The following is a 72,089-nucleotide window of genomic DNA, read 5'->3' as shown; positions in this document are numbered from 1 at the left end:
CGGTCTCGTCTTACAAGACCAATGCTAAACAACTGCCTTATTTTATTGCAGTCATTTAATGCAAGAACACTATTTTAATACATACAATAATTAGCTGACAATGTATTCAAATATACATTTTTGAAGGAAGGAAGATTGTCTTTAACGTCCCGTCGAAATCGAAATCATTATAGACGTAGCACAAGCCCGGATTGTGTCAGAGATGGGGACGGAAATCGGCTGTGGCCTTTCAAAGCAATCATCCCGGCATTTGCCTGGAGCGATTTTGGGAAGTGGTGAAAAAACCTAAACGTGGACGGCCGGAGGCTAGTTTCAACAATCCAGAATGCGAGTCCAGTGTGCTAACTACCGCTCCACCTCGCTCGGTATTTTTAAGTACATCGTCTGATGTGTTTGATGTGCATCGATGCCTCTTCGTCTTCTGAGACAAATTCTTCATCTAGCATGTAAGCCCAACGTTCTCTGTTATTTATTTGGTTTATTACTATCTACGTCTTTCTCAACGGTTTACGCCACCAACGTCTCTCCCTAGTGCTTTGGATGTTATCCCCTGGTATCTTATCACGTCCTATCATCCTGTCCCTTCTTCTTGCCAGTGTTTCACACAAAATCCACTCAGTTCTCTTCATTCTTCCCCAACATCACACTCACACTCCATGGCGCACGTCCATACAAAACTGTGTTCCAAAAATAGTCAGAAATGTTTTCCACTAATTATGGCCTGCAATTGGTACTTGGGGTCTTATCTTGGTGAGGAATGGTCTCCTTGCCTGTGTTAGCATACTACTTGTATCCTCCTTGCTTCATTCGTCATCTGTTTATCTTGTGTCCAAGAGATCAGAATTCCTTCGCATCGTCGTCTTCGGAGCCTCTAGTTTTGAAGTTAAGGTATTCGTTAGTCTCATTTCCGCTACTACTATGGCTTTCACCTTCCATTGCTTTGCTTGCAGTTCATACTTTTTCCACTCCGCTCGACAAGTCATGTAGTTATTATTATGTCCATGACGGATTGAGGACACCGTGGCTGATTCAGCAGACACCACTAAAAGGAAAACTGGAACCAGCTACACTTTTTGGAGAATGCGTTGTGTCACCATTAACAACTTTTGAACCCAAACCGTTCTCCAGACGGCAGCGAACATTTCTTGTGCATATTTCACGTCTTTCTGGTATGTAGAAATAGTTTGTCTTGATGAATTACAATATTGTAGGTCTTCGCCGTTTATATGGAGGATACTGAACATGAGTTACACTAGACATTGAGAAAAGAATTTCTAACACTACCATTTGTATTTGATATTAACAAGTTACTCTTTTTCGGGCATGCTTTTCCTGCTTTTGCCATTCTAAGCTATGAGAGTCTCATTTACCGATTCCGCGGCGTCACCTGATTTAATTCGACTACATTCAGATAAACAATGTTTGATGTTTGTCGAGATTCCTCTTATAACCTCGATTCAGGAAAGCACCCATTGCTCCCAACTGCTCTTTCAAGATTTTTGTCGTCTGTGTTAGAATCACAGTGTCGTTCTTATTTCTTCTCCCTGAGCTTCAATGCCATTTCCAAATTTTTCCTTGATTTCTTTTACAGACTGCTCAAAGTACAGAATAACATTGGGTCTAGGCTTCAGCATTGCCTCACTCCTTTCTCCACTACTGCTTCATTTCCCTTGCATGTCTTTTGACTCTCATAACCGCAGTCTGGTTTCTGTACAAGGTGTAAATAATTTTTCGTTTCTTGCATTTTATCCCTGATAGCTTCAACATTTCAGAGAGTTAGTCCAGTAAATATACTCATAAGCTTTCTCTAAACCTAAAAGTGCTATAAACATAGTTTTGCCTTTCTTCAACCTTTCTCCAAAGAAAAGACGCAAGGTCAAAATCGCTTCGCGTGTTCCCACATTTCTCCGGAACCCAAATCGATCCCGGCCCAGGCCGAGTTTTGCCAGTTCTTCCATTCTTCCATAAATAATTCGAGTCAAAATATTGCAACTATGACTTATGAAACTGATACTTCGGTAGCGTTCACGTCAGTCAGAGCCAGCCGATTTTGGGATTTGTTAGTTTGCCATGCTGGTTCTCACAAGCCCCAATAATGCCGAAGGAGTGCAGTCTACTCCAGGAGATTTGTTTCATGTTAGGAACTTCAGTGTTCCGTCAAATGTAGTGAAGTGTCATACAACTGTGCCGCCTCCCAGACCACGTCACGCTTCGATAATCTTTTGCTTTTGTCGTTTCTAGAAAAAAGTGCTGTGACCTTTGCTATTCAGTTTGTATATTCAGATAACTGTCATTTGTTTGTTGGGCATGTCAATGAGAGGTGAGCACATTCTTAAGCTGAATATCGCAGTACTATCACTGAACTAGCAACTGTGGAATAAGTGGACCTAGCAGTAAAGTATAAACGATGAAAAATCCTGCCCCATCCAACAGTGTTCTCTCCGTCGACAGTATCTTCATCACTTTATATTCTTTCTTTCGTTCCTTCTGTGATAATATACTTATTTTATTGTCGGAAAAATGTTCTGAAAGAATTCCTGGTAGGAAAGTATATCAATTTTTGCGATATGCAAGGTGAACTGGAACTCCACTAACATAATTTCGGTTGTTGTTCATGAATATTTCTGAGTATTTTGGTATAAAGAACCCATCGTCTGTAGTGGATAATCGCATGACAAATAACTAAAGGTCATGTATATTATTGTGTGTGTATGTTTGTGTAAGTCGATGAAGGGATTGCTTGATACTTCCCTTCAGGTGTTAAACAAGGTAATGACAGATGTCTGGTTATGTCACATTTTCGTCTTCTTTAAAACTTAAGCACTTAAATGTACTCGTTGTGGTAGATCGATTTCGTCCTGTCAATATTAAACATATACTCGTGATATATGGGGTGTATTAAAAGTATTTAACGGCTCTGGAATCGAACGTAAATTCTTTGTTGGAGATGGTAACGTTTTGTCGTTTAAGGTTTCAATGATAAGCAATTTCTTCTTTCCGCATACTGTGGCTGTGCAGGTATGAGCAGCCCTTAGAGGCTCGCCTTCACACATTCCTTTTAAATATTTTCTCACTAAAGCCCTTCTGGTCTGTTATTTATTTTATACGCGACATGTAAGTACTGTCTCTGTCTTGTATTGTTAGTCAGTAATTGCACTATTTTATATAAAAAAATTTTTCTTCCCACGAATTCGTAATTATGTTATAGACCACTTTAAATGTCTAAATTCTGATGAAGGCACTCTTAGAAGTGTTGAAACATGGTTAATAAGACTACAAAATTGTGACCGAGGGATCATTTGTTCCAATTTTAATTTATGAACAGTCACTGAACCAAGCAGCCCTGTTCAAAACTTTATATAGGGCGATTTTTTCCGCCGTGTAGGAACTATAGAGATTGATCCATGAGAGGATACGGAACGAAAAAGGTCTAATGAACTTGTGTCCGATAATGCATGGTTTCCATGCTAGAGACCATTTATTCAGTCATATATTGTTACAGAAACTGCGATCTAATACACAGTGTACCATGCAGCCACAGTTACAGTGTGTACTGAAAACGGTTTCCATGTGCTTCAACGCTTGCGTGTGCACGTAGTACCATGTTCTGTCTCATATGTTCACATCGGCCCAGATGCATCCGAACAGTGTCAAAGGCAGCATGAATACGCTGCTCAAGTGTCTCCACATATGCAGTAGGCACTGCATACACGATACTTCACAGATGGCTCCATATCCAGAAATCGCACTGATTGAGATCTGGTGAACGAGCATTCTATGCAACTGGACCCCCTCGTCCGATCCATCGACAAAGGAAGACACGACTGAGACGCGTCCGGACGTTAACGACGAAATGGGCAGGAGCACCTTCATGTAGCAGTCACATAACCCTTCTCATCTTCAACGGTACTTCTTCCAGCAGGGAAGGCAAAGTCACCCTCAAGAAACGCCGATAGATCCGGCCCGTTACGTGACGTGAAAGGAAGACTGGTTCCAAAATATCGTCGCCAATTTTCCCGGCCCACATATTGCGGCTGCACTTTAGCTGATGATTCGCTGTCACCGTAGGATGGGGGTTCTGCATATTATTCGACATATTATGTTATGAAAGTTGTAGATACCACTCCGCGCAAAGGTGGCCTCATCTGTGAATAGGATGGATGACACAAGTCCCGGAATCGTGGTTGCCTGGTGAAGAAATCATTGACAAAACTACTCTCGATGTTGAAAGTCTGTCGGTAATAAGCGCTGCATACGCTGTTAGTGATAAGGGTAGTAACTATTGTCGTAAAGAATGTTCCACATGGTCGTCTGGCTTACACTGTATTGGCGGGCCAACAGTCTGGTACCGACACGGCGATCGCCCTCCATAGTGTTAATCACATTTTCCTCTAAGTCTTCTGTCCGAACATTTCGGGTACGTCCTTCATGATTTCCTGTTTCCTGAAACGACCTTGTTTCAGACAAAAGGCGAAACGCTGTTGCAAACATTGAATGATATGGTTGTTGTCGACGGAAGTAGGTCTCCTGGTACAACCTTGCTGCCGGCCACCCGTTGCCTTTTACCTTTTCGTAAGTAAACACAATGTCGGCAAGCTGTCGATTCGAATACGGAACCATTGTGTACAACGCTGTATCACATCCACTACAAGGTGAGCCAGCAAGAGAAGTGAATCACACACAACATTGCCAGTTACTATGGCAGGAGGCGGCGCTAGAGCGTGACATATGAGGAACAGTACCAGCTTCTAGGAGGAAAACATGTATACTGCAACTGCGACTCCATCGTACAGCGCTTGTTAGACCACAGTCTCTGTAACAAAGTACGAATATGATTGAATAAATGGTCTCTAGCATGCAAACCATGAATTTCCGGACATAAGCTAATTAGAGCTTTTTTGTTCCTTATCCTCTGATCGATCAATCCATAGAGCTTGTGAACGGCGCAAAATATCATCCTGTAGAACCACACAAATTTGCCAACACGATACTACGCCATTCCGCTGGTACGTCGTATGACATGACTTGTTGCTCTTTGCGCACACGGTTGTAAACGGAGGCTTGATATGTCCCAAGCAGGAGAAATTAGATAATAGCCAAAGAAATAAAATGGATAAAGCGTTTTCGAACTTCCAGCCGTGTCAAGTGAGATTTCGACTAATAACTCCTTGGCCACTGTCAAGTGATATGGCTGCAAGTAGGCTGCTGATGCCGGTTGTGACGTCACTGGTGCCCATGGTGTGGTGTCACTGCCAGACACCACACTTGCTAGGTGGTAGCTTAAATCGGCCGCGGTCCATTAGTACATGTCGGACCCGCGTGTCGCCACTGTGTGATCGCAGACCGAGCGCCACCACACGGCAGGTCTCGAGAGACGTACGAGAACTCGCCCCAGTTGTACGACGACGTTGCTAGCGACTATACTGACGAAGCCTTTGCTCTCATTTGCCGAGAGACAGTTAGAATAGCCTTCAGCTAAGTTAATGGCTATGACTTAGCAAGGCGCCAATTGTATCAGTGCATGTATCTTACGAGTCTCATTTGTATAGTCAAGAGAGATGTATCACAAGGATTGATTAAAAGTTAAGTATATTCCAAAGCTACGTATTTTCTTTATAGCAGTCATAACTTATCCTATTCCAGACTTGACGCTAGTCGGCGTGTGTGTACGCGTGCCTTTCGGCTTCCTCCTCAGTGTGGCGTGACTAGCTTGTTACGCCACAACAGATTGGCGACGAGGATGGGATCCGACGCGCGATGACGCCATGTGGTCCGGACTTTCAAGTCACAGATGTTGAAGTTGAAAGAGTCGCATTCTCGGGAGGACGCATTGTTGCTCTTTTTGTCTTCGTATCGCTCTCAGCCCCGCGATGGTCGCTCGCCGGCTGAGTTGCTCCATGGTCGTCCTCATCGAACCTTGATGTCTTTGCTGCATCCGCCGCATCAAGTTCCAGTGCAGCGGTAGACTACTGCTTTTGCTCCTGGCGACGTTGTTTTTTATCGCAACTATCGCGGTTCACGGCGTTGGCTCGCAGGGCGCATTCTTCGCTGCCTCGGCCGCGCGATGTATTTGGTTTTGGGGGCCTCTGGTGAGGTGCGTCGGCATCTCAATCAGCTGCGCCTCTGTCGTTGCCTGGGTTCTGCCGCTCCCCGTCTGCTTTCAGCGACGGTGCCGTCCGGTCAGCGCCCTGGGGACCCATCTACTGGCTCGCCTCATCCCCACATCTTACCGACGCTGCCTTCCATTTTGCCTCATGGCGACGCGCCGCCGCCTGTTCTCCCGCCGGCGCCGCCCGCAATGGACGCGTCGCTGCAACTGCCTGGCGCCTCCCTGGGTCACGCGCCGCCGCTCGCTTCCCGTGACCGGCTGTCCTCCACCATGGAACTCTTGCCCGCTCCGGACCAGATGTCGTCTTCGCCCGTCGGGTGCCCCGACCACATGGAGGTCGACCCTTCGGCCCCTCCTGTCTCTCTACGGGCGCATACACCGCATGTTGACGTGCACCCTGGACTAGGTTTTCAGGCGTTTCCTGGCTCCCCTCGGACCGAATGGCCGGGTGCGGGTGGCACAGCCTCGCCTGTTGTTGGGCTCCCCACCTCATCGCATACGTCAACATGGGGTCCTCCCCACGGCGGGCGGCAGCCTTATAACACGACTGTTCGCCGATTTGCGGGGGAGGAATGTGGTGTCACTGCCAGACACCACACTTGCTAGGTGGTAGCTTAAATCGGCCGCGGTCCATTAGTACATGTCGGACCCGCGTGTCGCCACTGTGTGATCGCAGACCGAGCGCCACCACACGGCAGGTCTCGAGAGACGTACGAGAACTCGCCCCAGTTGTACGACGACGTTGCTAGCGACTATACTGACGAAGCCTTTGCTCTCATTTGCCGAGAGACAGAATAGCCTTCAGCTAAGTTAATGGCTACGACTTAGCAAGGCGCCAATTGTATCAGTGCATGTATCTTACGAGTCTCATTTGTATAGTCAAGAGAGATGTATCACAAGGATTGATTAAAAGTTAAGTATATTCCAAAGCTACGTATTTTCTTTATAGCAGTCATAACTTATCCTGTTCCAGACTTGACGCCAGTCGGCGTGTGTGTACGCGTGCCTTTCGGCTTCCTCCTCAGTGTGGCGTGACTAGCTTGTTACGCCACAACACATGGCATCCACATATGTGGGCGTATCTCAACTCAGCTTTCGATGAGCCAGTCTCAACTTGACGATCGATGATCCCTTCGTCTTTATTAATGGTGTTATCGATGATTTTTATTTCGATGGCTTCTTTAATTTCACAGCCCCATATGCCGTTAGTGCCAGCCACGGCACTAGTCTCGTCAAATTTAATCCGGTGACCGTTTTCTGAAGCACCCTCTGCTAAAGCATATTTCTCGGGATAGCGTAGGGGAAAAACTTTCTCATGCTCCATCCTGCTTTTCTACAGTGCGTACTGTTTTTTGCGGCTTAAGACAGGCCGCAATCGCAAGGTATTTTGTAAGCTCCAGGTGTTCTGAGACCTGTTCCACTTCCGTCAGACAAACAGTACACATCGTAGAACAACGCAGGAAGGAGCATGAGAGGTTTTATCGCCTGCGCTAGCCCGAGAAATCCCGTTTATCTGAGCACACTTTAGAACACGATCAGTGGCTCAAATCCGCCGAAACATCTGTCTTGGCTCGCACTAACGGCTTCTGGGAGTGTGTAATTAAAGAAGACCACGAAATAAAGATCTGTGGTAACACCCTTTACAGAGACGGTGGCCTGCAGCTCAGCGCGCCATTGGATCCAGTCTTCACAAAGCTGAAATGGGTGCATCGAACACCTACTTAAAGTATCGTCATTTTTATCTGTTTTCCGTGTTTCCCTTAGTTGCTCTAAATTCTTGGAGGTATGTACCGTCTATGCAACTAAATGAAGGCAGTTTGTTTGTTGCCATACGCGTTTCGTTTTATTTATTTGGGAAGCGTCAAATTTTCAAATGTGTGTGAATTCCTAAGGGACTAAACTGCTTAGTTCATCGGTCCCTAGACTTAGACACTACTTAAACTAACTTATGCTAAGAACAACACACACACACACAGCCATGCCCGAGGGAGGACTCGAACCTCCAGCGGAAGGGGCGCGCAGTCCACGACGTGACGCCTCGAACCGCACGGCCACTCCGCGTGGCTGGAAGGCACCATCAGTGGCGATTTCCAGCGCTGTTAACACATGTGTGTCTTCCTGGAGATGTATTTGTTGTTCTTCATACTCTAACTGGCCGATTTCTGGCGTTGTTTCATATACGTCACATCATATGTTTCACTTTCACTAAGTGAAGTGAAACATGTGATGTGACAAGTCTGTATGAAACAACTCCAGAAATCGGCCATCTGTAGTATGAAGAACAACAAATACATCTCCAGGAAGACACACATGTGTTAACAGCGCTGGAAATCGCCACTGATGGTGCTTTCCATAAAAATGAAGCGAAACGCGTATGGAAACAAACAAACTGCCTTCATTTACTTGCATTGACGGCACATACCTTCACGACTTGAAGTATGTACATATATGGCGATGCAGCCAGCACTAGTGACGTCAAGGCCGGCAGGTAGTATATATAAGGGCGCACCAGCAGCCCACTAGCATTTATTCTATCTTGACAATGTACAAAGGGTTCTTGATCTGAAGCTCATGGAAATTTTAACCACTGACGCTCCTGGAAGCCCAAGAAGTTTTTATTTAATGTTAGCGTCGCCAGACACTGCATTCTTACTAAGAAATATAATGTTTGTTTCAACTAACAAACAGCTTCAAGCAACAAAATATCTTTGTGCCCTCGAGGAATGAAATATCAGTCACCCCATTTGAAAATAGCACACTGGGTGATTCGGAGCGCTATACTTGGTGAAGAATTGGTATAACTGTGGATTTGTGTGTGGGGACTAAACAGCGAGATTATCGGTCCCATCTGGTTAGTAAAGGATGGGGAAGAAAGTCAGCCGTGCCCTTTCTAAAGAACCATCCCGACATTTGCCTGAAACGATTAAGGGAAATCACGGAAAACCTAAATCAGGACGGCCACACGCGTGCTTAACCGTCGTCCTCCCGAATGCGAGTCCAGTGTGCTCACCACTGCGCCACCTCGCTCGATCAAAAGTGGTACATCGCTGATGTAAGTCATAGCTTTGAAATGATGGATATGTGCTAGTAGCTTGCAAGGAATCAGTGACGTTGAGACGCCGCACAATGGCTGAAAGAAGCTATCGTGTTTCGACATATCCGTGACTGCACGGCGAATGATGTCGCTCGAATAGTTGCTGTATCAACGTGCGTGTTCAAGAAACGTAGTAGCCATATGACACGCCGTAAAACCACTGATCGAATAAAGATCGTTACCGACAAGAATGGAAAGAAGTGCCACGCCTCGTCTAAGACAGTCGGTCTCGAACGGAACAGGAACCACTGTTAAATGTATGCAAGTCCATCTCGACCTGTTTCCGAGCGAACACTGTGAACAGTACAGCATGCAGCTTGTACCTGGAGAGGAAAGTGTGAATCAAGGCTTAGTGAATCTGACTTCTCAAACGAACCAAACCGCTTAGTGCACTGAAGCTTTTAACCCACAGACCAAAGAAGATTCTTTGACATTTTGGGGTTGTTTTTGTACTACAGCTTGGTGCCACGCATTTAGGTCACCATGAGCAGAGTGTTTATTTTAGCACTATCGGTGACCAAGTGTTGTCTTCTCACATGCATCTTGAAGATGAAAACAGCTACATTCACATGGGTGCATAAATACGTTCTGATTTTGTGAACACTCATGAACAAACAGAACCCCAAGTGGCCTAATATAGAATCTAACATAATCCTTTATATAAGTTGGACTATTTGGAACAGTGGCTGAAACGTAGCAATGAATATCCTCTCATATGGAACTTCCTAGCAGATGGAAACTGTGAGCTGCAGCTAGACTCAAACTCGGGATCTTTGCCTTTCGTTGACAAGAGCTCACCAAATGAGCGCACCAACTGTGGAAGGTAAGAGATGAGGTACTGGCGGCAGTACAGCAATGCGGACGAGTGGATGAGTACCTTAGCTGCTAGCGCGCGTACCCACCAAGGCAAAGGTGCCGAGTTCGAGTCTCGGTCCGACATACAGTGTTAATCTCCTAGGAAATTTCATATCAGTTCACAATCCGCCGCAGAATGAAAAAAAAATCTGGAAACATATCTTCAATTTAGTAGCTTTTCTTAGTGCAATTATCAGTGAATTAGGCTAGTTATGGCCTACGTGAAGTATCTTGTGCACTCGCCGAATTGTTTAGTGTCTATTGAAGTAATTTAGGTAAAAAGTCTTCCAACCACAGATTGGTATGAGGGTAGGAGTGAGGACGATAATCAGATGTAAAATATTTGCTGAGGACATTTTATTAACAAAATAAAATTAACGATTGATTTTTTTTAAAAAAAGCATCATTAATTATCAAACTTCCTGGCATATTAAAACTGTGTGCTGGACCGAGACTCGAACTCGGGACCTTTGCTTTTCGTGGGAAAGTGCTTGCCCGTGAAAGGCAAAGGTCCCGAGTTCGAGTCTCAGTCCGGCACACAGTTTTAATCTGCCAGGAAGTTTCATATCAGTGCACACTCCGCTGCAGAATGAAAATCTCATTCTGGATCATTAATTATCGATATGAAATCAAGAAGACTAAGGCAATGATTTCTATCAGCCAATCAAGGAACATGAAAGTAGAAATAGATGATGGTTTAGTGGTCCCTTAATGATATTTATCAGACAATCGAGGAACATAAAAATGGAAATAAAATGATGCTTTAATGGTCCCGTAAATAATTATGAGAAAGTTTAGTGAGGCGTTTTGTAAGGAATGTTGTCCTATACAGAGACGAAACATGGACTCCTGCGATGTGGATCTGGAGAAGAATGGAATATGTGAAATGCGCATGTGTAATAAGAAATGAGGTTATTTTAAAAAGAATGAACGAGAAATTACAAATAGTAGGAACAGTTAGAAGAATGAAAAGATATCAGCTAGGACATATGGGAAGAGACTGTGTAATGTACGATGCACTTGACGGACTGCAAGTAACGATGATGGGTAAGAGGACACGAGGAAGATACCGGGTAGCTGACGACATCAAGATGAATGCATCATATGCAGCTACGAAGCGGCTGGTGGAAAACTAAGAGTGTGCTGATGTTCCCGCCTAATAGGCAGGAGCATCACCCTCGTCATCATCATCATCGTCATCATAATCATCATCAGGTGCACGAGCAGAACCTGCTGGGGCTGTTACACCGTGTTAGCAAGACATCACCTACGGGTGTTTAAATTATTATTCGACGTGCTTACCTCTATTGGTTAGGCATGCGATCCCAGTCACAGCTTTAAACAGCAACTTACTTCCTTTACGTTCGGTCTCACACCAGACCCCGATTCACAAATTCCACAACCCCCTCCCCCCCTGTTGCTATTACGTCGACGGTAGCAACGTGTTAACGGTAAATTTACTGCTCTGTGCTATTATATAGGTAGTAGGATCAATGCACGCAGTACGAATACAGTAATCAGTAGCGTACGGGTGCTACGACCGTTGTACCCACCGGTGGCGGACGTGCGCCGACGCTCCGTCGTGACGTATCGCCACTTGTACCGCCAGCTATCGGCGTGACCCCGGATCACGGCTAGACCCGCTGCCGTGCAGGAACTACACGAGGTGGGCGGTCTCGCCGCGGGGCATCCCAGCAATTCAGACACCACTGTACTCTGCCCGAACATCACGACGAGATCCTGTATGACAAGCACTGAAAACCAACAACGTTAAATATGTCTCAATTCGTGCAGGAACGTCCGGCGCTCCTCGTTGATACGTTACACGTTTCTCTGAAGGAGCACACGAGACACAGAACAACATAACAGCGGGTAAGGGACGATTATTTCAACACTACAGCTCTGCAAGTAAGGCGGAAAAGCATCATCACAGCCTTGAGCGAATCGACAAAAAATTTCTAGTCAGGTAACACAGAAAGCAGCAGTCCATTACCTTGACCAACTGGTGTCCAGGAAAGTTACAGCCAGGTGTCAGCATGCGAAACATTGGCGTTTGCTGTGGCCTGTAGGTATTTCACAAAATTTTTGCTTACGAGACTAACAAAACAAGGCGTGTTATACTCGAGAGTACTTGAAGTGAGTGGACTGTGACAAGACTTTAGGGAAACGGAAAGTACTGAAGATTTACTAAATGTCAAGAGAAACTTTTAAATGGTTCAAATGGCTCTGAGCACTATGGGACTCAACTGCTGTGGTCATAAGTCCCCTAGAACTTAGAACTACTTAAACCTAACTAACCTAAGGACAGCACACAACACCCAGCCATCACGAGGCAGAGAAAATCCCTGACCCCGCCGGGAATCGAACCCGGGAACCCGGGCGTGGGAAGCGAGAACGCTACCGCACGACCACGAGATGCGGGCAGAAACTTTTAAAAACGCTATTTGACGGTAGTATCCCAAACAAGAATCAAATATTGCTGCACAGTTGTACCGTTTTCTATCGTGCTGCTCAGTTCTTAGCAAAAATATTCAAATTCAAATGGCTCTGAGCGCTATGGGACTTAACATCTGAGGTCATCAGTCCCCTAGAACTTAGAACTACTTAAACCTAACTAACCTAAGGACACCACACACATCCATGGCAGAGGCAGGATTCGAACCTGCGACCGTAGCAGTCGCGCGGTTCCGGACAGAATCGCCTAGAACCGCTCGGTCACCGCGGCCGGCAGCAAAAATATTAATTAGCAAAACATTGTCTACACAAGAAAATGCTCTTTTCAGTTTTATGTAGAGCACCAATTAATAAAAGTTACAGCGTCATAAAAGAAATGTCATATGTAATGTTAACTATCTTAGTAGCGTTTTACAAATAACACTGAGCTTTGAACTACTACACTCTAAACACACTAGTTTTACAATAAGGCAAAATATTTATAATGTTTTTCCTGTCATCAGCAAGTGTATATGCCTGTTTAAAAACTATATAAAATTTGCCCTCAACATTTAACTTAAACCTGATAAATAAAACCAGTTTACTTCTTAAGCACTATACACCGCTTTCAACGTTCTGTTTCTCAAAACTTCAGATAACGTTACACTTTTTGTCTGTCTTTACAGCTGAACGTAGTTAATCAAATTACCAACAGTCAGTTCAGTAGGGCAAGAATCCTACTTCCTTGACCACCAGATTCTACCTGTACTGAACAGAACGGTAATACATTTTCTTTACGTTCACTGGCACAACCACATGTCAAAAATGTCGCTCCACTGTTTATTAGAGCGAGGTGACGCAGTGGTTAGACACTGGTCTCGCTTTCTGGAGGACGACGGTTGAATCCCGCGTCCGGCCATCCTGTTTTAGGTTTTCTGTGATTTACCTAAATCGCTCCTGGCAAATGCCGGGATGGCGCCTTTCAAAGGGCACGGCCGACTTCCTTCCCCGTCCTTCCCTAATCCGATGAGACGGATGACCTCGCTGTCTGGTCTCCTTCCCCAAACAACCCAACCCAACCCACTGGTTATTAAATCCTCCGGTTCCCCAGATTCCGCGTACTGTCTCTCTTAGCATGTAGTCGAACATAAGGTGCACGTTCCCCTGTCACCGCTAATATCTTGCCAATCCACGGACGGTGATACAGAATAGTCGAGCAGCAATTATCGGACATAGCTTCCGACTCTGCGTGGTCTACCTCGGCACCAACTGCAAAGTCCAGCTCTCTCCTTGCTTCATCTGTCAGTGCCCAACCAACTGAACCGTACTGCTTGGCTCGGAGCGCCCTCTCTTGGTGACCACAGCTGCTTGCAACGCCACGCTGGAGCTCGCTGCTCTGTCCGCAGCACCACTCTCCAACTCAGCTCCATCTGCTCCCCACTCTACAACACTCACATATCTATTATATAATCCAACTGCCTACTTCGGCTCGATCCCGATCTGGCAAGGTCGATACTTCGACACAGCTTATTAACACAAACCCATCGGAGTATTTGGCTCCGTTGGTTCTAAGCACTCCACCACACGCCGATGCCTTCACATAGCAGTAATAAGAAGTATTAATATGAAGTATTTGCTTGGCCACCGCTACGATGGGAGTGACCAATCGAGGCTGGGTACTGGGCGCTTCCTCGATTGAGTGCTAACACCGCTCTATAGAATGTGTACTAGAGGAATACACAAACCGCCTCATCAACTCACGTTGTTTTCTTCGGCACGAAATTTACCTGATCTGAACCCGATGTAACACAATCGAGATGCTAACAGGCTCCAGCTCTACACCCACAAACAAGTGCTCCCGTAATTTACGGGAATGACATATCCTTTGCGTCAGAATCAGATGACATATACCTCCAGAAACCTGTAAAAGGACTGGTTAAATCCACGCCGCTCAATGCAGTAAACTACGCTGTTATACTACGTTCCAAAAGTGAGCCAACATGGAAGTAGCAGATGGCGATAATGCTTCAACTCATCAATGTACACTGAGATGAAAAAAAGCCATAGGATACCTACAAACATGGTTTCACTTTCTTTTGGTTAGCGTAGCGTAGCAGCTCTTTATGGCATGGGCTCAACAAGTCGTTGGAAATCCCCTGCGGAAATATTTATCATGCTGCCCCTATTGTCGTCCATACCTGTGGAAGCGTTGCCAGTGCAAGATTTTGAGTACGAACTGACCTCTTGAGTAAGTCCCATAAATGTGCGATGGGATTCATGTCGGGCGATCTGGGTGGTCAAACAAAAAATGGTTCAAATGGCTCTAAGCACCATGGGATTTAACATCTGAGGTCATCTGTCCCTTTGACTTAGAACTACTTAAACCTAACTAACCTAAGGACAACACACACATCCATGCCCGAGGTTGGATTCGAACCTGCGACCGTAGCAGCAGAGCGGTTCCGGACTGAAGCGCCTAGAACCGCTCCGTCACAGCGGCCGGAGGGTGGTCAAATCATTCACTCGAAATACACAGAATCATCTTTAAACCATTAGCGAACATTTGTCGCTCGGTGTCGTGCCACATTGTCATTCATAAAACATCGTTGTTTGCAGATGGTCTCCAAGTAGCCAAACGTCCATGGTACCCAATCAGTTCCATGTATACACAGCTCACACCATTATGGAGCCACCATCAGCTTGCACAGTGCCTGGTTGACAACTTGGTTCTATGGCTTCGTGGGGTCCACTCCACTCTCGAATCCCACCACTGGCTCCTACCAACTGAAATCGGGATTCGTCTGAAAAGACCACGGTTTTCCAGTCGGTTAGGGTCCAAACGATATGGCCACGAGCCCAGGACAGGGGCTGCAGGCGATGTCGTGCTGCAAGCAAAGTCACTCGCGTCGATGGTCTGCTTCCACATGCCATTAACACCAAATATCGCCGCACTGTCCTAACGGTTATGTTCGTTGCACATCTGTTAACATTGAAAAATCCACGCAAACGTCTTCTGCTCTCGGTCATTAAGTGAAGACCGGAGCCCATTGCATTGTCCGCGGCGAGAGGTACTGCTGAAATGTAATAGTCTCAGCACACTCTTGACACTGTCTATCTCAGAATATTGAATTCCCCAGCGATTTCCCTAACTGCAATGTCCCATGCGTATTGTTCCAACTACCATCCCGCGTTCGAAGTCTGTTAATTCCCGTCACGTGACTATAATCTCGCAGAATATCTTGTCACATGAATCAGCACATGACAGCTCCGTCAATTCATTGCTCTTTTTTGGATTTTGCACCATCGCTGTGCCATGACATTTGTCACATCACTTTATATACAGAGTGTGTATCCCCAACATTGTCACTGAAAGTGTAGAGCCTAATCTTTCCCCTGTACTGAAAATGAACGCCACCAGTTGTCAGATGTGTGGTATTTTTTGCACAACTTATTTATGGACATTATTGAATGCTATAAAACAAGGAACTAATCAATAATTCGCAATATTGCGTGTACTGAAAACCATATAGAAATATTTATGTCGTTCTTTATCAGAACATACCTTTAAGCTTCTCTTCAATTAGGCTCCGTGAAAAAAAATCTCTCAGCGGCAGCCACACATAGTCAAACATAAAACTTGTCTTAGAACAATTTATATTGGCGAGGTACACCCCCAGGTGTAGACTAAAGGTAGCCTCTTTCACCTGCTATCTGTTATAAAATCTATCAACATTATATGTCAAGTCCTAGTAAATTCTAAAAAGTAATACTACACCTCTGTTGCAACGTATGCATGCATGTAGAGTCGCCATCAGAAGACATTAAACCTAACGTATCTAATTCGAATAAGTTGGTGGCTGCTTCCCAAGGAGGGCATCGCTAAAGTGGACTCTCCTTGGACACTTCTGCTTCTCGTGTAACGCAATGGCACCTTGTTTCTTAAAGCGCAAACAATCTAAACTTCCTCTAAATTTGAAAACAACAACACCTTATCCTCAACGTGTAATACCCTCATGCTTTCCGTGGTGTTATCCAAATAGAACGGACGTCGTATATTGGCGTAGGGGATGGATAAACTAAATGTCAAGATTGTGAAATGAAGTATGTGGGGCCGGCCGCGCTGGTCGTGCGGTTCTAGGCGCTTCAGTCCTTAACCACGCGACTGCTACGGTCGCCGGTTCGAATCTTGCCTCGGGCATAGATGTGTGTGATGTCCTTAGGTTAGTTAGGTTTAAGTAGTTCTAAGTTCTAGTAGACTGATGACCTCAGATGTTAAGTCCCATAGTGCTCAGAGCCATTTGAACCATTTTTTGAAGTATGTGGGACAAACGAGAAGAATCTTTAGAGTAAGGTTTAAAGGGAATAATGATCAAGAGAGTGGCTCATCGGCGGTGACGGAGCACGTAGAGAGTGAGGTGCATTCGTTGGGTAACATGATGAAGTTATTGCTCTTTGTGGATAAGGGGTGGTTGTTGTTAAATTTAGAGGAAGTGGAGATTTCTTACGCTTTAAGAAAGGAAAGCGACAGTATATTAAGTGGGAAGATAGAAGTGTCCAAGAGGCCTTTCTGGGCCCCCTTAAGCGATATCTTCTTTGGAAAGCAGCGACCAACATATTCAAATTAGGGGCATTAAGTTTTGTGTTCGCCATTCCACATGGATGCACACGTTGTGCATACGTTATTGTAGTGTTGTTTTTTAGAACTTACTGGGACCTGATATATAATGTTCATAGATTTTACGACTGACAGGAGTATCGTAGGGAGCTGTGCATCGCAGGAAAGTACCTTCACTGGTAGGAGACTGTTTGACAATGCATGGCTGCTGATGCCTTTTTGAAATTTTAGGACACAAATATAAAATGAGAAATCTTTCGTAAATAATGCATCACAAAAACTACATTATGTTTTGGGACACAATTGTAAAATTTATAAGACGTCGACGCTACCATATGACGATGCGCTCTGGTCCGAAGACAGTAACGGTATAATAAAATCATTTCAATAAAACTTGTGGGTGGTTGTAGTATTTTCTACGGTTTAAGTGGCTATACTGGCTCAGAGAAGGAACGTTATTGAATGAATCAGTGCGTTGTTATAGTACGTACTGTAAAGGTGGTGACTGCTTTCAGTTCACTTTAACTATTTCCTATTGCTGTTATTGCTTGGTTAAGCTTGTTACATGAAAAATTAGTATTGCTATAGCGCAACTATGCATCCTGTTGTACAGAAAAAAAAAAAAAAAAAACACCTGTCGTTTCTCTACACTTGATCGACTCGTTGCCCGAGGTTGCAGAAACAAAAAACAAACACCACACACGAAGTGAATACATCCAAGCTAGTCACACGATATTCACATTGATATTTGAGAAATAATTAATTGACAGGGAGATATTTCTTCATTGACCATTAACATCATCTTTCGGAACTAAATTGCTGAATGTCTTACTCTATAAAATTATCTGTACTGTGTAGAAGTAACTCTGTATACGTTCTTTGGCGCATCGTATCAGCAGCCGATGGAAACAAATATATCTGCATTCTTGCTTTTAGTTCAGTGCTTGGGAATGTGAGTAGAGGGTGTTCCAAAGTATCACCAAACAGAGAAAGCAGTCAAGCTCCAATAACTTTGTAAAAAAAACGTCCTTTAAATTTTATATTGTCTGCGGAGTAATCAATTAGTAAATCTAGTGTCTTTTATGTAAATCTCTGCGTCAACACATTTCGTTCATTGAAAAGTTATGTAATATCCTTGCTTTGATCTGGTCATCACTAACATATAAGTAAAGCTGCTGAGTTATTGCGAGAGAATTACAAAAGAGATAAATCGAAAGCTGACACGTACCCATGTGTTATACTTCAAGTGTTTACACTCGGTAATTTCGTGTTGACAAATGCCAGTTAACATATGACGGTCTGATTGCGTAAATGTGGTTTTAGCCGTTTCCTGCCTGGTATAACAGCTGCGGTATCTATGGTACCAATGCTTCGTTGTTTCGTTGATCTCTTGTCTGGAGTAAATACAGTGATGCTGATTTCCATAAATCATATAGAACTACTCCAGAACCTAGTAATACTGCAACGTCTGCTACAATGAGTAACAGTCAAAACACAGTAAAAAAAGAAACCAATTTTCACTGCTCCGCCGTAAAAGGCTACAAAACGAACAACAGATCGATGATCATAGAAAGCCGGCCGCTGTGACCCATCGGTTCTAAGCGCTTCAGTCCGGAACCGCGCTGCTGCTACGATCGCAGGTGCGAATCCTGCCTCGGGCATGTATGTGTGTGATGTCCTTAGGTTAGTTAGGTTTAGTTAGTTGTAAGTCTAGGGGACTGATGACCTCTGGTTTTAAGTCTCATAGTGCTTAGAGCCATTTGTACCATTTTTGATTATAGAAAACATCACTTTCCATTAACTTTGGACAGCTGACTAACATACTCTTTATTACACAGCTCACCCATTTAATCTTACTTCTCGAAATGAAGCAACATATATAGCTCGGTTCGTTGATGCAATACGAAGTCATGGCCGCATCTAACCACGCACTACAGTTTACGACACCAAGCACAATAGTTCACTCTACTTGTCTCAGCTGCGTAACATATCTCAGTGTCTCTTTTTCGATTGCGAATTACACTTATATACATATGGTTCTGAATACACCGGGATGATTTGTGGTACAGCTGATTTATTTCAGTTTAAGACACGTTCTGAGGATCTACTGTGTTCAAAGCATATCGCGTAATTATTTTTCGATGAATCTTCATCAGTCTCTTGTCTCTTCCAAATCATATTTCTTATGCTTCTTTCTCCTCTTGCGATCTTCTACTGTTGCGAATTCGCAATGCTCTCTAAATTATTATTATTACAAGCTAAAGAATAAATTCATTGGAAATACAAATGAAGCCTCATCTCTCAGTACCATTGTCCTCGTCTTACATCTGCATCAAACATTGATGAAAACTTTTCCTTCTTGTCAATAAAAAGTTCTCTTCTCGATAAATGGTGAGCTTTTTCCATAACATAATCTCGCCTTAGTCCATCGGTGAATTATCGGCACCACTCTCTCTCTCTCTCTCTCTCTCTCTCTCTCTTTCCCCTCCTCTTCCTCTTTCCCTCTCTCTCTCCCCCCTCTCCTTCTCTCCCTCTCTTTCGATGTTATTAATATTAAGCACTGATATTAATTCTCCTATCGTGCCGAGGTCTACAATTACAATGAAATTATATTTACGTGTAAAATACACAGATATACACCACACCAAATGATCATAACACACAAAATAATGATAGTAAATAAAATTACAGAAATGATGAAACTTAAAAAAAGATATAATGTAGGGTCTCACAGAAAGCTTGGGTCAAATTGGCCAGTGACAGTACTATTCATAATGTACTATTTTTATACAATACACGAACAAGAAATGTCGTGAGTAGTCGGAGTTGGTGAATGAAATCTGTCACGTCTTTCACCGTTGCAGACGGACTATTCACATGCTGAATTATGTATCCACAACGTAATACTACTAATCTTGGTTAGCCGTTTGTTGCATTTCTAGACTATTCTTGCTAACGCCAACTGTCTAGTAAAATTTTGCATTCTACGTTAACAACAGTTTCATAATTCTGACTTACATTCATACCAGTATCTAAAACTGCATCGCAATAAGGAAGTTGTCTGTCTCGTTGCTAAAGCGTCATTCGTTTCAAAAGACTTCAGATGGCCCAAGTACGATGAACTGTTGCTCCGACTGGTATAAGAACTATTCATTAAACTAACCGTAGCCGCGACGAAGCGCTGAAGAAAAGTTGTTACAGCGCAGCAAAAGGAAGAAAAGATGTGAGGTTACCTCACGGAAAGAAATGCAAGTCGTGACCGCCGGACGAGGCCTGCCACTCGCTGGGACGTGAGCTATTGGAGACGACGCAGGTTCGACGCCTTCTGCGAAAGGCAAGTGACTTGCGACTTCGCGCAGCAGTTTCATGATTTCTTTCCTCTACGGTCAACCATTGAGCGAAATACAATTTCATTAGCTTGCGAATGACATACCGAATTATATTAAAGCTTTTGGGAAAAATGGATGGCTCGGGGTCATATTCAGTAGTTTCTATTGTAAATTACTATTTAGCAGGCTTAAATTCTTTAAATATAAATGACTGATGTGTAACAATAATTATAGCTGAACAAAGAGTTACAAGTTTGCTTTAAGACAGAGTAGTGTGTAAAATTTCAACTGGACCGTGCTACAAGATTCTGGTAATCAGCGGAAACAGTACCACGTTTAACTGTTAATCACTCCGAAATTTTCGTAAAGAAACGTGGTGTAGCAGGCTTCAGCAAATAATGCCTCACTGGTTTGAGACTTTCCCTCTGCAGCGGATTGTGCGCTGATATGAAACTTCCTGGCAGATTAAAACTGTGTGCCGGACCGACACTCGAACTCTGGCCCTTTGCCTTTCAAGTGCTCAACCATGTCAGCGCACACTCCACTGCAGAGTGAAAATCTCATTCTGGAAACATCCCCCAGGCTGTGGCTAAGCCATGTCTTCGCAATATCCTTTCTTTCACGAGTGCTAATTCTGCAAGGTTCGCAGGAGAGCTTCTGTAAAGTTTGGAAGGTAGGAGACGAGATACTGGCAGAAGTAAAGCTGTGAGGACGGGTCGTGAGTCGTGCTTGGGTAGCTCAGTTGGTAGAGCACTTGCCCGCGAAAGGCAAAGACCCTGAGTTCGAGTCTCGGTCCGGCACACAGTTTTAATCTGCCAGGAAGTTTCATAATGCCTCACTGGTTGTTTGTCATTTGGTATTAAAGCTCTACCAAATTCTTATCGCATATCAAATCTCTCATCCCATCTTCAGCCGCTTCGTCTCCCTTGCCATACTATTTTCAAGTTTCTTTCCTCTAAAACGTCCTTCTGTGTGCTTCTTATACCATTCAGATTTCTTTGCTTAGTACTGGTTTGCTATATGAATCATTAATCTTAATATTTCACTTTTCTCCGAGGGTTCTTTAATTTTCCCAAAAATAACATTCAACTTTCCTGAAGTTACATATTGTGCTACAGCTCTGCATTTTTTCTCTAATCATTCCAAACATGCCATCTTTCGAAGTCCACCATTTTCATTTTTTAGGCTTCTGTACTCTGTGTCACATGCTTCATAAGCTCATTATTGTACTTTCTCCTTTCACCATTTAAATTTACGTATCATGTGTTTTCCCAACATTTTTACTTAACATTGTCGTATTGCTTAATATTTCCTGCGCTACCTTCATCACAAATCCAAAACCTTCAATTTCATTCCCCATAGTATTTCTTTCATTTAGATGCCCTTAACACTTTCCGCTGCCTTCAACAAATCTCTCACGTCTCCATTATTTCCTACCATTTTCCCCAGTCCCATCAGTTTCACACTGTACTAATATGTTAAGAGTGCAGATACAACCACAGTAGTAATCGAACTACGCTACTGCTTACATTCTGCATTACAATCACCAGCAATTGTGCCGAAGACTTCAGGCGTAATAAGTCATCCTAGATCCTAGTTCGGCCATCGCCAGCGGACAGGAGTACCGGCCACCTCTAACCATGTACCCTGGGTGCGTTGCAGGCTGTGTGATTGACGGAGTATACTGTCAGCAGCAGAATGGTGCGGTATTCATGTCATGTGTGATCGTGTGTCCGTTCAGACAGACGAACTTGCAGGGGGATCGGCGGAAGGTGAGTACAGCGAAGTTGGAGGACCGGTTTCTACAGGATATTGAGACGAACCCAAGCAATGAATGTGCGGAACTGCAGCGTAATTTCACGGCACAGCTGGCACGGATAGTAAGCAGGGGACACGTCGACAACAGGGCTTAAACTCTTCGAGAATTTGATTCTGGTTACTCAGTTGGACAATAACTATGCCTCGCAGAGAGGCGCGTGAGCAACATAAGCATATGTTAGTATTTGAGAGAGGACATGTGGTTTTATTCAAAGAAGCCGGTTGGAGTAATCGGCAAATTGCTCTACATTTCAATAGGAGCGATGCCGCTATTCGACGATACTGGCAAGAATGGTTGAACCACGGCTGAAAACAGCGTTAAGAAGGAAGCGGTTCGGCCTAGAGACGACAGGAACGTGATGACCAAGCAGCCGTCAGAGAGCCACTCAGAGCTGCGGAATCTTCATTATCACCGTTTCGAGGTGCGATTAGTTCTTCAGTGATCACAAGCACCATTAAAAAGCGGCTCACAGAAAGCGAGTTTCATCACAGGGCGTCCTTTTCACCGACTATCATTAACTTCTGTAGCCCGTCTGCGTTGGTGTCGGCCACATTCTGTCAGTTATTTCACTGAAAAGAGTTAGTATACATTATCATGAATCCCACTTCGAACTGATCCCTAATGACCGGGGAATCTTGCGGTGGGATACCAACCCTACTCTCGCCCGCCATATAGCCCGATAATGGGGACTGATGGCCTTGGGTGACAATTCATATCACAGCAGCATCCCTTTTGTTGTCATCCGCGACATCCTTGCAGCACAGCAGTACGTCGACGATATTCTACTACTTGTTTTGTTGCCCTTCATGGCAAGCCATCTGGGGTTTAATATTCAGCAAGATAATTCCCGCTCACACACGGGAACAATGGCTACTGCTTGTCTTTGTAGTTGCCAAACCGCACCTCGGTCACCAAGGTTACTGGATCTCTCCCCAACTGCGAACCTTTGGAGCTTTATGGTCAAGATCCTCTAACCATGTTGGGATTCTGACGATCTAACGCATCAGTGGGACAGAATACGACACGATGTCCCTCAGGAGGACATCCAACAATTTTGTCAATCAATGCCAAGCCGAATTACTGCTTGGATAGGGGCCAAAGATGGACCAACGAGTTCTTGGCTTGCTAAATTTGTGAATCTTTCTTCAATAAATCATCCAATTTTTCTGAAGGTGTAATCATTTGTTAGTCTGTGCATATACGTCACATCTAATGGTTTCCGTCCCATTTGGATAATTCCTTCATTTATGCCCTTCTTTTTTGTCTAAGAGTGTACATTCTGTACCAAATAGTTTCCGATGTTATTCAGTGCTATATCAGGGTTACAAATGTACACGAATTCAAATGTTAGTAAATATTACAACGTGAACTTTACAAAGTATCAATTGAAAAATTCATTTCTAACGCAGTCTTCTCTAAGCGTTATCATTTGCGTCACATTACAGCTGTTGTACAGTTCACAATGAATGTTCAAATATCTCACCGTCAACTTTAGCGTATTTGTGCAGTCTTGGGAGGACACGTCGGGTTGCTTGTCTGAGTGTCCCAACACGTTCTCTAATGGGGCAGCAGCGTCAGTGATGTGGGCAAGCTGTACATCTACCGTATTCATATTTCGTTTGTGTATCTCAGACATCATCCAACCCCATAAACAAAAACCACTACCACGAGCAGTCCAATGATTAGTGTAGGAGCGCTTCAGATTTCCCCTCACAGTCTAAGAAACGTGAAGTGGCTCCGCTACGCTGAAAGTATACTGCAGTCGAGCGTTGTCAGAGGATCGTTCTAAAGGAGTCCAACAATCGAATACTGCAAAAAATGAAAGCAACTCCGTACCGTGATACGCTCTTCTAAAATGACTGGACCTATCAACATCTTACTGAACGTGCCGCACCGTAATAAGCATTGGTCGAAAAACAAACTTGGAATCTGATCTTCACTGCAGCGTGTAAATTTTCAGCCTACCGCCGATGATTATTGCGTGTGTTACTGATTCCATTCCGTAGAAATTAAGCTTCATCAGTGAACAGTATGAATGTAAGCATATGACGATTATCATTTAAACAGTAACAAGATTCACGTCGTATGTCTTTGACGCCAATGTGAAGATGGTGGCCAGCCAGTATATGAAATTGGTACAAGTTTTCCGCAAGTTAAGCTCGCCCTTGCACGTTTCGTGGAACATGCAGAAATTCATCGTGTACTGGTAGTGCCATTAAGTCGCACTGTTTCAACAACGTACTGATATTCCTATAGCAGTTCAAAATTGGTTCAAATGGCTCTGAGCACCATGGGACTTAAGATCTGAGGTCATCAGTCCCCTAGAACTTAGAACTACTTAAACGTAACTAACCTAAGGACATCACACACATCCATGCCCGAGGCAGGATTCGAACCTGCGACCGTAGCGGTCGCGCGGTTCCAGACTGAAGTGCCTAGAGCCGCTCAGCCACACCGGCCGGCAGCCGTAGACACACCATTAGTGAAACTGTGTGCCAGTTGAGCCAGCGCTTGTACAAACTCAGTTAACCGATACCTCTCTTTGGTACACTCTAAATCCCTCACACTAATTCACTCACAACAAATGACCATTGAGCGGTTTAATTCAATGACAAAGTGACATTCCGAACAAAAACGCTGAAAGCAACGAGGTAGGATGGACTGGAGTAAAATGTCAAAGAGGCCGGGTGAGTAAAATACATTCGTGAGTAAAATATATTCCGAAAATCTGAGATATATTAAACGTGTTCAATCTCGGAAACCATTCCGAATAGGGCATAGGTCCATCTGAAGGATTTTGCTTAAAATGAGCGTTTATAACATGTCCCTGAATTCTGACCGTTCCTCCTCGGGCACTCTGTATCTAGAATGTAAATAGTGTCACTCCTACCTAGTGCGAGTCCGCTGACATGCAAATCATGTGCATATACAGACGTGTAGTACACTTGATTTTGTATTGTCCAGCCACGTCAACATGACCACCTGTCAAAAGCGAAAGTATCCACCTACAGGAGCGCGAAATGTCCAGGAAAAGTGTCAATGAGTTTCTGGGAGGTACTGACAGCGATGTGGAGCTATCGACTCCAGTGCCGTGGCCAGTTGCAGTTGGTATCTCGGTTGAGAATTCATGGGCGAACAGCCCAATAGAGGTGGTCCCACAGAGTCTCGATTGGGTTCAAATGGTGGTAGTTCGGTGGCAAAGGGAGTATGGTAAACTCATCCTGGTGCTCTTCGAACCACGCACGTGCACTAGGAGCAGTGTGGCACGTGGCATTGTTCTGCTGGTAGATGCTATCGTGCCGAAGAGAAATCATCTGCAGGGTGAACATGGTCTCTGAACATGGTCCCCAAGCACAGATGCATAGTACTACAGATCCATTGTCCCTTCCAGAGTGACATAGGGGCTGCCACAAAACCATTCCCCAGACTATAACTTTGCTTCCTCCGGTCTCGATCCTTCCGACGGTTGTTGCAGGCTTTATGTCCATGGTGCATAGAACGTGAATCACCTGATAATGCCACCTTTCGACACTCAGTGGACATCCAATTACGATACTTGCGTGCAAATCCTAGCTTCGTCGGCGCTGAACAGTAGTCAGCATGGGTGCATGAACCAGGTGTCAACAGCAGAGTCCCTGAACAACCACTGAGGAGACACTGTTGGAGGCCCCTGGTTCATGTGGACTGTCAGTTGCTGAATAGTTAGCCTCTTCACATCTTGGCAACCGTCGTTCGCCCCTGTCACACATGGCGCGCTTGGCACCACAGTTGTCTCGGCGCCTGTTTTGCATAGCTCCATTTTGCTCGCTAGATACGTTTAACCAAGGCCTCACGTGGACAGTTTACGAATTCATCAGTTTCGGAAGTCCTTCCACCATTCGTCCCTTTTCGTCATCGGATAAATTGCTTGGTATCCGTTTTACAACAACGACTTCTCTATTCCCCTCGTCCTCTCGACACGCTTTAGGCACCCTACACCGCTAACACTTCCACCAGGCGTCTGTGAATGGTTATTGCACGTTGACTTTGAACACAGAGGGAATCACATTAATATGACTAATCATGTAATTTGACGTTATTTTGCATGCGCTCTTCATGGTGTTGAAATTTTAATATCCAGAAAGAAACGAATTGATATCAGCATCTTCTAGGGTATGTCGTGCTATTGCGCATCAGCATTAATCAATTGACATTTAAATAAATTTACATCGCAGCAATAGATCGTAACTTCAAGCGGACAACATAGGTGGTTGCAGATGACAAGCTACATCTACATCTACGTTTATACTCCGCAAGCCACCCAACGGTGTGTGGCGGAGGGCACTTTACGTGCCACTGTCATTACCTCCATTTCCTGTTCCAGTCGCGTATGGTTCGCGGGAAGAACGACTGTCTGAAAGCCTCCGTGCGCGCTCTAATCTCTCTAATTTTACATTCGTGATCTCCTCGGGAGGTATAAGTAGGGGGAAGCAATATATTCGATACCTCATCCAGAAACGCACCCTCTCGAAACCTGGCGAGCAAGCTACACCGCGATGCAGAGCGCCTCTCTAGCAGAGTCTGCCACTTGAGTGTATTAAACATCTCCGTAACGCTATCACGGTTACCAAATAACCCTGTGACGAAACGCGCCGCTCTTCTTTGGATCTTCTCTATCTCCTCCGTCAACCCGATCTGGCACGGATCCCACACTGATTAACAATACTCAAGTATAGGTCGAACGAGTGTTTTGTAAGCCACCTCCTTTGTTGATGGACCACATTTTCTAAGCACTCTCCCAATGAATGTCAACCTGGTACCCGCCTTACCAACAATGAATTTTATATGATCATTCCACTTCAAATCGTTCCGCACGCATACTCCCAGATATTTTACAGAAGTAACTGCTACCAGTGTTTGTTCCGCTATCATATAATCATACAATAAAGGATCCTTCTTTCTATGTATTCGCAATACATTACATTTGTCTATGTTAAGGGACAGTTGCCACTCCCTGCACCAAGTGCCTATCCGCTGCAGATCTTCCTGCATTTCGCTACAATTTTCTAACGCTGCAACTTCTCTGTATACTACAGCATCATCCGCGAAAAGCCGCATGGAACTTCCGACACTATCTACTAGGTCATTTATATATATTGTGAAAAGCAATGGTCCCATAACACTCTCCTGTGGCACGCCAGAGGTTACTTTAACGTCTGTAGACGTCTCTCCATTGATAACAACATGCTGTGTTCTGTTTGCTAAAAACTCTTCAATCCAGCCACACAGCTGGTCTGATATTCCGTAGGCTCTTACTTTGTTTATCAGGCGACAGTGCGGAACTCTATCGAACGCCTTCCGGAAGTCAAGAAAAATAGCATCTACCTGGGAGCCGGTATCTAATATTTTCTGGGTCTCGTGAACAAATAAAGCGAGTTGGGTCTCACACGATCGCTGTTTACGGAATCCATGTTGATTCCTACAGAGTAGATTCTGGGTTTCCAAAAACGACATGATACTCGAGCAAAAAACATGTTCTAAAATTCTACAACAGATCGACGTCAGAGATATAGGTCTATAGTTTTGCGCATCTGCTCGACAACCTTTCTTGAAGACTGGGACTACCTGTGCTCTTTTCCAATCATTTGGAACCCTCAGTTCCTCTAGAGACTTGCGGTACACGGCTGTTAGAAGGGGGGCAAGTTCTTTCGCGTACTCTGTGTAGAGTCGAATTGGTATCCCGTCAGGTCCAGTGGACTTTCCTCTGTTGAGTGATCCCAGTTGCTTTTCTGTTCCTTGGACACTTATTGTTTCCATCACATACACAGCAGAAATCTGTTTTTAGATTTTTTGAAAGTACTTTTTCTTATTTTTAGTAATAATCTTGGTGTTGTGCTTCAATGGAAGGTTCAGATCGACTATGTTTTGTCTTTTTTTTTTTTGACGTCAGTTACGTGGTGGAAATACCATGGAAGGGAGAAACAGGTGCGAGGCGTATATGCAGGAAGCCGAGTGTGGAAGGTCATGGCTGGAGCGCAGGTGCTGTTAGCACGGCGTGACCCGTGTCGCAGGAGGCAATCACCGGTGTCGAGAGGAGAGGGGGCCCTGACCTAGGCAGAGGCGGCGGCACTGCTGACATCACCCGCGCCTGCCGTGACGCGGACATTGACCTCTGCCGACAGGTTCACCGCACCGCCACGTCAGCCGCCGCGGTTCCCGCCGACATCCCCCACCACAATAACATCTGCCCTGATGTTCCCCTCCTACACCCGACGTGGTATCTTCTGTTGTAGGGTGCCATAAAATTCGCAAACGTAAATCCGCGAGCAGCGCAGTGCTCTCGCAGTAAGGTGGATTTCAGAAAACTTGATCGTTTCTTTTCCCTATATTTTCACATTGGTGGTCTACACACTCAAGTTTGGTCGATTTATTGGACTTTTCCGTTACGTTCTACCATTCACATTGGTGGTCTACACACTCAAGTTTGGTCGATTTATCGGATTTTTCCGTTACGTCCTACCAGTGTGGAAAATAAGGTCCACTGTACAATGAGCCTTTAAATAATCGACCACATGACTCTCGCTGCAAGACGTTGCCGTCAACACCAGCCATGACATTATCCACAGGGCGCAACGTGTGGCGACTGAAAATCTCTCGGCTAGGAGTAGCCTACTGTAAAGAGTAAGGTCTGTACTGTAAAGTAAGTCACGTAGTCTTAAAAGTTTCAGTTATTACCTCGAAGGAAACATAAAAATAAATAAAAAATACAAGAAATAAAAACTGGACCATGGAGCTCGGTGTCGGTATTAGCGATTCTCTGCATCTTCTGATTTAACTGCGACACATTTTTCCCGAAGATACAAACATCAAAAAAAGTTTTGCATCACCTCGGTTCAGAGAGTTCCGGAATCTGTAAAGAAAATTGGAATAGAGATTAATATAAGCATGAATTCTGCCCTTTTCATTGCTCATGAAAACCACATATTGAATGTTGTACCACCATACAGCGAGACCTTCAGAGGTGGTGGTCCAGATTGCTGTACACACCGGTACCTCTAATACCCAGTAGCACGTCCTCTTGCACCGATGCATGCCTGTATTCGTCGTGGCACACTGTCCACAAGTTCATCAAGGCACTCTTGGTCCAGATTGTCCCATTCCTCAACGGCGATAAGGCGTAGATCCTTAAGAGTGGTTGGTGGCTCACTTTGTCCATAGACAGCCCGTTTCAATCTATTCCAGGCATGTTAGATAAGGTCCATGTCTCGAGAACATGCTGGCCACTCTAGTCGAGCGACGTCATTATCCTGAAGGAAGTTATTCACAAGATGTGCGCGATGGGGGCGCGAATTGTCATCCATTAACACGAATGCCTTGCCAATATGGTTGCACTATCGGTCGGAGGATGGCATTCACATATCGAATAGCCGTTACGGCGCCTTCCATGACCACCAGTAGCGTACGTCGGCCCCACATAATGCCACCCCAAAACAGCAGAGAACCTCCACCTTGCTGCATTCGCTGGACAGTGTGTCTAACTCGTTCAGCCTTATCGGGTTGCCTCCAAAAACGTCTCCGACGATTGCCTGGTTGAAGGTATATGCGACACTCATCGGTGAAGAGAATGTAATGTCAATCCTGAGCCGTCCGTTCGGCATGTTGATGGGCCCATCTGTACCGCGCTGCATGGTGTCGTGGTTGCAAAGATGGACCTCGCCATAGACGTTGGGAGTAAAGTTGCCTATCATGCAGCGTACTGCCCGTAGAGTAGTAACACGACGTCCTGTGGCGGCAAGAAAAGCATTATTCAACATGGTGGCGTTGCTGTCAGGGTTTCTTAGAGCCATAACCCGTAGGTAGCGGTCATCCGCTGCAGTAGCAGCCCTCGGACGACCTGAGCGAGGCATGTCGTTGACAGTTCCCGTCTCTCTGCATCTCCTCCGTGTCCCCACAACATCGCATTTGTTCACTCCCCTTACCTTCTTGAGAACCCTTGCCGGCCGCGGTGGTCTCGCGGTTAAGGCGCTCAGTCCGGAACCGCGCGATTGCTACGGTCGCAGGTTCGAATCCTGCCTCGGGCATGGATGTGTGTGATGTCCTTAGGTTAGTTAGGTTTAAGTAGTTCTAAGTTCTAGGGGACTGATGACCACAGATGTTAAGTCTCATAGTGCTCAGAGCCATTTTTTTGAGAACCCTTCCTGGCACAAAGTAACAATGAGGACGCGATCGATCCGCGGTATTAACCGTGTCTTCATGATTGAACTACAGACAACACGAACCGTGTACCTTCTTCCTTGTGGAATGACTGGAACTGATCGGCTGTCGGACCCCCTCCATCTACTAGGCACCGCTCATGCATAGGTGTTTACATCTTTGGGCAGGTATAGTGACATCTCTGAACAGTCAAAGGGACTGTGTCTGTGATACAACATCCACAGTCAGCGTCTATCTTCAGGAGTTCTAGGAACCTGATTAATCTGTTATACTTGGTGCAGACCTTGGTGGTAGAAGGCTGCATTTTCAGAAAGCGTCTAAAAATATCTGACCTTTCCGGAAATGATCTCTTAAACCGAAGAAAGAAGGAAAGTCTTTATGTGGGGGTGATACACAATTTTATAGCCCGAGAATGCAGCACGTGTGGTTATACCTTATGCAGGATGAGCTAGGTTCTTGTGCCGGAGTAATAACAGCCGCTTGGACAGCTTCTGGCGACGCTTCGGATTGACGGCCTCGTTTAAAATCGGCACCGGTCTAACGCACGGCTTTCCGGAGTTGGAAGGAGCTCCTGGTTCCCGGCACGAATCCGCCCGGCGGATTTGTGTCGAGGTCCGGTGAACCGGCCAGTCTGTGGATGGTTTTTAGGCGGTTTTCCATCTGCCTTGGCGAATGCGGGCTGGTTCCCCTTATTCCGCCTCAGTTACACTATGTCGGCGATTGCTGCGCAAACAAGTTCTCCACGTACGTGTACACCACCATTACTCTACCACGCAAACATAGGGGTTACACTCGTCTGGTGTGAGACGTTCCCCACAGTGGGGGGGGGGGGGGCACCGGGGGCCGAACCGCACAATAACCCTGGGTTCGGTGTGGGGTGGCGGAGGGGTGGAGTGCGGTAGTTGTCGAGGGGTTGTGGACCACTGCGGCTGCGGTGGGGACGGAGCCTCTCCGTCGTTTCTAGGTCCCTGGTTAACATACAATACAATACAATACAACACCGGCACAAGATTTCGGTAGTACAGTCTGTTACGTAAGATCGTGGACAAGTTAATCAATAAAAAAATGTATATGACAACAAACTAAGACATATACATACATCACAAAGAAACAAAAGAAAAAGGCAGTTACAGTTAGTACTATATTGAATCAACCACAGGTCGCTGATTGCGTAGCATCCCCGAGGTATGCTCGAAACCAGGTTTACCGCGTGGAAGAGACCACACATCGAATTTGCGTTGACAGCTGTTTCTGAGTAGAGATCATTTTTACTTGCAGTTTCATGTTGATGGAAGGCCATACGTTTTCAGAAAGCTGAGCATCAGGCGACTGCGAGGGCCAATCCAGTACCTGAACAAATTTTTCCTTTTTCCACTCGCTGCATAGTCTGATATGCTGCCACGGATCATTGTCCTCTTGCAGTATCCACTCTTAAATTTTGTCGAAGAACCAACATTTAGCAGCTGAAAAGAAACATCTTTGTCAAACGCAAAGCGTAAGCTGCTCCCATGTCTCTTCTTGTGTTTCCCAGTCAAGAATTCCAAGTAAACTGATGCTGTGTGGACCTCGCATGAGGAAAAAGGTTCCCTCTTATGCATTGTGAAAGAATTAAGGAGATATCTTTTACCATTCTGTGCCTAGTGCCGAGCACGCTTTTACTTAACAGACCCTGTGACGGTTTTCTCCTAACGACAAAAGTTGATTTCCATAGCACCATAGCACTTAAAAGATCGCTTTTATAATTTTTTAATTAGCCTCTGGAATGTGTATGTTATTTAGCCATCTGAGACCCATGCTTCCAATGTATACTAAATTGTATGACGAGAATACATAGATAAACTACTTCATGTTATGCAGGAGGTCAAGCTGTCTCAATTTTGTCCACCATGAACTATTTGCAAACATAAGTAAACTGATTTGTCGGTTTACATCGTGTCTGAAATTTAATCATAAATAAAACGGAAAATTCAGATAGGCATAGCAGTACATCCTACAGATTTCCCCCTACAACAATTAACAATTACCTTATGAAGGAGAACTTCTTTAGCAAACAGAACGGAAGAAGCAGGTTTGGGAAGTGGTGTCTCATACTCAAGAATGTCTTCATAAATCACAATCGTTCGCAAGGAAATTCCGAGCATGAAAACACGATGTGGTTTACATCATATTCCTATTCAGAGTCACACTAACATACAGGAGAAGCGTAAATGTTGATTCGATGCAGGTCGAGAGGAGAAGAGGCGTGCTGAAACAAAGCAGAATGGTGGTGGAAATCGCTGAAATGAGAACAGCGAGCAACTTAACATATGAATTGGTGATCATGAACTAGATAAAGGTAAGGAATTACCATACCTGGGCAGCAATACATGATGGATTGCAATGGCAAAAATGGCATTCCTGGGCAAGAAGTCTATTAGTATAAAACATGGGTTTTAATTTGAGGAGAAAGCTTCTGAGAATACACTTTTGGAGCACAGAATTGTGTCGTAGAGAAACAGGGACTACAGGAAACCGGAAAAGAAGAGAATAGAAGCATTTAAAATGTAGTGCTACACAAGAATGTCGAAAATTAAATGGACTGATTAGGAATGAGGAGGTTCACCGCAGAATCGGCGAGGAAAGGAATATGTGAGAAACACTGACAAGAAGAAGGGACAGGATGACAGGACATGTGTTAAGATACCATGAATAAAGTTCATGGTACTAGAGGGAGTAGAAAAGGGGTTTTACCAGGGGGATGGTAAAATCCAGCACAGTGGGTGAGTTGTGGAAGGGCAACCCAAGGCTAACACAACAGAAACAACATTCCCAGTTACAAATTTTTAACAAAATTTATTTAACAATGAAATACATAATTTGATGCAGCAACCATAACTAACGGCGTGTTTTTATGATAATAAGTCTTAAGGAGACTTTTTTTTCCAGACCTCACTCAGCCTGAGCTGTGGTAACGATAGCTGCGGTGCCACAACGTAGGTGCGCTCTGCTAGGTTGACACTACGACAGACACCGACGACAGCGCACTCTAGCCGGAGCGGGAGAGCTCTACGAGCTCCGCTCCGGATTCTGCCCATTTCATCAAGAGCAGACGGGCGGGACACTTCACTTCAGCTTCGCTTCATGTTCTTTGCTCTACTTACGACGGGTTCAAGGCTTGCTCATCATTACAAAGTTATGTATGCCCTGTATATATTCATGCACCAGTAAACCACTTTTACTTTCTTGCAGTACCGTTGTGTATTACCTTTTCCTGCTTCTACTCACTTCCTTCATTCGGCCAACCTTTCAGTTTTCAGGAGCAGACCCAGGCGCCGCCTTCCAGGCGGGATACAAAATTAACAATGTCAGATGTATTTAAAATAACGATCTGTTAAAAAAAGACAATTTTTAAAACGACACCGTGTCATAAATAGCTGTAACAAATCACAAGAAGCCGGCCACGGTGGTCTAGCGGTTCAGGCGCTCAGTCCGGCACCGCGCGACTACTACGGTCGCAGGTTCGAATCCTGCCTCGGGCATGGATGTGTGTGATGTCCTTAGGTTAGTTAAGTTTAAGTAGTTCTAAGTTCTAGGGGACTGATGACCACAGATGTTAAGTCCCATAGTGCTCAGAGCCAGCCAAATCACAAGAAAATTCAGAATTATGTTATATAAAATAAGCTGTTTGCTCCACATATTTAGCAACTGTTAAGGCAATCGACATCTTTAGCTACCAGCAACTCCCTCAATTCGTGCCAATACTGAAGATTAACAAATACTGACGTCAAGAGAATGATTAGATTTGTTGCATCAAGAATCCCACCACGAATAAGACCATTAGTCACTTTATTTTAGAAACAGTCATTTCTCAGACACAAAACTGGTTAAAATCATAAAATCAGCATTCAATAACTGGCTCGTAATAATTTACAGAGATAAGAACATGATCAAATGAATTTATTGTACTTGCACAGAATGTAACAAACAGTTGCTAGGCACAGACTTCAGTACAGCTCAGTTACCAAGTAGCTAGCAAATTAAGTGAGGCGCTTTAACAGCAACCTTAAATATGAACTGTTTTAGTCCATAATCCGAGACCAAGGAGCCAAACCGTTCTCCTATGTCACAGCAATATTACAAATACGGTTACCGCACTGAGCAGTTTCATTCCTCCATCGACTGGATCGCAATAAACAACTTGGTTTTCTTGCACAACAACATGGAGGGAAAGGCTACCAATCACAGGAGCCGACGAGTAGTGCATTAAAACAGACTAAGATTATAACATTACTAAGGATAAATAGTTGGCAGCACAGGAAGTTTATATTGCTTAAAAGGACACTTGGTATATGAGCATTGACACAAGGTTAAAATCTGTTATCTGAGAAGAATGAAACCTGATTGAACCAAGTTACTGCCAGTTTACAGCATAAGGTCCCATGCATGTGATAACAGCAAGACAACATGGCAAAAGACCGTTTACACTTGGGGATCTTAACTGACTAGGTCATGTATTTCAACTGACCAAGCTATAGCACGATGTCACATGCAAACACATGCTTACTTGTGGTGCTTTCATAAGCGTCCGCAGTTCCAAGCATTAAGCTAGATTTGTGAGAAACATTCATACCCAGCTTGTGACCCAATTCACCACTTCACAGACATTCGTTACACTCGGATTTGTATGAAGCGCAGCAAGGCTCACCGTTTTCAATCGCCGGAATTTGTCTCATCAGGCAGAGCACTCAGCGGTATCAATAGGCACGGACCACCTCAGTGCGAGACAGTCGTAGCCAACACAGGCACTAGCAGCCGACTGACTAGGGTTCAAATGGCTCTGAGCAGTATGGGATTTAACATCTGAGGTCGTCAGTCCCCTAGAACTTAGAACTACTCAAACCTAACTCAGATTAAGAAGCCCACAGATGGTGTCAAGGGCCGGAGCAAAGGAGACCCTTTGAGCTGACTTACTATAATCGTTGCTTGAAATGCTTCAGTGTACACTCTAGCGCCAAAGAAACTGGTATACGCATGCGTATTCAAATACAGAGATATGTAAAGAACAGAGTCAACGCTGCTATCGGCAACGCCCATATAAGGCAACAAGTGTCTGGCACATTCTTAGATCGGTTCCTGCTGCTACAATGGCATGTTATCAAGATTTAAATGAGTTCGAACGTGGTGTTATAGCCGGCGCACGAGCGACGGGACACACCATCTCCGAGGTAGCGACGAAGTGGAGATATTCCTTGTACCGTGATTATAGGAAATCCTGTAAAACATCGCTACGGTCAGGAAAGGATCATGCAAGATCAGGACCAAAGACGACTAAAGAGAATCGTTCAGCATGACAAAAGTGCAACCCTTCCTCAAATTGCTGCAGATTTCAATGCTGGGCCATCAAAAGGTGCCAGAGTGCGAGCCATTCAACGAAACGTCTTCGTTATGGGTTCTCGTAGTAGCAGGTCTACTCGTGTACCCTTGATGACTGCACGACACAAAGCTTTACACCTCGCCTGGACCCGTCAACACCGACATTGGACTGTTGATGACTGGAAACACGTTGCCTGGTCGCACTAGTCTCGTTTCAAATTGTGTAGAGCGAATCGACGTGTACGGGTAAGAAGACAACCTCATGAATGCATGGAGCCTGCATCTGACAGGTCAAACGGTCGCAAGCGTCCTGTCTGATCACCTGCATCCATTCGTGTCCACAGTGTATTCTGACGGAGTTGGGAAATTGCAGCAGGACAATGCGACACCCCAAATGTCCATAATTGCTACAGAGTGGCTTCAGGAACACTCTTCTGAGTTCAAACACTTCCGCTGGCCACCAGACTCCCCAGACATGAACATTATTGAGCATATATGGGATACCTTGCAACGTACTGTTCAGGAGAGATCTCCACCCTCACGATCTCTTACGGATTCATGGACAGCCCTGCAGGATTCATGGTGTCAGTTCCCTCCAGCACTACTTCAGACATTAGTCGAATCCATGCCACGTCGTGTTTTTGGCACTTGAGCGTGCTCGCGGGGGCCCTAGAGCCCTACACGGTATTAGGCAGGTGTTCCAGTGTCTTTGGCTCTTCTTATTGAGTTACGTGATTTTCATTATTCAGAACGATATTGTAAGATGAATCTGGTTTTTGTTTGACTTGAGATGTCAAGTGTAGAAGAAGCCAAGAAAGGAGTAAATTGATTATTTCGGTAATCTTTTAGCACCACCCCCAAGGAAGAAGGAGCGCGACGAAATGAAGTTGGTGCACAGCCGTGAACAGAATACCTGGATCACGAAAACTTTTAAAGTGGTGACTGGAAGTATTTACAAGGATTAGCAAAAAAGTAACATTGACTTAGGATGATAGATACAACGGGGATGTCACATACAGATACGTAGCTAACCAGAGTCTAAGTTTCATCCCATGTGGCGACCTCACACAGTGTGTCGGAAGCGTAGCGTATGATAGAAGATTTTTAAAAAGATTACAGCAAATGTTGAAGTAATTTTAACAAAATGTTAAGAAGAAACGAGATGTTGCTACGAGCAACAACGAATCAACAAGAGAACTTATGAAGTGCAAACAACGCAGTAGAGGTGATATGTTACCCAATATTATTTTGCAACAATTTTTAACGAAATTATCTATAATTTGAAGGTTGCATTTGTGCTGCAAATTTGTGAACACTAGCCGGAATTACTACAACGGTGTATATGCATCACGAATTTAGATCGTGTACTACATTCTACGCAACGTAAAAATAAATTCATGGCAGGGTTGAAAAAGAAGGTAGTCGACTAGGTAGTTAAAGTCTGGTTATGAGCCGATGTACATTCCGCGACGACAGCAGCGCCCAACCGACCCGGCCGCTGCAGTTCTTCAGGAGCCTGCTACAATTTCGCGACTAATTGCAGCCAGCTGCAGCTCATCAGCAACACACCAACACACTGATCGTCAGCAGACCATCGCCTACGCATCTGCGGTTTGCTGTCAACGAACACTAGCACCAACATTGTATTTCCACAGTACTGGTCGTGGACGTCTGTGAGAAGGGAAACAGTGAGATATCGTGCCATAACTTTGCTTCAGTTTTTGATGGTTACTTACTACTACGACAAGTTTAAATTGTAGTAGCTTTAATTTTCGCCAGTAGCTACGCGTGCGATGGAAGCGAAAGCAATGGAATCTGCAGCACCATCGAAATGGTTCAATGGCGTCAGGAATTAACAACTGGTCTACGACCTCGTTAGAAGCAAATGATAAAAGATTACAAACATTAATGCACACTAAGCTGACTTTACAAGAAGTATGTACTAAACAATTAGAAGAAAGTACAAATAAGATAGTGAAGGAAACAGTTAAAACACAACTTCTGTCTCCTATAAGCACAAAAGAAAAGACAGTAGATTCTTTAGAAAATATGTGATGCTGTAACCGGAAGTCTACCAGCATAACAGTGAATACTAAACTTATAGGTGATTTTACAGAGGTCGAAGAGGATTTCCGATCAATAAGCTATGAGCTCAGAAAGATTCAAAAAAGAACTAAAACCTTAGAAAATCAGCCAGTATTAAATCTACATACTGTCTTAAATGGATTAGCGAAACGACTGCAAGATTTCGTGGAGCGAAAGATATAGAACAGAGTTGAATCTACTAGCGCACATACCACTTCTGTGGATAGTAAGTACTGCACATCAAGAAGAATTTCGAAAATTCTGGGAGGCTTTAGAGAAAACCATCAGACATTCAAGAAAGGAGGAATAGAGCTAATGTAGATGTGTCAAAAGAAATGTTGGAGGAATTCCTTTTAGAATCAGGTTTAAACTTATCCCAGAAATTTCCTAAATTTAAAGGGGGAAATACATCCCGTTTGTTTCTTGCAAACATCTTCTTGACGTTTACCAAGTTATTAGAAAGACTCACAAAAAATAGATTTAGGCTTAGGCCACTTGATAGTAGATGCTGCAGACTGAGACAGTGCCTTGGAAAGATTTCGAAAGTAGTTTCAGGAGGAAATATTGGTCAGCTAGTATGCAGGAAAAATAATTAACACTTGTCATACTTGAACCTAAAGATCATAACAACAGTTGACGTTCCACAATGTTACTTATAATCCGCCTTGATCGCAAACATGTTTGCAATCAAGCGAATTATAAGTAACATTGTATAACCAGTGATTCCGGTATCTCTCCAGACATTGTGTCTGTTTTTGCAAAGTTGAGGTTCCTACAAGAAATGTGTGAAGAGAGCATTAAGCAATGGGCGTATATTATTTAAACAGCTACACCAACTGTTGTCGTTCAGGCGAACGAAATTTATTAATAGAGGCAAAGGTGGAAAAATGGGCCCCTGCTGGTATTATGGGCCCCCTACATATTTGGAAGTACAGGCCACGAATTCTAGCGGAGAGAACATAAACTACTAAAACTAGTTGCCAAACTTCACTGTACAGTGCGCAGACGTAGTAGCCGTAATGGTTTGTGAGTAGTTGTGCTGTGAATTTTTTCGCTGTCATCAAAAGTTTGATAGATTAGTGTTTACTTGAATAAAACTCAAATCTCTAACATGTTATTAGTAAAACTAAGGTAAGGTACGTATTTGGCTTGCTGTTACGATAACGTTTTACGTTAATTAACGTCGGTTGCGAACCAAAGTAACCGTAGGCAAAATCGTTTTTCCCAAGATGGCGAGGGTGGATATATGGGCCCCTTTTGCTGCTGGTATTATGGGCCCCGTAAAATCAATCAGATTTTATAGGACCATTTACAAATATTGCTACTCTTTATGTTTATGATGCCTCAAACATATCTTGTACCCCCCCCCCCCCCACACAAAAAATCGAAACGGCAATCGTGGGGCAAAGCAAATATGGCAAATGCTATTGTAGCTATTAAAGAGAAAAAAATGGGGTTGAAAAAAGCGGTTAAAGTGTACTCTGTTCCTCGTTCTACGCTCCAAAGGCTTTCCACCGGTTTTACCATAGGGACTTGAGGACGAACTGGTTAAATATCTTCTCATTATGGAATCCAGATTCTACGGCCTTACCAGAAATGACGTCAGGCGCATGGCCTACCAGCTTTGCACAAGAAATAAAAAGTTGGTGTTTCTGTCCCTGATGTTGACGACGCTGTATGTCTATTTTGTGCACGGATTTTTTCAAAGGACACAAAAGGTGAACTTTGGGTCCAGTGTATAAAAACGGTTCAAATGGCTCTGAGCACTATGGGACTCAATATCTTAGGTCATAAGTCCCCTAGAACTTAGAACTACTTGAACCTAACTAACCTAAGGACATCACAAACACCCATGCCCGAGGCAGGATTCGAACCTGCAACCGTAGCAGTCCCGCGGTTCCGGACTGCAGCGCCAGAACCGCTAGACCACCGCGGCCGGCTAGGTCCAGTGTATAGCCTGTGAGATGTGGGCTCACAACGAATGCGCTGGATGCGAAAAAGATGCTTATGTGTGTGACTATTGTAAATAGGCTAGGCGTAGGCTGTGAAAATCATCCCACCAGTAGACTAATTACCAATGTTCAGAGTTAATCTTTCTTTCATTATACAGAAAAATTTAATAAAATTATTTTTTTCAAATTTTTGTTTCTTTTTATTTCAAACTACCTTGGGGCCCATATTACCAGCACAAATTCTTGACGCAACAAAATGCAGAGTATCAGGAAAAAAATAAAATTTTGTTTTAAATATTAAAAAGTTGGACCAAAGCATGTCGTAACTATTGCAGGACATACTAGAGAAATGTTTTATGTTAATTTCAGGTGATTATACTAAAAATAAAAGGTGTTATATAAAAAAAACAGAGTGGGGGCCCATTTATCCATCTTTACCTCTACTAGATGCTCCACAGTATTACACATTCTGCGCTATGCAGATGAATTGTATTTACTAGTAGGGAGTAATAGGTTTAACGGAAAAATAGAGGAAACTTCAGATGTGTCTACACTACCATCCCTGGAGGAGGCTTTGTTGCTGTTTATTGAAGAGGGCATTACGACTCATTACGAATGCATTACACCTCACATGGCCTCTTACGGAGCTGTAAGAACTTTGTCTTATTTAGCTATAAATATTCAATATTTTAAACACAGCTGCACAACAGCAACGGTTCCACGTAATAAAATTATAAACAGCCGACCAGTTGCAATGGATAAAGAAATTCTTTACCTATGCTTCGAGAAATACAAATTCTTCTTCAGAAGGTAGCAATTTTACATTAGTCCTTACTAATGTAAAATTGCTACCTTCTGAAGAAGACAAATTTATAATTGTCGAAACGTAGGTAAAGAATTTCTTTATCCATTGCAACTGGTCGGCTGTTTATAATTTTATTACTATAAATATTCTATATTTTCTTTACATTTATATTATTTTTGTACTTAATTGTGTCGATATAGCCATGTTACCTATTTGTTTATTTGCGCTTAAAGAAGGAAAGGGAGCAGGGAATGTTTGCCTTACGTAACTACAGACTGTGTTACGATAACAACAGTTCACCTGATTGTCAGCTGCGTCTGCAACTAGTTTTGGAGGAATCTCCGGTTGGGCTTTAACGCACTATAGCGTTACGTAACCATCGTCTTGCAGTCGGTTATATATCATCATTAGTATTCTGCCGAAAGACAGATTTTCACGTGGTAGTTCTCCAGGCGTTCATTAATTATCTACAAGAATAAGCAAAAAGGTAACATTGACTTTGAGTGGAAGAACGAGTGCGGATGTTACGTACGTACACACACATACACCAGACACACACACACACACACACACACACACACACACACACACACACAAGTACCCTGAGACTACATCTCACCCCGAGGTAACGTCGCGCAATTATTGATACGATTTTCAGTCTCGAAGTAGGCCAAGACATGGGAGGAATGTAGCCGCTGCGTTATTTAGAGATGCAATAAAAAATGTCAAACAAAAGGAGAAAACAAAAATAAGATGCTGAGAAATAAGAAACGCAACTTTTGAAAAGTAAAATGTAAAGGTGTTAACCTAAGAGATGCAGACGTAAAACTCCATTACAAGAGGAAGGAAGGGCAGATAGAATGCAGAAACTTAGTGCCAGATTAAAACTTAGTGCTGGACCGAGCATCGAACTCGGGACGTTTGCCTTTCACGGACAAGTGCTTTACCGACTGAGCTACCCAAGCACGGCTCACGACCCGTCATCACAGCTTTATTCCGCCAGTACCTCTTGTCCTACCTTCCAAGTTCGAGTCTCGGTCAGGCATAGGGTTTTAACCTGCCAGGAAGTTTCATATCAGCGCATACTCCGCTGCAGAGTGAAAATTTCGTTCTAGAATGGAGGAATTCATCAGAAGGGAGACAAAGAGGAAGATTATGTCGGAGAATGAGATGGTACATTAATGTTGTCAGAATTTGACGCTGTACTTAATGATTTGAGATCAAACACGTCATCAGGAGACGCAGTTTGTGGGGAGTGTAGCGACTAGACGATTCTTTGCGTTCGTGCTAGAAAGATAATAATCTGGTCACTGGCAATGAGATTTTGAAAGACTGTTTCGTCAGCTTTCACATTATCGATATTTGATATTCAAATTACATGGAGTCATACGCAGAATTAATTGGATTTGAAAATAGCGTATTCCTTCTTTTTATTAAAGATAATCGAATAGTGACTGCCAATATGTGAAATACTTCTATACGTTTTGTTTCTTGAGAAATACGTTTGCTGGGCTGGAAATTTTACAGACAAACAGCAAATCTAGGCGGGTGAAGGGCACCAGTAACTTAACGTAGGTTGTAGAAAGCGATGCCGACACTAGGTAAGAAAGAGTTCGCCGGAAGCCGTTGCGCGTTTCACCCCAAGTTACATGGGAAACTGAACAGGATGAGAGACGGATGCCACTAGCCGATACAATGTGGACAACAGGTAAAACTGCGGGCATCTTGATGGTCACAGACGAGTCGTTGGAATTCTGCACTAGATGACTGCCACTTCCACAGTCCAAAAGCGATTTTCAGCGGTGAGCACGTTGTAAAGTACAGTAAAAGTCCCAGAACATGGACAACATTGAGCACTGGGCGGAGAACGCAGAGCAAGCGGCTCCAATCTGCCGATTGGAGAACAATATACCGATCGACACTATGCAGGCTCTATGTTAAAGTTCTGAACATGGCTGCGTGGTCAGTGACCGTTTGCGAAGTAAAATTAAAGCAATAACAGCACTCGGTCACAAAAAAGAAGTCTTTTGACCTAGGTTTCGGCACTACTATGTGTGACTTCATCACAAGTAAAACTTTCAAACTGGCATGTTGCGTATAAAAATAAATATCAGGCGATAAAGCTTTAGTCACAAGATTTTTGAAATGGAGTACATAGAAGACAAGCCAAAATTACAAGTGTCGAACTACTATAGCATCAGACCATGTGTAAGAAATGACAGTTTACAGCCTTCATCGGGCATCTACATACTGATATGAGTTAATTACTTAAAGGCGTAGATGACGTGGTATAATGGAAGAAAATTGTGCACACAAGGATGAATATGGAAATTATATGACTTTTAGTCAGTCATCTTCAGTCCGAAAACCGTTAACAAGAGTGGTATAAAAAAGAAAAAAAAGTAAAATTGAACATATTTTGGAAGGGAAAAGATACTTGTTAATGAAGGCAGACAAGAGCGACCAAGAATCCTTGCAAAGAAGATTTAGACAGTGTTAGGTGGTACAGAATATACACAGTCCCTAGAAGACAGGGGCTGAAACACAGACAGGCGAAAACTCTGCATCCTCTACATTGTGGAAATGAGAGTAACAAAAGAGAAACCTGAAGAAAAAGTTAGATAAGAAGGGCGTAAGGGAGAGTTGCTGCTTATGGGATGTAGAAGATGGAATAATGGAAGTGAATGGAAATTTCAGAAGCGAATAGAAGGTCATTGGCAAGTTTCAACGTAAAGGTTCGCAGACGACTAAGCACTTCTGGCTAGATAGAAGAAAAACCGGAAGACGTATAGAAAGTAAAGTAATGTACGACATAATTATCACAGTGACTGCCAAAAACGAGAGTGATAGAGCATAGTAAAACAGAGAAAACACTGGTTTCTAAGACTACATTTTAGTGTTATGACATTTTTATTACAATTAGTGCATAGTTAATTAATTGCATCAATTTTTAATGTTTGCTGCATAGTACACAAACGATTCTTATGACGCATTAACTCTTTTGCCCTATACATGTCATTTTTGTTTTGGGCAACAATTCTATAAAAAATTATGGTGGCTTCAGAAATCTCTGAAGATATGGTCACCTTATTACTGGCTTGTTCTCAAAAACTGGTGGAGACATAGTAATGGAAGAAGTGAAGGAAATTTTGTTTCTAGGAAGTGAGACTGCGCATTGGCGGAAGGAAGGAAGGTGTAAGAAGAAGACTGCCAATGAAGTCTGCCAATGAAGGATCTATAGATACAGGTATCAAACATCGGGAAAAAAACCTTGAAAATATTCCCCAGTAGCACAGAACTGTTTAGAAATGTCAATCACCGCAGGATCCGCAAGTTGGAATATTTGCGTGATCGCCGAACGTAATCCGAAATAGTCTGGGAACTCTATAAGAAGCTTCCAGATGATACAAAACGCTACATAGGAAGCAATTACAGGACAATCAATGATTTCCTGGAAAGAGTTGAGGACGAGGATAATTGGCGCAATAATCGCGATACTGTTAGAGGCCGTGGTAACAACAACGGGTACCACAGCAACCACAACAATGATAACTATGGGAATAATGCATACCGCAATCTTGGCAGCAATAACAATAATGGTTCGGGCCGTAATGATTATCGGTACAATGCAAATAATAACAGGAATGACGGAAACCAGTATCATACTAGCTTGATACGGGCTTCGCAGAATAGTAATAATGCCAGAGGGTGTGATCAGCCGCCTCAGCAGCATCCGGGGAGCGTATCTGCTGGGACGAGACAGGGAAACCATTAGCCGCGCCGGTGAGGGCCCGACTGGGCGTGGAGAAATTTTGGAGGCCCAATATCACGAGAAAACCCAGGTGTCGTCGTTACGAAAATTCCGTATGGAATATTCAACGGTGAGAGAGTGTGCCAGTGTTAAGAGAAAGGAGTGCGCCCACAAGTAGTAGATCAGCTGTGGACGCGGCAGTAGAAAATACATTCACTGTCAGTGAGAACAATTTAAGTAGTGTTCCGGAAAACGATTATAAAGTGGCAGCTGTAACACCCACAGCGGAAATGGAGATTGAGTTAAAGAATGATTCGCAATTATTGAGAGAAGATCAGATGTCGTATAACACGTTCGTCATTGAGCGGGGGGATGCAGAGAGGGATGAGGTCTGGTTAAGGCAGTTCGGTCGCTTATACGACGAACTAAAAGATTATAGGGGCCTGTACGGGAGAAGTGTTTATGGGGAGCGCGGGCAGGATTTGCCGCGTCTCGTCCCACAGGAAGATAGTATTTGTGAAGTGATAGAAAGTTCTGGCCCTAACCGGCAGACTTTACTAGAAATAGTTGATGTTAATGGGGAGCACGAGCAAGATTCGTCGTGTTTCGTCCCGCAGGAGTTGGATGTTGAAGTAGTAACGGAAAGTTCTGGCCCTAACTTCTGGCCCTAACCGGCAGACTTTACCGAAAGTTATAGGGGTAGAAGTAGCCGACCCATCCGACGCCAACCTCCAGTTTAAACATTGCGAGAGTATTAAGGAGAAAGATTACCAAAATTTTAGTGATAGCCGGACACGATTGGTAGAAAAGCACATGGATTACAGCGTGTATGAGGTTAGAGCTGACATTATACTGTCAGACGATAGCAGTGTGGGTTGCGCAGATCTAGAGGAAGTAATTGCAGATACTACTGGGCGTATTCCTCCAGGTAGATTGGCAGATGAGATCAATCTGACCAAAGAGGAATCAACGAAGGTGACAATTAGTGAATTGATAGCAAAGCAACACTCACTAGTTGACGAGTTACAGGAAAAGGTTTCGGTATTGGAGGCGAAGCTACAGACTAAGCCTCAGGACAAACGTGTTGAAATTAAAACTGTATGTAAACAGAGGCTGAAAAGGCCGCCAGATAAGCCGGATTTAAGATCAAAGCTGGATGGTTTTTTTCTGGAATGACCTGGATATAGACGAGGATTTACTGTGGGAAAATAAAGAAACAGTCGAGGACAAGTGTAGACAGATAGTAGTGTCTGTTAATATGCACGACCTACAACTAAACGTGTTGATTGACACCGGTGCAGGATTGAGTGCTGTATCTGGGAAAATATTTGAGTTACTGAAAGACAGACCTGACATCGTAGTTATGCCAGTAACAGGAGTGAAAATTATCGGTGCTACTGGGAAGGCCAGTAAACCAGTCACTAAACAGATTTTTGTCAACTTCTAGGTATGTGGGGCGCGATTTGAACAAGAGTTTGTCGTCGTGCCAGACTTAACTACGGATGTAATTATCGGGTTGGATTGGCTATTAAAGTACCGTGCAGTGATTAGTTGCGAAAGCAAAACTTTGGCATGTACTTCACAAGATAGAACAATAGTAGTTAGTTTTGACGAGGCAGGAGACGGTGTGCATAGGCAATACCAGCCTATACACATTGTTAACTGGCGGATGGTATTGACGTAGGTATGAATCTGAACTACTGTAATGTGAGGAATCTCGGCATTGACAATAGTGTAGAAAGTGAATTGGAAAGTATTGTAGACGGTGTGTCAAACGTAACACACGAACAAAGACGTGGCCTGTATGAAGTAATAATGAGGAATAGGAGTGTGTTTGCCGGCCGCTGGTGGCCGAGAGGTTCTGGCGCTACAGTCTGGAACCGCGCGACCGCTACGGTCGCAGGTTCGAATCCTGCCTCGGGCATGGATGTGTGTGATGTCCTTAGGTTAGTTAGGTTTAAGTAGTTCGAAGTTCTAGGGGACTAATGACCTCAGCAGTTGAGTCCCATAGTGCTCAGAGCCATTTGAACCATTTTTAAGAGTGTGTTTCCAGAAAAACCGAGTATTGGTGTGAAAAAAGATCGTTTGCCAGAAATAATGAAGCTAAAAACCGATGGTCGCATACGTCGTCATGACGCTAAAGCGCGTTTTGCTCAGTTTGCAATCGGAAACGTAGTACTTGTAAAAGCCCATGAGAAATTGAGCGAGATAGACAATGAAATCTCTAAATTTAAGTTTGTTTATAATGGACCATATAAAGTCATTCGTATACCTCACATAAATGCTTATTGCTTAGAGTATCCAAGCTCTGGAAAACTATTAGGTATACGGAATATTGTAGACTTGAAATGGTACCAACCTAGGATCGATTAATACCACACAATGGGTAATTTGTGCAGTATGTAAATATAGAGTGTAAGATTTAAGGTTTGCTAGATTGCCATGGTTTTGCCTGACCAAGAGGAGATTAAAGAAGTTGTAATTAATAAGTAATTAATTTTTACTAAATGATTTAAGAGAGAGTCATTATTTATCGATTGAAAAATCCAAGCTGCTAGTTTAAGTTTTCAGCTGAGTCACAGTAGATTAAGGAATGTAAATATGATTTTGTAACTAGCTGTAAGATTTCATGAATGTGTGTTTTACTAGTCATTGCCGATGTACTTAGACGCAGTTTTAAGTTTCAGGCTAGTACATGCGTGTGATGATGGACAGTGTTGAGTTATCCGCTGTGATAGTGTTAATGGACTCCTTGAGATTACTCGGGAGGAGTTTTTCCGAAAGAATTCAGTGAAACGGACGTTCTGAAAATGCCGTTACACAGGAGAGTGAGATCAAGCGTGCCGCACAGGCGGGCGCAACAATACTAGCGAGACGGAGCCGCTGTCGGCTCTTGTGCCGCTATCGGCATTCTTTGTACTTGCGAGTACGGAAGGCGGAGTTGTTTTTCTTCCCGGGCAGCTGATGTGAAAGAATTCTGTTGTCGATATTTATGTTTTTGTCGATCTGCTGTATATTATTTTCTTGTTTAGCGTTAAGTGGACTCTCATGACGAGAATATTAATTATGAAAAGGTTATATAAAATGTGTACTCTCTGTAATTATTAATTTCCGTATTTTGATATACCTGTTTTTATGACCATGTACTTTGATTAATTTTGTAAACAGTATTCCATTTCTTGATAGTTTTACGAATTTTAATGATTTTGGAATAGCTAAACCATTTGATATGTTTTCTATGATTTTTAATATGTTGTCAACCTGTTTTATTTTGTGCAAGATGACAGAGTGGAATAAGATTAGGAGTGTCTCCACTCAATTATTATGGTCTAAAAATTGGTTTATGGTTAATTAGCCTAATGCTAAATTTTCTTGATGTTTTGAGCATATGCATTTCCGCTGGTTTTTTTTCCTTTTTGGGACATTTTATGAGTCTGTTTAGGTTACACGAACATCCTCAGACAATGTGGGGCCCGTGTAACGCCGGAAATGCATATCCTCCTATTTCCATCTATTGCACTGCAAATTTTTTTCCTTATTTTGTTACCTGAAGATATAACATTTCTGTGTCTTTATATATTGTAATTGTTTTACTGTTTGTATATATATATATATATATATATATATATATATATATATATATATATATATATATATATATGCATTTACGTTAGTTTGTTTTCTGAATATTATTTGTATTTATACGTTGGGTCTGGCCTAGGGAAAACTATGCTATCGAACGAATACATCGATAGGTCGTGTGGAGAACCAAAGTGTTTAGGATCTTTGGTAATGTTAACTCTGTCGCGTGGAGCGCGGGCAGAGGGGGAGTCGGGTTGGGGTAGTGCAGTGGAGCAGGTGTGTTGTGTGACGCTCCCGCGAGATGCCGCGCTTTTTGGGTTGGGCAGCATGTAATTGCGCTCGACTTGCTATGATAGTTTCTGACACGATGTCGCGGACGGGAAGCATTAGCTAGCGCACATCAAGAGCCCGTTTCGCCTGGTGACCGTGTCGAGAAGAAGGCGCGCCAACATCCAGCTTCTGCAACAGCGACGGCCGACAATGGGTGACTGTCGCCACCTCCTCGATCGACGGCTTCAAACCTTCAATCAACCAACAAGGAAGACTGGAAGCACGTAAAGTTTTAGAACTGTATGGCAGACCTCAGCTTTTCAAACTGTTCCATGTTCATAACTAAATTACAACAACGTAGCATGAACCTTTGTTACTCATTGTCCCAATTGCATTACCAAGCAAGGTCCCTTCCTTTTCCGGAATGAACCCGAGTGTCGTTGAAATTCAAACGCCAGCATCATTCAATTTCACTGCTTTAATTTCAAAGTTCAATTAAGGTATTCATAGCTGGCTACAATATTTAGATTACACAAGCACAAATTAAGAGTGCGAGTTTTGTTACCGTATTTTAGCTTACCTGTGACTGCAGCTCAGCTTGGTACGTACTAAATTTTACTATTGTTAATTGTTCAGAATCATTTAATTCAAGTTCAAAGTTAAATATCTTATTTCTAAATTGCGTAGATTCAAGTAGCTTTTGAAGTGATTGTTGAGGTAGTCCGAGACTAACTGTATTTTACTGAATTTCGATGTACTTCAGAAAGAAAGCTCACTATTAACTTCACTCACTAAATTAACTTTCGATTTTCCGGTTTTGTTAATTCTTTTGCTAAATTAAGTCAGAGTGTAGCGAAATTTATTACTTCTGACAAACTTTCAGTTTTCACACTACACGTGTCAACCTTCAGTTGCCACGCTTCTAGTGCTAATTATATGTGTAATAACCTTTCTTTTTCAGTTACTATAGTAATTGTCCTTAGGACTGGCAACCGTAATTTCCCCCAAATCTCAAATATCTTATTACCGCTAGTTAATTGTTAACGTAACGGCCGCACATTTACTTTCTTTATTAACTTTACCGCTTTTCAAAATTAATTTCCACCAGTTTCATTTGCATTTTTCCTTTCATTTAGATGTAACCCTTTCCTCCCTCTTTACCGACAAATTAACTTCGGTGACGATTGCTTTTCCCAAATTTCCATTAGGTACACGCGGTTTAATTTTTCACTGTCATTAAGGTCGATAAGTGAGGGGGAGGTTACAACCATCAGGAAACAGGTAATCTGGCGCTGAAGTAACATCAGAACCGAAAAGTAAGAGAGGCGGATCAAGACTGGAACATTGAAAACGTATTACAGGTGATGTTAGTAGAATAGACAGAAATTAAAACATTGACGAAAGGTAGGAACAGATGGAGAAAAACATAAAACCAGTCGAAAAATGAAAAGTAAAAAAAGGAATAAAATAGCATTACCAGACAATAATTGGAACTGCACTCCTTTGGAATACATCTCCAGTGCCAGGTGTCTGTGCCACCTCCGTTGGTTCACTTACCTCATATTCACTTCTACCGAATCATTTTCGTGCATGGTTACATTTCGGTACTTCTTTTGTTCTAAAATATTATATAATTTTAATAGACAAAAGGACTTCGTACTGTCTTCTGTTTACACAAATGCCTACGAACCCCACTCCGCGTGCACATAAGGAAAAGCATTTAGGCGTGTAGCAGTTTCGCGCCTAATTGACAAACGTTCACGTGCCCACGTCGCTAAAAGCATTCCTCAACTCCTTATAAAAGGGCAGGCATGTGTCCTGCGTAGCAGGCCCTGACTGAGAATTAAGCCTATCCTATTCGTCACTACGTCCACGTCCGATGGCTAGACGAAAAAAAAGGCAACTGTCGACAAAGTAAGTAAAATCATTAAGAATCTCAAATCTTCAGTTACCCAACAGAAATCCGAGATAATGGCAAACTGTATCAGCTACACATTAGTTGCTCTACTTAGCTAAAAGTTGTTGTTTTGTGTACCAGACATTTCTAGAGAAGAGTTGGCTACTCATACGACCGAAGCTACAGCCATGTTCGTGACACACCCGGTTGTTTTGAACTTGTTATACAACCTTTAGGAAGCAGATGCCATCCATGCATTAATGTAAATTGACGACACTTTCACCGTCGTCTCTAAAACAATATTCATCAAACGGCAGTTTGAACGTTTCTCTGAACACCACTAGTGTCAAAACTTCCGTACACTGTAGAGGGGAAACGATGCGCCTGTTAAATATTTCTCACATAAAAAAAGTGTTTCTTTTTCTCCCCTCTAAGCACTCTAAAACTCCGAATGCGTAGTTTTTTTACACTCTGCATCTATTGTTCTTCAACTATTTTACAAAAGAGTAACGTATATGACACTATGTAGACAACAAGACGTAAGGACACTAGATAAACCCTTCCTGCTTGTGAGAAGAGAAATGAGAAGCTACCATATCAATGCTTCGTTGAACATGCGTGGTATGGACCGCTTCAAATCTAGTTTCTCTTCAATGTCTGGTAGAGAAAATAACCAAGAACTCGTCATGCTAAAAGATGAAAGTTAGAAGAAATGGATTAAAAGAGTGGAAGGAAGAAACATAAGGGTTCAACTAGGGAATGTTCTGACACTTCAAAAGCAATTAAATTAGAAAATTCAATACATGCAATGGATGTATTTGATATAACAGAATTAAAATTGGGAAGGTGAGGACAGGCAGGTAGCGGAGCTTATAGAGCTTATTTCCCATGCCATGAGGGTACTGTTAATTGTGGAGTCAGGATGCTAAAAGGCAGGAGACTGAAGAGTAAAATTACAAAATGAAGCTCTTAAGAAGAGGAAAACCGGAACGGCTAAAAAGCCTGATGATATGCCAATGTAAATATTAAAAATTTTAGTTGGCAAAAGAAATAAGGAGTTGTTGGGAATATGCAGGGAAATATAAAGTATATAAGACAGAGTAGCGTAATGTCTTCTTGGTAATCAAGATCCGCTCCATTATCAACGTCTTCCTTCCACGCATTTGGCCTACTGAACCTTTGCGTATCGTCGAGAAGCCTCCTGGTATTTTTCACTGGTCGTCATAGGCATCTTACAACGCTGTGATTAAAGTGTAGCACGGATTGTGTTTTGGTAGTTCTCCACATAATGTGTAATGGTTCCATTTTTAGTTCCTTCAACATATGTTCATTATTTTTGGGTCCTATTTGGTGTAATCAGTTGTTCGTCCCAAGAAATCAGTTTCACAATAGTCTTCTTGCAATTTTTGCCTTTATTGTCCAGGCAGCACTGCCATATCGCAGCACAGGTCTTGCTAAGGTCATATAAAGGCGTATTCTGGTGTGCTCCTGGACTAGAAAATGTTTAATTATATTATTAATGACTTCCATTAGTTTTCGTATACTAGGTGGCTCTTTCAGCTAAGCCTGTTTCCTGCTTGGAGAGAAATTCATAGCCTAAATATGCGAATGTGTTCACTAATTCCAGAGTTTTATTTCTCAAACTGATCTCTCGTTGTACTAGGTATTTTACACAGAAGGCCATTGTTTTTTTTCCGGTGATGATGTCCACGTTGTATTTCTCGAAAATAATGTTGCAGTTGTGTAGGGAACGCCGCAGGTCATCTTCTGAAGATGCTGTAACAGCTAAACTATTTGAGAAAGTAAAACATCTACCTTAGTGTTTCTGTTGATTTGAATGAAGCCGTTTGGAATTTGTGTCCTCATTTGAATGATTTCATTCGTACAAACAAAAAATAAGATTGGTGAAAGGCCGCACACCTGTCGTTCTCCAGCAGGTATTCTCACAATTTGTGCTCTTTCTTGACACAAATTATATTTGTTCTGTAATTTTGTATACACTATCGATAAATTGCTGACGAACGCCGTCATCTTCTAGAAGTTGTTACAGTTTGTTTCTGCTGGTATTGTAAAAAGCTTTTTTGAAGGCGACGAAGGCAGTAAGTATATCTGGACTGAATTCTCTACGTTTCATGATAGAAATTTCAATGAAAAATAGCCATCTATCACAGCATAATCTGCCTTTTCGAAAACAATTTGCGCCTCACTCCTGGTGATTTCATAGTGTGTGTAGAATTCTTTTTGTAGTCCTAGTTCAATAAGATTATTCCTCAGTAGTTATCACAATTTTTCAGGTGTCCTTTTTTGAAGATAGGAGTGAAAACTGATTTAGCCTAGCTCTTACATATAATATTAAAACGTTTCCGAATCTGTCTATAAGTGATTTGCTTGCACATTTAAACAACCCTACGAATGAATCTTTTTCAAAGACTTCTATTATCTTTTATTTGGGTTAATATTTCTATTAGGTTGAAATATCTCCTCAGCATCAAATGAAATGGGAGAAAACCAAGTGGGCTGAGGCGCGAATGGGACTGTGGATTGAGAAGGAAGCGTGCTAGGTTAGTCCATGCAGTTGTGCAAAGCCACTATGTCATGGTGGTGTAGCTGTTAGCGTAACAGGAGACCAGGTTTGAATGCCGGCCTCGGAACAAATTTTCATTCCTCGCTTCAATCTGTGTGTATACGTTATAAATGTTTGGGATTTTGAACGGTTTCTGGAACCCCACAGTTCATATGACATAGTATTTAATATTGTTCTTCAGTTGTGCTGGCACTGTAATCAACAAAAATAAAAGTGGGTTAAAACCATTTAAAATGGTAACACATCAAGAAATACTCATCATACTAGAATCCCAGCAAATTAGAAAGTCAGTCATTCTAAAATCTTTAATGAGAAACTTATTTTATAACAAAAAACGTCATTCAGCACAACATAATACATTTCTTTCTCCACATTATTGGTTTAACTTTCTTCACAGACAATGCTCGAGTTGCCTTAACGAATGGGACTGTCCACTGATTAGTAATGCATGTTATGGTTATTCAATGGGCCATGTTTGGTGAAAGTTGACTTATTCTAGAAAAGTATCAGTGAAATAAAACAACAAATGCTGCTAGTTGTTATTTTCAAAGTCGTCTCCTACGTAGACGATAAGTGAGGAACAACGGTAAGTGATGCAATGATAAGTGGACGGAAGTTGTATTCACGCAGTATACATGGAACACTTCTTTGCGAAATTTCTGAACCACGTGCAATACGTCGAGAACTAATTCATTTTTTAGTATAAAAAACAGGATTCTGACTTAAGATTTTTGAAAAACTGCCTGTCTAACCTCCTAGCGTCCTTATCTGATGTGTATGATTTGAGATATTATGTTTTTTCAAAGGATTTAATTAATTTAGATTTTTTCGATTACAGCACGACCTATTACAGAAAGAAAAAAAGTTAAATACGACAGTTTGCAACGTATGAAGTATACAGCCAAACTCTTGCATAAGTTTAATGTAAGAACCTTTAGGTTTCGACACCACTAAGTGTTTCTTCCTCAGAAGGAAGTCACCTATAATGTTTTAAACACATTATTGAATTAACGTCTAAAATACTGGATATTTGACCACACTGAAAAGGAGAATATGGAATAAAACTGTTACTTTTACAAATTACATGGCGTTAGAATTGTAAACGTACATTATGAGCTAAGCAGCTCAAGTCAAATAGCAGAAATTATGGAATAATGTTCTCCCTGGAAATAGTGAAAGCTGTTACAACAGGTAGAGCCGGTTAGAAGAGCAGACATTGGACTGAACATGGGCCAACTAGTTGCTATTCCAGGTAAACGTAGTGTAGAGCACACTACTTACACGGCGCTAGTGGCGTGATAAAAGCTCAAGTGTATGATAGTGCAAGACACAAAAGATATATATTTTTCCCGGAGAACCGGGATGAACCTGATCCTCCATAAGAATTGTGTTTCATATTCTAGATTTTGAAGTTAACAACCCCCTACCCCCACCAACTTTGCCTTTGAGGAAGGGGAATCGGGTTTTTCGTCGTTGGATGTTCCCCTTCGAGACAAACAACTTTTATTAGAACCTTTTTAAGTCCGATTTGCAGTTTTACAAATATTCCCATAAAGAATTTTAAGTTTCTCACCCTGAATAGAGCTCTGACCAGCGCAATTGGAGAGGATAACTATGGTTTCGGATGTGTAGATTCGATGATGCTAGAGGCTCATTACGTCGCAGGAGGGAGGTACACTGAAAAGAATCGATAGATTTATCCTACTTGTATTGATTTGGAAAAGAACTTACCGTGTTCCCTAGTAAGGATAAAAGGCTTATTCTAAGAAACCGAGGCATCCACAGAACAGCAACAAAATTAATGCGTTATAAATCAAGCAAAAAGTCAAAGTTAGTGTTATTATAGACTAACGAAGAATCAGGAATAGGAACAGTAATAAAGCATACATCCTACTTTTCACTTAGGTTATTGGATGAGATCATAAGGGAGTGCATAGATGGAAGAGAGGGCTGTGTGTAGGAGGCAGAAACGATGAATTTTTACAGTTTGCTGACCACGTGCTGAAGATGGCGAAATCCAAGGAGGTAGGCATAGAAATGGCGGAAGATCTTAATAACATCCGGAATAAAAATAAACGACCAAAAGTATCAGTTTGGTAGGAGTAACTGAATACAGACTGAAGGAAAAAATGGTCATGTGCTAAATATGAGGCATAGCTTCATACGAGACACAAACAACAGTAAGAAAAGACGACGGAATAAGATGGAGGCACTGGAGAAGTCGATTTTAGAGGAAGGAAGTTTGCAATACACGGTGAGGAACAATGAGGTTTGGCGTGAATGGAAACGGTTACCATAAAGAGAAGGATGAAAACTGAAAAAGTGCTTACTCCAGTAAGGAATCTAAGAGATAGTCGATGGAGAAATGAAGAGAGAGAGACAGAGAGAATAGTGAATTTCAAGTCAGGAACGGTGCCAGGAGGGCAAACGACTTCGACACGGTACCGAAAAACACAGGAGAGGGGAAAGTGGCTATGCACCACGCCCTTGTCTGCCAAAAGACTGGACCACTGTCAATGACCATCTCAACGCTATTATGTTTCGCTCTCGCAAAGTGGGTGTGCAAATACGGAAATAAATATGCTAACCATCCTGATAACAACAAATCCTCATTGTAACTTTTAATGAACTCGATTTTCCATTTCACTGTCTACCCGAAGGTAGACTTTTACTGTTACAATATTTCACCAGTTTTATTGGTATGGTGTATTCCCATATAAACTGAAATAAATAACAACAGAAAATCAGCAGAAGTAATGTTTATATGAATGCGATAGTAAACACAACAAAAATTACTTCGCAAAATTACCTACAATTATCTGTGTTAGAAAATGGTTAATTCTTGAATACTAACTAACTGGCAGTTTTATTCTTTGTTAATGAAGTATTACCTTCCTTCCGTTTCTAATTCTTCAGAGAATGCACTAAATTCTGTATTCGGTTGACAACATATTTTCCTTGTGTTGGGCAGTGTCGCTCATTTCTCTACAGAAATCATACTAATTTCTAGGTATATAAATATGAATTTGGATGTTACATCTTTATGATTCTGTATGTGATTTCATGAAACAAACAGTTCGTGACTCTTCATCTTTCTTACTGCTTCTTCGATGCTATAAATGGTAGCGTTGCCAAACGCATATTTCACCAGTAGAACACCGGGTACCAAAGTGGGCTATGGATATTTGAATGGCAAAGCATAGTATTGTTTCAATATTAAGAAATCACCATTCTCATAACATAATTAAATTTAAGTAATTCATTGTTCAGTAGTTGAATACACTAATATTAGTTTTAGTATTCATCAAGTCAATATCACTTTTTGTAAGACTTTCTCTCACTGTTAGCTAATACAATCTTTACATTTCTTTGATTAGTAATCAAAACATTCTCGGTTTCGGGTTCCAAACCTACTTAAATTTTGATTAATAGTCAGTATTGGTGGCAGAAGACTCCCGAAAGTAGTAGTCACACACATCCTGTCAACGGTCCTATCAAAGATAGCGGAGGGGCAGGATGGAAAACTGCCCTAAAGGCGAAAGAATCAGCAATAACGGCATGAGGATGATGAAGGCAATGGAAACCACTGCAATAAACACACATAACGTGTATCCACAGGATATGTGGCTTGCGACTGAAAAAGTATCATGATGATCTCTCCAGCCGCCAAAGTTTCCTAAATAGTCCCCCTTTCGGTCCTCTTGGAGGGAACTGCCAAGGGATAGGTGACCGTGAGAAAAAGCATCAATAACCAGCGAAAGGATAACGTTTTACGATATGGGGTGTGGAATGTCAGAAGCTTTAAAGTGGTAGAGAAGCTGGAAAATTTGAAAAGGGAAATGGAGAGGCTCAGTCTAGATATAGTAGGGGCCAGTGAATGGAAAGAAGACAAGGATTTCTGGTCAGAAAAGTATAGGATAATATCAACAGCAGCAGAAATTGCATAATGCGAGTCGGATTCATTATGAATAGGAAGATAGGGCAGAGAATGTGTTACTGTGAACAGGCCGGCTGATATGGAAACATTTGACTTAGATTACATCAAGGTCAAACAGAGATTACGAAATCAGATACTGGATTGTAAGGCGTACCCAGGTGTACGATGAAATCTGAGAGACTAAACAGGAAAAATCAATACACAAAGAAGTAGGATACAAAAGTACTAAGGAAAGACGAGATTCACTTGCACTTCTCTAAGGCTATAGATGCATCAATAAGGATTAACTCAATAGGCAGCGTAATTGAAGAGAAATGGACTTATCTAAAAAGGGGCAATCACAGAAGCTGGAAAGAAAAAAATAGGTACAAAGAAAGTAAAATCGAGGAATTCATGTGTAACAGAAGAAATACTATACTTGACCGATGACACAAGGAAATACAAAAACGTTTATGTAAATTCAGCAATACAGAGGTACAAGTCGCTGAGGAACGAAAAAGATTGGACGTGCTGGGAACCTAAGACAAAATGGCAACATGAAATATGTGAAGAAATCGAAAAAGAAATGATTGTCGAAAGGACTGGGTTAGCACATAGGAAGTCAAAAATACTTCCGGTGAAGTTAAAAGCTAGGGTGGTAACACCAAGAGGGCAACGGAAATTCCACTGTTAAATGGAGAGGAGAGAGTGGATAGGTGGGAAGAGTACATTGAAGGCCCATGTGGCGGGAGAGGGGAACATTTGTCTCATGTAATAGAAGAAAAATCAGGAGTCGGTTTAGAAGAGATAGGAGACCAGTGTTAGAATTGGAATTAAAAAGAACTTTGGAGGACATAATATGACACAAGGTAGCAGGGATAGATAACATTCCATCAGAGTTTCTAAAGTCATTGGGAGAAGTGGCAACAAAACGACTATTCACGTTTGTATGTAGAATGTATGAGTCTGGTGACATACCATCCGAATTTTAAAAAAGCATCATTCATACAATTCCGCAGACTCCAAGAGTGTGAGAACTATCGCACAGCTAGATTAACAGCTCATACAGCCATGTTGCTGACAAGAATAATGTACAGAAGAACGCAAAAGAAAATTGAGGCTATTTTAGACGACGATCAGTTGGGCTTTAGGAAAGGTAAAGCCAACTAGAGAGGCAATTCAGATGTTGCAGTTGATAATGCAAGCAAGACTAAAGAAAAATTAAGACACCTTTACAGGATCTCTCGACCTGGAAAAAGCGTTCGATAGTGTAAAATGGAGCAAGCTGTTCGAAATTCTGAGAAAAATAGGGGTAAGTTATAGAGAGAGAAGGATAATATACAATATGTAAAAGAGCCAAGAGGGGATAACAGTTAGATCAGATTTATTTAATTTACTATAACATCTCGAAGTACTTCTTTTACAATAATCATGAAGTTAAACTATTGATAGTTTCTCCATTTGAGAGTTCTATTTACTAAAAATAAAATTTATTAGATTTGTAAAAAACTAAGATTCCAAAAATCAGCCAGAAGGGTATTTAAAAGTTAAGTACAGGGTTGTTGACTTTTGTTGTTCTTTCTATTGTCTAAAACAAATTTGTTACATTTATTGTTATAGTTATATTTTTGGTATGGATTTTTGTAAAACCCATTTAAATCATTTATTTCTTGACAAACTTTACATCTCTTTTAAATAGAGCAGTTTCTTGTTTTCCATCATTATTCATCGATGAAAAATATTTTCAAATGTTCTTCATTAGGAATTCATTGTAAATGATTTTTTAATAATATTTAGAAATATTTTTTCCACATACAGTAGGAATTCGTTTTCATTGTACACTTTTACACATTGTCTACACATCGTTCTATAGCCATATTATATATATTGCTGTGAAGTAAAATCATCAGTTTACTTCTCACTGTGACAATGGGTTAAAGAGAGCTGTAGTCTGAACATTGCTTCTACAGCTGAACTTCCAGGTACATAAAACCAATTTTACAAGCTTTTCATAAAATTTCTAATTATTGTATTGTTTATTTCAACATATTTATTATCTTAGGAACTAATTCTCATGCTTTATTACACTCAATATCAAATAAAGATAAACCAATGCTACCAACTTTAACTAACTTTTTTATGAATTTATTATATTCATAAAAAGAATCATCCTTGAAAAAATACAGTAATACTTTAACACATCTGAATGCTGAATTTAATCCTGTAGGAAAAAATGGAGATTGTCTACTTACAATTCCTCAGGAATAATTTTTAAGATCACATTCATTTAACTTTACATAGAGAAATTCATTAAAGAGTAAGAAAGTTCTCCCAGAATAATTATTTACTACATCATTTAATAAAAAATCTTTTTGTAATCCCATACTAGTTATCGACTTTGGATATTCAGGATTTATTTATAGCACCTGTAAATATATTCTATACATTACATCATCAACAAATAAAATAGCACCACAATTCGGTCCTTAATGCACTTCATCTATTTTTGTAAGTCTTGCAGTATGAATGTTAACCAACTAGTGATTAATTGTGCATTCATATTGCTACCTATCCACACCCATGTATTATAGAAAATATATAAATTTCCATTTGCAAGTAATAAGTGACTGAATTCATTAATTCCACATAGTGCTTCAACTGATTCATTTGTATTAACTGGTGCTACAACCAATGTGTGTTTTGATATAGTCAGTTGTGTTGATATTTTCTTACCATGCAGTCTTTGAATGCTACTGATGTCATCTTGAAATAATTGTAAATGTGAACCTTTATAATATGGAGAGATTATTGATTCATAAACATCTGAATGATCTAATCCTAATGAGTGACAACTTTCATGAACAAAAGCTTTAAATAAATATATCTGATGTACTTTAGTCAACAACAATGACCATATATTTCCTTTTTATGTAATTTTCTTTTATTTGAAATTAAAATATCGAGGTTATTGTTATCAAGATGAAATCAAATATCAGTTTACTTTTGCCATAAATGAAACTATTTTTCTGTTATTTCTAATACCTTTTTAGTTGTTCCTCTATGAACCATTTTATTTCTTTCTATTCCATTTATACATAATAGTTCTGTAACTACCAAAATGAATCTTTTTGCCCCACATCCAGGCTTAATCATAAATTTTTAAAGTTTCTTCGCTTAACACATCTGTTTTTTCAAGATTGTATGTGTACCGAAATAACACTAAAGCTGCTGTGAATAAGTGACAACTCACCTGAGTAAGTTCAGTATCATTGTGAATATATAAGGGGGATGTAACGGAAAATGTAATCACTTATTTAAAACCTCATTACAGCCACATTTATTAATATGCAAATGTAATATTTTGCATTTGTCAAGGAAAACAGCGGAAAATATAATAAAATACGCAAGGATTAATATTTTGCCAGAAATTTCAATTTTTAAATTTTTTATTGTCTTTTTTATAAAAAGACATAATTCATGCAACTAATCTCAAATTTTAAATGTAGTGTCATGAGAAGGTTATCAGACCACAGAACTACAGTTATTAATTTATGGTACAAATTGCATCATTAACGGAGGTTTTAATTTCGCACACCGAAAATTAACTTTTTTTTCTACGTATAATCATCTAATCATCATAACATAATTGCAGGATCTCTTATTTTTTAGTTCCAGGGAGACATCAACACGACGCAAACAGTTACTGAAAATTTCATAACATATACTTTTTGAGGAAAGGCTTCTAATAATGTAAAAAATGTAAATCAGGGAAAATGAGTGAGCCGTGCATCGTTCACATTCGTGCCATCTCTTACCCTGCATCCTGTTTCTTTCGTGTTGCCACCTCGTTATGTTAGTTTCAGTTTCTGTTGTCACTGAGTTGCTGCTTTGTCTGCCCGTCAGCAGCTTCAGCAGCGCCTATCGATATAGCCCTCACGTGTTTGCTTCTCAGCATTGCTATTACTTCCCAGTTGTCGTCTGCCGAGGAGTCAGTTGGAACGTGCCAGGAGGGCAGTTCGGACGTGCCAGTCGTGGAGTTGGAGTGTGGCACTAGTTCAGTCGGGTTGGAGCAGCAGTGAGGCCTGGATGTCCATGGATCGCCCGACCGTTGCCACCATGCATTACTTGAGCCGGGGACGTTCTTCGCGGATCGCTGGTCGGTCGTCCTACTGGACGACGTGAATTGGCTCGCCGAGCGCTAATGGATTGGCAGTGTGTGTGTATCGAATCCCGATTGGTCTTCGTGATTGCTCAGCCACTGCTGAGTGTCGTTCAAGTCTTCGTGCAAGTGTTTGTCAAACTGTGTGTGTAGCTGGTGTCACTCCCACTGGCAACTTATTTTAAATGTTGTCGGCGTACTGGCAGTGCGTCGGTCGGTTGGAGTGGATTAGCAAACAAGTCTCCGCGAGGCGCAGTCGGCTTGGCCCGCTGGCAGTCTTTATGCAGTGTCAGAGCGTGTGGGGAGGCTGTTCCGAGTGCTACGAGGTTCGTGGCTCACCGACCCAGGACATGAAAGCTGAACTTCTTGAACAAAGACATTACAGGAGATGAGAGTTGGTGTTACGGGTATGACCCAGAAACCAAGCAAGCGTCAAGCCAGTGGAGGACTCCCAACTCTCCCAGACCCAAAAAAGCAAGGCAAGTGAGGTCAAATGTAAAGACGATGATCATTGTCTTTTTTGATGTTCGTGGAATTGTGCATCGGGAATTCGTACCCCCTGGCCAGACTGTTAACCAGCACTTTTACTTGGATGTTTTAAGGGGTCTGCGAGAGGATGTGAGGAGGAAACGCATCACGACAACGCTCCAGCACACACGGCCTTACGAGTGACCCACTATTTGGCATGTCAGAGGTGGTCTGTCGTTCCCACGCTCCGTATTCGCGGGACCTAGCCCTGTGCAACTTTTTCCTATTTCCACGAATTAAAAAAACGCTAAAAGGGGAGCGTTATAACGATATGGAGGCGGTAAAAACAGCTTCGCAAAGTGCACTGGACAATATCAAACTTGAAGAGTTCCAAACATGTTTCCAACAGTGGGAAAATAGACTTGACAAGTGCATCGCATGTAATGAGAGTATTTTGAAGGTGACTGAAGTAGTTTTGTGAAAAGGTTCATCAGTAAAATTTTTATGACAACAATCAGGTTTCTTTTGGGTCCCCCCTCGTATTTCGATACAGGCAAACGCAAGCACCAAAACTTTTTAGATGAACTATGAATGTATACAGTTGTCGGGCATGGTGTTGTAACGGTAAGACGAGAGGTCTCTGAATCGAATCTCCGTCGGACCAGGTTCAAATGGTTCAAATGGCTCTGAGCACTATGGGACTTAACTTCTAAGGTCATCAGTCCCCTAGAACTTAGAACTACTTAAACCTAACTAACCTAAGGACATCACACACATCCATGCCCGAGGCAGGATTCGAACCTGCGACCGTAGCAGCAGCGCGGTTCCAGACTGAAGCGCCTAGAACCACTCGGTCACCCCGGCCGGCTGTCGGACGAGGGATTTTTTATTTTTCTGCCTTCGTTTTATCCTGTCCATCACGTTTCAAATGATGTGAAGAGTCAACAGAAACGGCACGTCGTTTGGATTACACGTTAATTATAGCTCCCCTTCTTCCTGTGTTAACTGGAGTATGTTAGGGAGACGCAAGTCGCGTCCAATTAAAAGGCCATTGAGCCATACGTTGTATGGAAATCTCAGAGAGCGAGCCCTGCTTGCACATGTAGGTTTTTTTTTCAATTTTGTGATTCTTTGCCTTTTAATAATTTTATTAACAACTTGTAAACTTCGTACGTAGTCGTTCCATGAGCAATTAGGTTTATCCATATGCTATCACGGATCACGATAAATAATAATGAAAAAAAATAACATAGCCGTACTTTAAATAAAATGTTATGTCTGAAAGTTCATGATGGGAGTTTGAACTTTACTTCACGAGACAAACTGTGAGGCGACAGCAACACGTGACAAGATGTCCTATTAGAAGCTTTTCTCATTGCCATAACAAGCGCAGAACGCGGTGTGAGATATGTGCAACCCGTCATTTACAGCTTTAGGGCCCTAGCAGCAATACGCAAGGCTTTCACGTGTGGAACGTCACCTCCACAGCCGAAAGGCGATACCTTAGGCGGCCATTTCCAAAGAGATGAGCTTTTGGTGGACGTTAAGGGCGACAGTTAATGGGCGACGGGAGAGCGACCTGGGAACATTACGAGTCGGAGAGAGTACTCTGGAGAGAGATTTCGAGCGCTGTCCGCCATAAAAGCGTCCACGCCTCAGCTCTTGACGTAACAGAACGGCTCTACGACTCGACGCCAAGCGGGGCGACACGTTGCGTCAGCGGTCAACTCATCCGGCGATGATGTCCAGACATTACGTGTTGGGAGCGCCGCAGGTAGCTGCAGACGAAACTTCGCCTCTCTCTCCACTCCGAGTTCTCACGTCTGGCTACTCCACGGTGATCCCTAGTGTTTGCACTGTCGTGTTGTTAGTGTAACGACAGGCTGGTCTCTCAGGCGGGCGAGTTTACGGAGGTACGTCTCTCTGAGATCGACAGTATGCCTCTCCGACAAGACAGGAAGATCGAACTGATGTGGAACACGCGACAAATGTAGAGTTCGAATCCAGACGCCTGATTTGTAATTTTCTAATGATATTCTTGAAAAAGCGCTGTTTAATAGCCTAATGTTTCATTCAAAACGTCACTGTTCTTTGTGCTTCCCTAAAATATTCGTCTCTGTCTCTTCCTCTAGTTCCACAAAAGCTGCAACATGACATCTTACGCTATCTATCATCTTTTCCTTTCTAATAATGTTCTCTAAATATTCCCTCCCACGCGGATTCTACTGACTCCTCTTCATTTCTTATTTTATTAGCTCGTTTATTTTTCAGAATCCTTCTCAAACAACGCCTGTCAGACGCTTCGTTTCTCCTTGTTTGCGGTTTTTACACAGTCCATGATTCACTCCGAGCCAACAATGTGCTCTTACCAACGTAGAAATTTCTCCATACATGAAGACCTGTATTTGATGATGGTATTTTTAGCAAGGAATGCCCTTTTTACGTGTGGCACTCTGCTTTGTGTAACCTTCTTGCATATGGCATGTGTTGGTTTCCTTCTAAGTTAGCTCAATTCCTGAGGTCCATCTTCTACGTGGCTCGTAATATTTAAGATAAATCTGCTGCAATTCGTATACAATGACAATCCTCTTTACACTCGTCTGCGGTATGTGTCTCACGCTCACTAGACTGTTCATTCAATTCGACAAGTCCTGCAGTTCTTCCTCTCATTTAACAGAGACAACAATGACATCAGAATCGGTTTATTGATATCCTTTAACCCAGAATTCAATTCTTCAGCCTTTGTTTCATTTCCGTAATTTCTTCTTCGAAGTAAACGTTGAAGAAAAGGGGAGAAGCATTGCATTTTTCCTTTACAATCCGAAAAATTTTGTCTTGGTTTTCCATTCCTACAGCACCTTCGTGGTTCTTGTACGTACTGTATTTTAATAAACTTTCCGTAAAAGTTGCATTACTTATATTTTTCAGAGAATCTGAAATATCTTGAGCAGTTTTACGTTCCCGAACGCTTCGTTTACGTCGAACAACCCTATCTATGGCCCGCCCGGTTCGTCGTGCGGTCTAACGCACTGCTTTTTGGGCGGGAAGGCGTGCCGGTCCCCGGCACGAATCCAGCCGGCGGATTAGTATCGAGGTCCGGTGTGCCGGCCAGTCTGTGGACGGTTTTTAAGGCGGTTTTCCATCTGCCTCGAAGAATGCGGGCTGGTTCCACTTATTCCGCTTCAGTTACAGTATGTCGGCGATTGCTGCGCAAACACTTTCTCCACTTACGCGTACACCATCATTACTCTGCCACGCAGCCATTGGGGTTACACTCGTCTGGTGTGAGACGTTCCCGGGCTTCCACTGGGGGCCGAACCGCACAATAACCCTGGGTTCGGTGTGGAGCGGCGGTGGGATGACTGGACTGCTGTAGCCGATTGTGGGTTTGTGTACCACTGAGGGCTGCAGCACGGACGAAGCCTCTCCGTCGTTTCTAGATCTCTGGTTCCATATAATACAGTACAATACAACCCTATCTGTGCCATTGCTACGTACCACATGGTACGCACTTTCTTGGCTACATTTAATTTTATAATGTGATATATTTCACAACAGTATAGTTGCATCGGCAGTAACAAGAGAAATCATAACTCAGTGAGAATGTTACATGTAGCTGGCGCCTGTGGGTAAATTTAAAAAGTGTAAAAAATGAAGGAAAGAAATGTAATATTCTAAAAGTGATCACTTTTTAAATAAACTGTAACAAAGAAAGTGTGGCAGATTGTAGAGAATCGTGTTGACAGGTGAGTAGTTTGCAGCTAATTACTCTAGCAGCTGCTAATACATGAAGATTTCAGTTAGATTGCATCACTGTCAGGTACAGATTCCAGAATCAGATATTCGATTGTAAGGTGTACCCAGGGGCAGATATAGCCTCAGATCACAATTTTGTAATGATAAAGAGTAGGCTGAAATTTAAGGGACTAGCCAGGAAGAAAAAATGTGCAAAGAAGTGCGATACGGAAACACTATCAAATGAAAAAATATTCTTGAAGTTCTCTGATGCTATAAATAGAGCAATAATCAATAACTCAGTAGGTTGTTCATTATAAGACGATTGGACATCTCTAACAAGAGCAATCAAAGAAAATGAAGAAAAAAAGGTAGCACAATGAAGGTAACTGCGAAGAAACCATGGGTAACAAATGAAATACTTCAGCCGATCGACGAAAGAAGGAAGTACAAAAATGTTCAGCGAAATTCAAGAATTCGGAAATACAAGGCACTTAGGAATGAAATAAATATGAAGTGCAGCGAAGCTGACGTGAAATGTCTACACGACAAATGTAAAGAAATCGAAAAATAAATGATTGTCGGAAGGGCTGACTCAGCATAGACAAGTGTTAACACAACCTTCGGTGATATTAAAACCAAGAACGGTAAGATTAAGAGTACAAATAGCAGTGTTAAATGCAGAGTAGTGAGAAGATAGGTGGAAAGAGTACATTGTAGGCCTCTATGAAGGGGAGGACTTATTCATGACGTGATAGAAGAAGAAACAGGAGTCAACAGGGAAGAATATGAGATGCAGTATTGGAATCAAAATTTAAAATAGTTCTGGATTACTTAAAATTAAATAAAGCAGAAGGGAAAGATAACACTCAATTGGAATTTCTATAATTATTTGGGGAAATTGCAATAAAACGATTATTTACGTTGGCGTGTAGACTATATGAGACTGTCGCTGTCCCATCAGATTTTCGGAGAAACATCACGTACGTAATTCCTAAGATTGTGGTAGATGACAACCGCGAGAACTATCGCACACTTAGCTTAACAGCTCATGCATCCAAGTCCGTGATAAGAATAATATACAGAAGAATGGATAGGAAAATTTAATATTTTAGTTGACGGTCAGTTTGGCTTTAGCAAAGATAAAGTCACCAGAGAGGCAGTTCTCATTTTGCGGTTGATAATAGAAGCAAGAATGAAGAAAAATCAAGAGACATTCATAGTATCCGTGACCTGGAGAAATACAATCCTGGAAATTGAAATAAGAACACCGTGAGTTCATTGTCCCAGGAAGGGGAAACTTTATTGACATATTCCTGGGGTCAGATACATCACATGATCACACTGACAGAACCACAGGCACATAGACACAGGCAACAGAGCATGCACAATGTCGGCACTAGTACAGTGTATATCCACCTTTCGCAGCAATGCAGGCTGCTATTCTCCCATGGAGACGATCGTAGAGATGCTGGATGTAGTCCTGTGGAACGGCTTGCCATGCCGTTTCCACCTGGCGCCTCAGTTGGACCAGCGTTCGTGCTGGACGTGCAGACCACGTGAGACGACGCTTCATCCAGTCCCAAACATGCTCAATGGGGGACAGATCCGGAGATCTTGCTGGCCAGGGTAGTTGACTTACACCTTCTAGAGCACGTTGGGTGGCACGGGATACATGCGGACGTGCATTGTCCTGTTGGAACAGCAAGTTCCCTTGCCGGTCTAGGAATGGTAGAACGATGGGTTCGATGACGGTTTGGATGTACCGTGCACTATTCAGTGTCCCCTCGACGATCACCAGTGGTGTACGGCCAGTGTAGGAGATCGCTCCCCACACCATGATGCCGGGTGTTGGCCCTGTGTGCCTCGGTCGTATGCAGTCCTGATTGTGGCGCTCACCTGCACGGCGCCAAACACGCATACGACCATCATTGGCACCAAGGCAGAAGCGACTCTCATCGCTGAAGACGACCATTCGTCCCTCCATTCACGCCTGTCGCGACACCACTGGAGGCGGGCTGCACGATGTTGGGGCGTGAGCGGAAGACGGCCTAACGGTGTGCGGGACCGTAGCCCAGCTTCATGGAGACGGTTGCGAATGGTCCTCGCCAATACCCCAGGAGCAACAGTGTCCCTAATTTGCTGGGAAGTGGCGGTGCGGTCCCCTACGGCACTGCGTAGGATCCTACGGTCTTGGCGTGCATCCGTGCGTCGCTGCGGTCCGGTCCCAGGTCGACGGGCACGTGCACCTTCCGCCGACCACTGGCGACAACATCGATGTACTGTGGAGACCTCACGCCCCACGTGTTGAGCAATTCGGCGGTACGTCCACCCGGCCTCCCGCATGCCCACTATACGCCCTCGCTCAAAGTCCGTCAACTGCACATACGGTTCACGTCCACGCTGTCGCGGCATGCTACCAGTGTTAAAGACTGCGATGGAGCTCCGTATGCCACGGCAAACTGGCTGACACTGACGGCGGCGGTGCACAAATGCTGCGCAGCTAGCGCCAACACCGCGGTTCCTGGTGTGTCCGCTGTGCCGTGCGTGTGATCATTGCTTGTACAGCCCTCTCGCAGTGTTCGGAGCAAGTATGGTGGGTCTGACACACCGGTGTCAATGTGTTCTTTTTTCCATTTCCAGGAGTGTAGTTCGACATTGTCAAATGCAAGATGTCGAGTGACAGATGTTCGTAATCCTAAGAAAAATAGTGGCGAACTATGGGAAAAGGCAGGTAATGTACAATACGTATAACAACCAAGACGGAAGAGTAAGAGTGGTAGACCAAGAACGATGTGCTCAGATTAAACACTGGTAAGACAGGTATGTAGTATTTCGCCTCTGCTGTTCAATCTATACCTCAAAGAGGCAATGACGAAATTAAAAAAAATGGTTCAACTGACTCTGAGCACTATGGGACTTAACTTCTGTGGTCATCAGTCCCCTAGAACTTAGAACTACTTAAACCTAACTAACCTAAGGACATCACAAACATCTATGCCCGAGGCAGGATTCGAACCTGCGATCGTAGCGGTCTCGCGGTTCCAGACTGTAGCGCCTAGAAACGCTCGGCCACTCCGGCCGGCACGAAAATAAAAGAGTGGGATAAAAACTCAACTTCAAAGGACATCAGAATTAAGATCTGATAACGGTGCTGTTCTCAGGGAAAATGAAGAAGAATTACTTGATGTGTTGATTGGGATGAACAGTCTAATGAGCACAGCATATGGATTGAGAAGTAGCGGAAACTAGGTTAGTAGAAAACTTAACATCGTGAATCGTTATCATGAAGTAGATGAGGTTAAGGAATTCTGCTGTCTAGCTAGCAAAACAACCCATGACGGTCGGAGCAAGACGGATGTAAAAAGCAGACTAGCACTGGCAAATGATATTCTTGGCCAAGAGAAGTCTACTAGTATCAAAAATAGATATTAATTTGAGGAAGATATTTCTAATAACGCTCGTTCTGAGCACAGCAGTGGATGGGAGCCAGACATGTACTGTGGGAAAACGAGAATGAAAGAGAAGTATGTGAGATGTGATGGTACAGAAGAATGTTGAAAATGAGGTGGACTGGTAAGGTAAGGAAAGAGTAGGTTCTCTGCAGAACCGCCGAGGAAAGGAATATATAGAAACACTGATGAGAATGAATGACAGGATGATTGGACATCTGTTAAGAGATAAGGGACTGTTTTCCAAGCTGCAAGATGGAGGAGAGTAAAAACTGTAGAGGAAGACCGAGACTGGGATACATCCAACAGATAATTGAGGTCGTAGGTTGCAATTGCTACTCTGAGATGAAAGGGTTGGCTCAGGATAAGGATACTTGACGAGCCACATCAGAGTCTCAGACAACTACTTGTTGGACGTATTCCAATGTCTTCCCCTAAAGTTTATTCCTCGACAGGTCCATATAGTACCATGAAGCTTATTCCCTGATGTCTTAACATATGTCCTTGTCAGTGTTTTCCACATACCCCTTTCCTCTCCGATTCTGTGCAGAACCTCTTCATTCCTTACCTAATCAATCCACCTACTTTTCAATGTTCTTCTATAACACGACATCTCAAACGCTTCGATTCCTTTCTGTTCCGGGTTTTCCGCAGTCCGTGTTTTACCTCCATACGATGCAGTGCTCCAAACTTACGCTCTCAGAAATTACTTCCTCAAATTTAAGGCATATGTTTGATAAAAAAAGGGTCTTCTTTTAGGCAGGAAACGCCAATTTTCAGTGCAAGAATACTTTTTATGTCCCTCTTCCTCTGTTCATCAGGAGCTATTTTGCTGCCTGTATATGAGAATATTGATGTTAAAACACGCTGTTCCCATTTCTGCTGGTACTCGTTACATTTGTCATTCTTCGATTTATTCTCAGTCCATATTCTCTACTCATTAGACCCTTCATTCCATTCAACACAGCCTCTAATTCTTCTTCACTTCCTCTGAGAAAAGCCGTGTTACCAGTGAATCCTATCATTGATAATCTCTCACCACGAATTTTAACCCCCCTCTTGAACCTTTATTTCCGTCATCGAAATATAGACTGAAAACTAGGGGCAAAACTGCTGCATCCCTGCCTTACACCCCTTTTGCTTGCTCTTCCAATCTCTGGGTTCTCATCCGTCTTTCTCTGCAGCTTACCTCTCTTTTTCTTGGAGTTACAACTATCTTGTATAATTTGAGATTGTCGATCGCTTTTTCCATGTCAACAAATACTATGAACATGTCTTCCTCCTTAGCCTTACTTCTATTTCCAACTGCAAAGTGAGAATTGCCTCTCTGGTGTCTTTACCTTTCCTGAAGCGAACGGAGCATAGTCTGCCGTCAAGGCGGAGGAGTAAACGGTTCACAGAGTGTGATCGCTGATTTACTGTATAGTCATTTGCTGCAACGTATAACCAGACAAATATTTTAAGTTATTCGTGTTCAACTATGAATAAGTATCGTATCTGATGCTGAACATATGTGGCCACATTCGAGAAGCTTAGATATGGTACACAGTATTTCCTCTGTCCGGGACTCGAACTGGAGGAGTGCACTACCTTGCGGCATCACGTCAGTTCTCAAAACTTCAACTTCCCAAAGAGGACTGCGGTCGTATAACGAAACCAGAGTTGTCGGTAGGGAAGTGATACTTTATTCGGTGAAGAGGATTTACCGCTCTTATCAAACTGGTTTCTGAGGTGTATCCCATTACGTACCTGTTATTTCAGTGACCAGAGTGCAACGCTTAACGTCGTCCGAAGAGACTAAGGAAAAAGACACGTTCATAGTATTTGCCTATCAAAGCGATCGACAATGTCAAACGATACAAGATATTCGTAATTCAAAGAAAAATAGCGGTAAGCTGCAGGGAAATACGAATGAGAATCGAGAGAGAACAATGAGGTTGGAAGAACAAGAACTAAGTTCTCGGATTAAAAGGGGTGTAAGACAGGGACGCAGCCGTTTGCCGCTAGTTTCCAATCTATACTAGGAATAAGCAAGGACGGAAATAAAAGAAAGGTTCAAGAGTGGGATTAAAATTCATAGTGACCATAGTACCGGATTTGTGACTGGATTCAGACTTCATTATAAATAGAACTCATCACGTCGCTAGAGGTTCACTACTATTCGATCACCCTATTGGGACCAGTCACTGGGAACAATAACTTCCATAAAATACCGAGAAATAACCATCCGTTATCGTCGAAAGTGGAATGATTCCATGAGACGGACTGTATGAAAATCAGATCAAAGGCCGAGGTTCCTTGGGAGAACCTTAAGGAAATCAGTTAGAAAGAACTTTTTCGACACCAGTCTGGGGCCCTTACCAGGTTAGATAACTATAAGAGATAAGATCCAACGAAGAGTGACACGTTTTGTGGCCTGATCGTTTAGTCATTACTCGGCGAATTCTAGTGGCACACGCTACAAGGGAGTCACTTGTATGTGAAAAAAGCCGAAGAACATGTTACTTTCTCCCACATACTCGTCGCGAAGTAAGCAGGACAAGAAAGTCAGTGAAATTGGAGGTAATACTGAGATTTATCGACAATCATTCTTTCCACTCGTTGTTCGTGAATAGAATAAGGAAGGGATGGAAAGGATATTGTTGCTAAAAGTAGCATCCACCACATACCGAAATGTGGCTTTCTGAGTATATTTGCAGCTGTAGAGGTACAGTGTTCTCTTTTACTACAGTTGCACATCTCTCAAGTTGTTCATAATGAAGATAAAAGTAGACTTCACTATAAATCACATAAAGTTAAATATCGCAGCCATTGAGCAGTAACTCACCCGTTTGAGTTTATTAAATACACAAAACTTTTGTCTGTGTTTGTTGAACGATGAATATTGAGGATTAGATAAAAAATTTCTTTCGAAACCATGTATGTACGAATACTGTACTTTCACTGGAGTTTCGATGTCCCACAGATTATTAAATTGCCTTGGCTCAATGCATTTGCGGTTCATATCAACAAATGTTATAAAAGAATGAAAGATTGAAAGACAACAAGGCAGAAAGAAAGAAATAAAGACAATGATAAAGAAAGCAAAATCCGTTTCGGGAAGGATCCAAGTGCGTTTTCATTTCTGTTATTATCTGGTATTGTTCTTGAAAAGATTTTCAAATGTCAGTTTTATCAGTGAATTTATCCGAACTAATGATCTCGGATTATCAGATGAATAACTTCGCCATCTCGATGTACTTCAACAAACATGACGAAGAGGAAACATTTCGGAACGGCAGATAAACTGGTAACATTTGGATTTTAAAATCATTATATATAATTCTTTTCGTGTTTCGCTAACACTTTTGGACTATAAGTGAGAATTCTTTAGATGACACCGCTACTAAGACACTTAGCAACAGTTATAGTGGTGTTTAAAATGTACAGGAAACGGAAGCCTCACCTGCTCATTTATATAACGTTTACGGCCGGTTTGTAAACTCAGGCAGTCAAGGTTTATTATACATGCAGTGGTCCTTAATGCGTGGCCCATGCCATAAAGACTGTATCATGCTGAGTTACAGGACTTTTACGTCGACAGCTGGCATCCGGCGAGGGATGAGGGTGGCCACTGGGAGCTACGCCAACCGGA

This window comes from Schistocerca nitens, chromosome 9, assembly GCF_023898315.1.
Source record: "Schistocerca nitens isolate TAMUIC-IGC-003100 chromosome 9, iqSchNite1.1, whole genome shotgun sequence".
Lineage (NCBI taxonomy): Eukaryota > Metazoa > Arthropoda > Insecta > Orthoptera > Acrididae > Schistocerca > Schistocerca nitens.
Note: the sequence above shows the minus strand (reverse complement) of the source record.